Source organism: Coregonus lavaretus (assembly GCF_964263955.1).
Source record: "Coregonus lavaretus genome assembly, contig: HAP1_SCAFFOLD_328, whole genome shotgun sequence".
NCBI lineage: Eukaryota > Metazoa > Chordata > Actinopteri > Salmoniformes > Salmonidae > Coregonus > Coregonus lavaretus.
This window is the reverse complement of record NW_028165903.1, coordinates 425978-498066: the sequence shown is the minus strand read 5'-3', so window position 1 is coordinate 498066 and position 72089 is coordinate 425978. Positions and strand designations below refer to the sequence as shown.

The following is a 72089-nucleotide window of genomic DNA, read 5'->3' as shown; positions in this document are numbered from 1 at the left end:
TGACTGACCACTGACTGACCACTGACTGACCACTGACTGACCGCAGACTGACCACTGACTGACCGCAGACTGACCACTGACTGACCACTGACCAGACCGCAGACTGACCACTGACTGACCACTGACTGACCGCAGACTGACCACTGACTGACCGCAGACTGACCACTGACTGACCACTGACCAGACCGCAGACTGACCACTGACTGACCACTGACTGACCACTGACTGACCGCAGACTGACCACTGACTGACCACTGACTGACCACTGACTGACCACTGACTGACCACTGACTGACCACTGACTGACCGCAGACTGACCACTGACTGACCACTGACTGACCACTGACTGACCGCTGACTGACCACTGACTGACCACTGACTGCAGAACTCCAACCGTGTGGTCATGTCCGGTCTGACCAGGTCCAGCGGTCACAACCTCTCCTCAACCTCAACCACACACGGTCACCACCACCACCACGGTCAGAGCGGTGAGGTCACCATGGACGGTTGTGGTCTTACTCCGGTCCTGGGCTACACGGCTGAGATGGAGCGCTACCGATCCTTCGCTAACTTCTACACTAAAACCAACGCGAATATGAACGCCGTTAACAGCATGAACTTCCCTCAGTCGACCAAGCTCGCCCACATCACCGCTCCTATATTCCCCGGTGGCAGGCTCGGGGTGGGCGTGGCTGGGGTGACGCCATGGGGTTGTCATGACAACATCAACATGAATATGAACGTCAACGCGGCGGCGATGCTTTGGGGGCGGAAACCTCCCGTGCATCAGGCCACGCCTCTAGCGCCGCCCACAACACACTCGTCGCCCTCGACAACGCACATGCAGCCCTACCGGACCAGCGGTCAGGGTGGAGAGGGGCACGCCTCCTCCCATGGACAGGAAACTCATAATCACCACGGGAATACACATTTCCAGTCCTGCTATTCCGCCGCCAATCACATGACCAAACAAGGCCACGCCCACCAGGACATGCTCAGCCTATCGAATCGCAGCAGCAGTGGCAACGGAGGCGGAGTTAACGGGGTCAACGTGTCCAACTTCCCCGCCGGAATGTTGGGGTTACCGCCCGGGGTCATCGTCATGGCGATGGGGTCGCACAATAACATTTCGGACTCCTCCCACTTCCAGATGGCGACCAATCATAACCAACTGTTATCGGACGGCCACCATGCCAACCAGACAAACTCCTCCCCCTGCCCTTCGACCTCCCCGGGGATGACCTCTGGGGGTCAGGGGTCAGGAGCATCCAAGAGGAAGAGGAAGCGGTGTGGGGTGTGTGCCCCCTGCAGAAGGCTGATTAACTGTGGGGTGTGTTCAGCCTGTAGGAACAGGAAGACAGGTCATCAGATCTGTAAGTTCAGGAAGTGTGACGAGCTGAAGAAGAAGGCTGGAAGTACACAACTAGAGGTAGGAGACAGACAGACAGCACACACACAGTCTTTCGCAGCTAACCTTGTGGGGACATACAATTCAGTCCCATTCAAAATCCTATTTTCCCTAACCCTAAACCTAACCCGTACCCTAACCTTAATTCTAACCCTAACACTAATTCTAACTTTAACCCTAAACCCCCTAGAAATAGCATTTGACCTTGTGGTCAAATTTTTATTGGTTAACTACAGTGGGGGAAAAAAGTATTTAGTCAGCCACCAATTGTGCAAGTTCTCCCACTTAAAAAGATGAGAGAGGCCTGTAATTTTCATCATAGGTACACATCAACTATGACAGACAAAATGAGATTTTTTTCTCTCCAGAAAATCACATTGTAGGATTTTTAATGAATTTATTTGCAAATTATGGTGGAAAATAAGTATTTGGTCAATAACAAAAGTTTCTCAATACTTTGTTATATACCCTTTGTTGGCAATGACACAGGTCAAACGTTTTCTGTAAGTCTTCACAAGGTTTTCACACACTGTTGCTGGTATTTTGGCCCATTCCTCCATGCAGATCTCCTCTAGAGCAGTGATGTTTTGGGGCTGTCGCTGGGCAACACAGACTTTCAACTCCCTCCAAAGATTTTCTATGGGGTTGAGATCTGGAGACTGGCTAGGCCACTCCAGGACCTTGAAATGCTTCTTACGAAGCCACTCCTTCGTTGCTCGGGCGGTGTGTTTGGGATCATTGTCATGCTGAAAGACCCAGCCACGTTTCATCTTCAATGCCCTTGCTGATGGAAGGAGGTTTTCACTCAAAATCTCACGATACATGGCCCCATTCATTCTTTCCTTTACACGGATCAGTCGTCCTGGTCCCTTTGCAGAAAAACAGCCCCAAAGCATGATGTTTCCACCCCCATGCTTCACAGTAGGTAATTGTGTTCTTTGGATGCAACTCAGCATTCTTTGTCCTCCAAACACGACGAGTTGAGTTTTTACCAAAAAGTTCTATTTTGGTTTCATCTGACCATATGACATTCTCCCAATCCTATTCTGGATCATCCAAATGCACTCTAGCAAACTTCAGACGGGCCTGGACATGTACTGGCTTAAGCAGGGGGACACGTCTCGCACTGCAGGATTTGAGTCCCTGGCGGCGTAGTGTGTTACTGATGGTAGGCTTTGTTACTTTGGTCCCAGCTCTCTGCAGGTCATTCACTAGGTCCCCCCGTGTGGTTCTGGGATTTTTGCTCACCGTTCTTGTGATCATTTTGACCCCACGGGGTGAGATCTTGCGTGGAGCCCCAGATCGAGGGAGATTATCAGTGGTCTTGTATGTCTTCCATTTTCTAATAATTGCTCCCACAGTTGATTTCTTCAAACCAAGCTGCTTACCTATTGCAGATTCAGTCTTCCCAGCCTGGTGCAGGTCTACAATTTTGTTTCTGGTGTCCTTTGACAGCTCTTTGGTCTTGGCCATAGTGGAGTTTGGAGTGTGACTGTTTGAGGTTGTGGACAGGTGTCTTTTATACTGATAACAAGTTCAAACAGGTGCCATTAATACAGGTAATGAGTGGAGGACAGAGGAGCCTCTTAAAGAAGAAGTTACAGGTCTGTGAGAGCCAGACATCTTGCTTGTTTGTAGGTGACCAAATACTTATTTTCCACCATTATTTGCAAATAAATTCATAAAAAATCCTACAATGTGATTTTCTGGATTTTTTTTTCTCAATTTGTCTGTCATAGTTGACGTGTACCTATGATGAAAATTACAGGCCTCTCTCATCTTTTTAAGTGGGAGAACTTGCACAATTGGTGGCTGACTAAATACTTTTTTCCCCCACTGTATACTTGTGGGGACTTCTGGTCCCAGGGATACTGGGACTTCTGGTCCCCACAAGTATAGTTAAACACGTCCACACACACACAGATTCTAAGTTCAGATTCTCTACGCTTCTCCTGAAGTCTGCAGTCGTACACTCCCTCTCATGGATTCAAAAGGAATGGACTGGTGTGAGGAATATGGTGGAAACTCCCTCCAGCTGTTCTTGCACCAATCCAATGCATGAGGGGTTAGTGAACGAGTGCACACTTCAGGATAGGGGTAGAGAATCAGAACACACACTCTATTCCACCCCTAGCCCCTAGCCCCTAGCACGTAGGCCAGGGGTGTCAAACTCAGTTTGACCCGGGAGACGGATTGGGTCTTCAACGAGGTCCGGACGGCCGCACTGATAATGTCTTACATTTCCCTACCGTCAGAATTAGCAAAAGATAGTTTTAGGAATTTTGGATACTATTGGTCAGCCAAATGGCCGCGGTCACGTCAACATGATCTCCTCCGCTCCTGACTGCAGGGAGGGGGGGTGTTGCCTAGGCAACTGAAGACTCATTTGCCACAACACCTTGCACGTTGTAGATTCCATGTTACTGTAGATTCCATGTTACTGTAGATTCCATGTTACTGTAGATTCCATGTTACTGTAGAGTCCATGTTACTGTAGAGTCCATGTTACTGTAGAGTCCATGTTACTGTAGAGTCCATGTTACTGTAGAGTCCATTTTACTGTAGAGTCCATGTTACTGTAGATTCCATGTTACTGTAGATTCCATGTTACTGTAGATTCCATGTTACTGTAGAGTCCATGTTACTGTAGAGTCCATGTTACTGTAGATTCCATGTTACTGTAGATTCCATGTTACTGTAGAGTCCATGTTACTGTAGAGTCCATGTTACTGTAGAGTCCATGTTACTGTAGATTCCATGTTACTGTAGAGTCCATGTTACTGTAGAGTCCATGTTACTGTAGATTCCATGTTACTGTAGAGTCCATGTTACTGTAGATTCCATGTTACTGTAGAGTCCATGTTACTGTAGAGTCCATGTTACTGTAGATTCCATGTTACTGTAGAGTCCATGTTACTGTAGAGTTCATGTTACTGTAGAGTCCATGTTACTGTAGATTCCATGTTACTGTAGAGTCCATGTTACTGTAGATTCCATGTTACTGTAGAAAAGGACTCATGAATGCCCGGCCGTCCCATCTTCAGTTAGCTGTTGATTCCACACACACAAAAAAGTTCGTTTTAACGGTTATGGCGGTTATTTTATTTTGAGGACGGTCTTCATCCATACACGTTGGGCTTTATGTTGGACATCCCTGACCTGTGTATATTTAAGAGGATTGGATAGGTATAGATTAGTTTAAACTCTGTCACACCTCTCTGTAACATAATCAGTCAGTATTCTACCAGTCCAGTCTCTATTCCCACTGGTCAGTATTCTACCAGTCCAGTCTCTATTCCCACTGGTCAGTATTCTACCAGTCCAGTCTCTATTCCCACTGGTCAGTATTCTACCAGTCCAGTCTCTATTCCCACTGGTCAGTATTCTACCAGTCCAGTCTCTATTCCCACTGGTCAGTATTCTACCAGTCCAGTCTCTATTCCCTCTGGTCAGTATTCTACCAGTCCAGTCTCTATTCCCACTGGTCAGTATTCTAACAGTCCAGTCTCTATATCCACTGGTCAGTATTCTACCAGTCCAGTCTCTATTCCCACTGGTCAGTATTCTACCAGTCCAGTCTCTATTCCCACTGGTCAGTATTCTAACAGTCCAGTCTCTATTCCCACTGGTCAGTATTCTACCAGTCCAGTCTCTATTCCCACTAGTCAGTATTCTACCAGTCCAGTCTCTATTCCCACTGGTCAGTATTCTACCAGTCCAGTCTCTATATCCACTGGTCAGTATTCTACCAGTCCAGTCTCTATTCCCACTGGTCAGTATTCTACCAGTCCAGTCTCTATATCCACTGGTCAGTATTCTACCAGTCCAGTCTCTATATCCACTGGTCAGTATTCTACCAGTCCAGTCTCTATATCCACTGGTCAGTATTCTACCAGTCCAGTCTCTATTCCCACTGGTCAGTATTCTACCAGTCCAGTCTCTATTCCCACTGGTCAGTATTCTACCAGTCCAGTCTCTATATCCACTGGTCAGTATTCTACCAGTCCAGTCTCTATTCCCACTGGTCAGTATTCTACCAGTCCAGTCTCTATATCCACTGGTCAGTATTCTACCAGTCCAGTCTCTATTCCCACTGGTCAGTATTCTACCAGTCCAGTCTCTATTCCCACTGGTCAGTATTCTACCAGTCCAGTCTCTATTCCCTCTGGTCAGTATTCTACCAGTCCAGTCTCTATTCCCTCTGGTCAGTATTCTACCAGTCCAGTCTCTATATCCACTGGTCAGTATTCTACCAGTCCAGTCTCTATTCCCTCTGGTCAGTATTCTACCAGTCCAGTCTCTATTCCCTCTGGTCAGTATTCTACCAGTCCAGTCTCTATTCCCTCTGGTCAGTATTCTACCAGTCCAGTCTCTATTCCCTCTGGTCAGTATTCTACCAGTCCAGTCTCTATATCCTCTGGTCAGTATTCTACCAGTCCAGTCTCTATATCCACTGGTCAGTATTCTACCAGTCCAGTCTCTATATCCACTGGTCAGTATTCTACCAGTCCAGTCTCTATTCCCACTGGTCAGTATTCTACCAGTCCAGTCTCTATTCCCTCTGGTCAGTATTCTACCAGTCCAGTCTCTATTCCCACTGGTCAGTATTCTACCAGTCCAGTCTCTATATCCACTGGTCAGTATTCTACCAGTCCAGTCTCTATATCCACTGGTCAGTATTCTACCAGTCCAGTCTCTATTCCCACTGGTCAGTATTCTAACAGTCCAGTCTCTATATCCACTGGTCAGTATTCTACCAGTCCAGTCTCTATATCCACTGGTCAGTATTCTACCAGTCCAGTCTCTATTCCCTCTGGTCAGTATTCTACCAGTCCAGTCTCTATATCCACTGGTCAGTATTCTACCAGTCCAGTCTCTATTCCCACTGGTCAGTATTCTAACAGTCCAGTCTCTATATCCACTGGTCAGTATTCTACCAGTCCAGTCTCTATATCCACTGGTCAGTATTCTACCAGTCCAGTCTCTATATCCACTGGTCAGTATTCTACCAGTCCAGTCTCTATTCCCACTGGTCAGTATTCTACCAGTCCAGTCTCTATTCCCACTGGTCAGTATTCTACCAGTCCAGTCTCTATTCCCACTGGTCAGTATTCTACCAGTCCAGTCTCTATTCCCACTGGTCAGTATTCTACCAGTCCAGTCTCTATTCCCACTGGTCAGTATTCTACCAGTCCAGTCTCTATTCCCACTGGTCAGTATTCTACCAGTCCAGTCTCTATTCCCACTGGTCAGTATTCTAACAGTCCAGTCTCTATTCCCACTGGTCAGTATTCTACCAGTCCAGTCTCTATATCCACTGGTCAGTATTCTAACAGTCCAGTCTCTATTCCCACTGGTCAGTATTCTACCAGTCCAGTCTCTATTCCCACTGGTCAGTATTCTACCAGTCCAGTCTCTATTCCCACTGGTCAGTATTCTACCAGTCCAGTCTCTATATCCACTGGTCAGTATTCTACCAGTCCAGTCTCTATATCCACTGGTCAGTATTCTAACAGTCCAGTCTCTATTCCCACTGGTCAGTATTCTAACAGTCCAGTCTCTATTCCCACTGGTCAGTATTCTACCAGTCCAGTCTCTATTCCTATTGGTCAGTATTCTAACAGTCCAGTCTCTATTCCCACTGGTCAGTATTCTACCAGTCCAGTCTCTATTCCCAATGGTCAGTATTCTACCAGTCCAGTCTTTATTCCCACTGGTCAGTATTCTACCAGTCCAGTCTCTATTCCCACTGGTCAGTATTCTACCAGTCCAGTCTCTATATCCACTGGTCAGTATTCTACCAGTCCAGTCTCTATTCCCTCTGGTCAGTATTCTACCAGTCCAGTCTCTATTCCCACTGGTCAGTATTCTACCAGTCCAGTCTCTATTCCCACTGGTCAGTATTCTACCAGTCCAGTCTCTATTCCCACTGGTCAGTATTCTACCAGTCCAGTCTCTATATCCACTGGTCAGTATTCTACCAGTCCAGTCTCTATTCCCACTGGTCAGTATTCTACCAGTCCAGTCTCTATATCCACTGGTCAGTATTCTACCAGTCCAGTCTCTATTCCCACTGGTCAGTATTCTACCAGTCCAGTCTCTATATCCACTGGTCAGTATTCTACCAGTCCAGTCTCTATTCCCACTGGTCAGTATTCTAACAGTCCAGTCTCTATTCCCACTGGTCAGTATTCTACCAGTCCAGTCTCTATATCCACTGGTCAGTATTCTACCAGTCCAGTCTCTATTCCCACTGGTCAGTATTCTAACAGTCCAGTCTCTATATCCACTGGTCAGTATTCTACCAGTCCAGTCTCTATATCCACTGGTCAGTATTCTACCAGTCCAGTCTCTATTCCCACTGGTCAGTATTCTACCAGTCCAGTCTCTATTCCCACTGGTCAGTATTCTAACAGTCCAGTCTCTATTCCCACTGGTCAGTATTCTACCAGTCCAGTCTCTATTCCCACTGGTCAGTATTCTACCAGTCCAGTCTCTATATCCACTGGTCAGTATTCTACCAGTCCAGTCTCTATATCCACTGGTCAGTATTCTACCAGTCCAGTCTCTATTCCCACTGGTCAGTATTCTAACAGTCCAGTCTCTATTCCCACTGGTCAGTATTCTACCAGTCCAGTCTCTATTCCCACTGGTCAGTATTCTACCAGTCCAGTCTCTATATCCACTGGTCAGTATTCTACCAGTCCAGTCTCTATATCCACTGGTCAGTATTCTACCAGTCCAGTCTCTATTCCCACTGGTCAGTATTCTACCAGTCCAGTCTCTATTCCCACTGGTCAGTATTCTAACAGTGTGTTTCCAGTCTCTATATCCACTGGTCAGTATTCTACCAGTCCCGTCTCTATTCCCACTGGTCAGTATTCTACCAGTCCAGTCTCTATTCCCACTGGTCAGTATTCTACCAGTCCAGTCTCTATATCCACTGGTCAGTATTCTACCAGTCCAGTCTCTATATCCACTGGTCAGTATTCTACCAGTCCAGTCTCTATTCCCACTGGTCAGTATTCTACCAGTCCAGTCTCTATTCCCACTGGTCAGTATTCTAACAGTGTGTTTCCAGTCTCTATATCCACTGGTCAGTATTCTACCAGTCCAGTCTCTATTCCCACTGGTCAGTATTCTACCAGTCCAGTCTCTATATCCACTGGTCAGTATTCTACCAGTCCAGTCTCTATATCCACTGGTCAGTATTCTACCAGTCCAGTCTCTATTCCCACTGGTCAGTATTCTAACAGTCCAGTCTCTATTCCCACTGGTCAGTATTCTACCAGTCCAGTCTCTATATCCACTGGTCAGTATTCTACCAGTCCAGTCTCTATATCCACTGGTCAGTATTCTACCAGTCCAGTCTCTATATCCACTGGTCAGTATTCTACCAGTCCAGTCTCTATATCCACTGGTCAGTATTCTACCAGTCCAGTCTCTATATCCACTGGTCAGTATTCTACCAGTCCAGTCTCTATTCCCACTGGTCAGTATTCTACCAGTCCAGTCTCTATATCCACTGGTCAGTATTCTACCAGTCCAGTCTCTATTCCCACTGGTCAGTATTCTAACAGTCCAGTCTCTATTCCCACTGGTCAGTATTCTACCAGTCCAGTCTCTATTCCCACTGGTCAGTATTCTACCAGTCCAGTCTCTATTCCCACTGGTCAGTATTCTAACAGTCCAGTCTCTATATCCACTGGTCAGTATTCTACCAGTCCAGTCTCTATTCCCACTGGTCAGTATTCTACCAGTCCAGTCTCTATTCCCACTGGTCAGTATTCTACCAGTCCAGTCTCTATATCCACTGGTCAGTATTCTAACAGTCCAGTCTCTATTCCCACTGGTCAGTATTCTAACAGTCCAGTCTCTATATCCACTGGTCAGTATTCTACCAGTCCAGTCTCTATTCCCACTGGTCAGTATTCTACCAGTCCAGTCTCTATTCCCACTGGTCAGTATTCTACCAGTCCAGTCTCTATATCCACTGGTCAGTATTCTAACAGTCCAGTCTCTATTCCCACTGGTCAGTATTCTACCAGTCCAGTCTCTATTCCCACTGGTCAGTATTCTACCAGTCCCGTCTCTATTCCCACTGGTCAGTATTCTACCAGTCCAGTCTCTATATCCACTGGTCAGTATTCTACCAGTCCAGTCTCTATTCCCACTGGTCAGTATTCTACCAGTCCCGTCTCTATTCCCACTGGTCAGTATTCTACCAGTCCAGTCTCTATATCCACTGGTCAGTATTCTACCAGTCCAGTCTCTATTCCCACTGGTCAGTATTCTACCAGTCCAGTCTCTATTCCCACTGGTCAGTATTCTACCAGTCCAGTCTCTATTCCCACTGGTCAGTATTCTACCAGTCCAGTCTCTATATCCACTGGTCAGTATTCTACCAGTCCAGTCTCTATTCCCACTGGTCAGTATTCTAACAGTCCAGTCTCTATTCCCACTGGTCAGTATTCTACCAGTCCAGTCTCTATTCCCACTGGTCAGTATTCTACCAGTCCAGTCTCTATATCCACTGGTCAGTATTCTACCAGTCCAGTCTCTATTCCCACTGGTCAGTATTCTACCAGTCCAGTCTCTATATCCACTGGTCAGTATTCTACCAGTCCAGTCTCTATTCCCACTGGTCAGTATTCTAACAGTCCAGTCTCTATATCCACTGGTCAGTATTCTACCAGTCCAGTCTCTATTCCCACTGGTCAGTATTCTACCAGTCCAGTCTCTATATCCACTGGTCAGTATTCTACCAGTCCAGTCTCTATTCCCACTGGTCAGTATTCTACCAGTCCAGTCTCTATTCCCACTGGTCAGTATTCTACCAGTCCAGTCTCTATATCCTCTGGTCAGTATTCTACCAGTCCAGTCTCTATTCCCACTGGTCAGTATTCTACCAGTCCAGTCTCTATTCCCACTGGTCAGTATTCTACCAGTCCAGTCTCTATTCCCACTGGTCAGTATTCTACCAGTCCAGTCTCTATTCCCACTGGTCAGTATTCTACCAGTCCAGTCTCTATATCCACTGGTCAGTATTCTACCAGTCCAGTCTCTATATCCACTGGTCAGTATTCTACCAGTCCAGTCTCTATTCCCACTGGTCAGTATTCTACCAGTCCAGTCTCTATTCCCACTGGTCAGTATTCTACCAGTCCAGTCTCTATTCCCACTGGTCAGTATTCTAACAGTATGTTTCCAGTCTCTATATCCACTGGTCAGTATTCTACCAGTCCAGTCTCTATATCCACTGGTCAGTATTCTACCAGTCCAGTCTCTATATCCACTGGTCAGTATTCTACCAGTCCAGTCTCTATATCCACTGGTCAGTATTCTACCAGTCCAGTCTCTATTCCCACTGGTCAGTATTCTAACAGTATGTTTCCAGTCTCTATATCCACTGGTCAGTATTCTACCAGTCCAGTCTCTATTCCCACTGGTCAGTATTCTACCAGTCCAGTCTCTATATCCACTGGTCAGTATTCTACCAGTCCAGTCTCTATTCCCACTGGTCAGTATTCTACCAGTCCAGTCTCTATTCCCACTGGTCAGTATTCTACCAGTCCAGTCTCTATATCCACTGGTCAGTATTCTACCAGTCCAGTCTCTATTCCCACTGGTCAGTATTCTACCAGTCCAGTCTCTATTCCCACTGGTCAGTATTCTACCAGTCCAGTCTCTATATCCACTGGTCAGTATTCTACCAGTCCAGTCTCTATTCCCACTGGTCAGTATTCTACCAGTCCAGTCTCTATATCCACTGGTCAGTATTCTACCAGTCCAGTCTCTATATCCACTGGTCAGTATTCTACCAGTCCAGTCTCTATATCCACTGGTCAGTATTCTACCAGTCCAGTCTCTATATCCACTGGTCAGTATTCTACCAGTCCAGTCTCTATTCCCTCTGGTCAGTATTCTACCAGTCCAGTCTCTATTCCCACTGGTCAGTATTCTACCAGTCCAGTCTCTATATCCACTGGTCAGTATTCTAACAGTCCAGTCTCTATATCCACTGGTCAGTATTCTAACAGTCCAGTCTCTATATCCACTGGTCAGTATTCTAACAGTCCAGTCTCTATATCCACTGGTCAGTATTCTAACAGTATGTTTCCAGTCTCTATTCCCACTGGTCAGTATTCTACCAGTCCAGTCTCTATATCCACTGGTCAGTATTCTAACAGTCCAGTCTCTATTCCCACTGGTCAGTATTCTACCAGTCCAGTCTCTATATCCACTGGTCAGTATTCTAACAGTCCAGTCTCTATATCCACTGGTCAGTATTCTACCAGTCCAGTCTCTATTCCCACTGGTCAGTATTCTACCAGTCCAGTCTCTATTCCCACTGGTCAGTATTCTACCAGTCCAGTCTCTATTCCCACTGGTCAGTATTCTACCAGTCCAGTCTCTATATCCACTGGTCAGTATTCTAACAGTCCAGTCTCTATATCCACTGGTCAGTATTCTACCAGTCCAGTCTCTATTCCCACTGGTCAGTATTCTACCAGTCCAGTCTCTATTCCCACTGGTCAGTATTCTACCAGTCCAGTCTCTATATCCACTGGTCAGTATTCTAACAGTCCAGTCTCTATTCCCACTGGTCAGTATTCTACCAGTCCAGTCTCTATATCCACTGGTCAGTATTCTAACAGTCCAGTCTCTATATCCACTGGTCAGTATTCTAACAGTCCAGTCTCTATTCCCACTGGTCAGTATTCTACCAGTCCAGTCTCTATATCCACTGGTCAGTATTCTACCAGTCCAGTCTCTATTCCCACTGGTCAGTATTCTACCAGTCCAGTCTCTATATCCACTGGTCAGTATTCTACCAGTCCAGTCTCTATTCCCACTGGTCAGTATTCTAACAGTCCAGTCTCTATTCCCACTGGTCAGTATTCTACCAGTCCAGTCTCTATATCCACTGGTCAGTATTCTAACAGTCCAGTCTCTATATCCACTGGTCAGTATTCTACCAGTCCAGTCTCTATTCCCACTGGTCAGTATTCTACCAGTCCAGTCTCTATTCCCACTGGTCAGTATTCTACCAGTCCAGTCTCTATATCCACTGGTCAGTATTCTAACAGTCCAGTCTCTATATCCACTGGTCAGTATTCTACCAGTCCAGTCTCTATTCCCACTGGTCAGTATTCTACCAGTCCAGTCTCTATATCCACTGGTCAGTATTCTACCAGTCCAGTCTCTATTCCCACTGGTCAGTATTCTACCAGTCCAGTCTCTATATCCACTGGTCAGTATTCTACCAGTCCAGTCTCTATTCCCACTGGTCAGTATTCTACCAGTCCAGTCTCTATATCCACTGGTCAGTATTCTACCAGTCCAGTCTCTATATCCACTGGTCAGTATTCTACCAGTCCAGTCTCTATTCCCACTGGTCAGTATTCTACCAGTCCAGTCTCTATTCCCACTGGTCAGTATTCTACCAGTCCAGTCTCTATTCCCACTGGTCAGTATTCTACCAGTCCAGTCTCTATTCCCACTGGTCAGTATTCTACCAGTCCAGTCTCTATTCCCACTGGTCAGTATTCTACCAGTCCAGTCTCTATTCCCACTGGTCAGTATTCTACCAGTCCAGTCTCTATTCCCACTGGTCAGTATTCTACCAGTCCAGTCTCTATTCCCACTGGTCAGTATTCTACCAGTCCAGTCTCTATTCCCACTGGTCAGTATTCTACCAGTCCAGTCTCTATTCCCACTGGTCAGTATTCTAACAGTCCAGTCTCTATTCCCACTGGTCAGTATTCTAACAGTATGTTTCCAGTCTCTATATCCACTGGTCAGTATTCTAACAGTCCAGTCTCTATATCCACTGGTCAGTATTCTAACAGTATGTTTCCAGTCTCTATTCCCACTGGTCAGTATTCTACCAGTATGTTTCCAGTCTCTATTCCCACTGGTCAGTATTCTACCAGTCCAGTCTCTATATCCACTGGTCAGTATTCTAACAGTCCAGTCTCTATATCCACTGGTCAGTATTCTAACAGTATGTTTCCAGTCTCTATTCCCACTGGTCAGTATTCTACCAGTCCAGTCTCTATATCCACTGGTCAGTATTCTAACAGTCCAGTCTCTATTCCCACTGGTCAGTATTCTACCAGTCCAGTCTCTATTCCCACTGGTCAGTATTCTACCAGTCCAGTCTCTATTCCCACTGGTCAGTATTCTACCAGTCCAGTCTCTATATCCACTGGTCAGTATTCTAACAGTATGTTTCCTTCTCAGAGACCTCCCTCGGTGTCCTGTGGAGAAGCTTTCGGATGGATCTACTAGATGTCAGACCACAACTGAATCTCAACAAGACCACATTAGCCCTTCTTCTCCTCTTCTCCTCTTCACAGACAGAGACGGAGCACTTAAACCTCCAAATCCGTACCTAGCTTGGAGACATTACAGTCAGTGCCAGTGATCCAACCACGGTTTAAGAGTGTGGTCCAACCACGGTTTAAGAGTGTGATCCAACCACGGTTTAAGAGTGTGGTCCAACCACGGTTTAAGAGTGTGGTCCAACCACGGTTTAAGAGTGTGGTCCAACCACGGTTTAAGAGTGTGGTCCAACCACGGTTTAAGAGTGTGATCCAACCACGGTTTAAGAGTGTGATCCAACAACGGTTTAAGAGTGTGATCCAACCACGGTTTAAGAGTGTGATCCAACCACGGTTTAAGAGTGTGATCCAACCACGGTTTAAGAGTGTGATCCAACCACGGTTTAAGAGTGTGGTCCAACCACGGTTTAAGAGTGTGATCCAACCACGGTTTAAGAGTGTGATCCAACCACGGTTTAAGAGTGTGATCCAACCACGGTTTAAGAGTGTGATCCAACCACGGTTTAAGAGTGTGATCCAACCACGGTTTAAGAGTGTGATCCAACCACGGTTTAAGAGTGTGGTCCAACCACGGTTTAAGAGTGTGGTCCAACCACGGTTTAAGAGTGTGATCCAACCACGGTTTAAGAGTGTGATCCAACCACGGTTTAAGAGTGTGATCCAACCACGGTTTAAGAGTGTGGTCCAACCACGGTTTAAGAGTGTGATCCAACCACGGTTTAAGAGTGTGGTCCAACCATCGTTTACAGTGCATTGGGAAAGTATTCAGACCCCTTGACTTTTTCCACATTTTGTTACATTACAGCCTTATTCTAAAATTGATTAAATAAAATAAAATCCTCATCAATCTACACACAATACTCCATAATGACAAAGCGAAAACAGGTGTTTAGACATTTTTGCAAATTGATCAAAAATTTAAAAAACTGAAATACCTTATTTACATAAGTATTCAGACCCTTTGCTATGAGACTCGAAATTGAGCTCAGGTGCATCCTGTTTCCATTGATCATCCTTGAGATGTTTCTACAACTTGATTGGAGTCCACCTGTGGTCAATTCAATTGATTGGACACAATTTGGAAAGGCACACACCTGTCTATATAAGGTCCCATAGTTGACAGTGCATGTCAGAGCAAAAACCAAGCCATGAGGTCAAATTAATTTTCTGTAGAGCTCCCAGACAGGATTACCTGCAGCATTCTTAAATGGAAGAAGTTTGGAACCACCAAGACTCTTCCTAGAGCTGGCCGCCCGGCCAAACTGAGCAATCGGGGGAGAAGGGCCTTGGTCAGGGAGGTGACCAAGAACCCGATGGTCACTCTGACAGAGCTCCAGAGTTCCTCTGTGGAGATGGGAGAACCTTCCAGAAGGACAACCATCTCTGCAGCACTCCACCAATCAGGCCTTTATGGTAGAGTGGGCTACTACTACTACACTACTACACTACTATACTACAGTGGACTACACTACTACTACTACTACTAATACTATACTACTACTACTAGACTACAGTGGAGAATACTATCTACTACTACTACTGTTCTACATTGGACTACACTACTATACTACATTGGATTACAGTGGACTACAGTACTACAACTATACTACAGTGAACTGCACTACTAAACTGCTATACTACAGTGGACTACACTACTAATACTACTACTACTACTACTACCACCACTACTACTACTGCTACTACTGCTGCTACTACTACTACTACAGTGGACTACACTACTACTACTACACTACTACTACTACTACTACCACTACCACTACTACTACTGCTACTACTGCTGCTACTACTACTACTAATACTACACTACAGTGGACTACACTACTAATACTACTACTACTACTACTACAGTGGACTACACCAATACTACTACTACTACTACTACTACTACTACTAATACTATACTACAGTGGACTACACTACTACTACTAGTACTACTATACTACCAGAACTTCTCCCTCTGTGAAACGATGGATCTTTATTGCCTCACCTCTCTCTAACCCCAGACCCTTCCTCAACTCTGGACTGACAGACCTAAACCAGGTCTAAAACCGTTGGACCATCATTTAACTCAACCTTGGATTATAACAAGGTTCATTTTTGGAACTCTAAAGAGAAGCGTTGATGGACCACAACTAACTAACTAACTAACTGGCAAAGGAACAGAACTTTAGAACTCAAGAAGGTTCCGCTCATTTCCTCGTGTTCCAAGAGGAGAACAACTGCAAAGCTGTCTGGAATCATCACATGATATTCCAGAAACATCTGGCTGCTTCCCAAACAGCACCCTATTCCCTATATAGTGCACTACTTATTAATTGTGCAATTAGTGCATTACTTTGAAAGTAGTACACTATATAAGGAATAATAGGGTGCCATTTGGGACCCTTTTCATTGATTAAGCCCCTCTTCTCTAAATTGTCTGTCACATGATAATAACATGTTTTGGTTTTTGAAAGGTTGTATATAGACGTTGGGATTCCTCCATGTGACGAGTAATAAAAAGGTTTGAAATAATCTATGTGTGGTGTGGGTGGTGTGTGTGTGGTGTGTGTGTGGTGTGGGTGGTGTGTGTGTGGGTGGTGTGTGGGTGGTGTGGGTGGTGTGTGTGTAGTGTGTGGGTGGTGTGGGTGGTGTGTGTGGTGTGTGTGTGGTGTGTGGGTGGTGTGTGGGTGGTGTGTGGTGTGTGGGTGGTGTGTGGGTGGTGTATGTGTGGTGTGTGGGTGGTGTGGGTGGTGTGTGGGTGGTGTGTGGGTGGTGTGTGTGTGGTGTGTGTGGTGTGTGGGTGGTGTGTGTGTGGTGTGTGGGTGGTGTGTGGGTGGTGTGTATGTGGTGTGTGGGTGGGTGGTGTGTGTGTGGTGTGTGGGTGTGTGGGTGGTGTGTGTGTGTGTGTGGTGTGTGTGTGTGTGGGTGGTGTGTGTGTGGTATGTGGGTGGTGTGTGTGTGTGGGTGGTGTGGGTGGTGTGTGGGTGGTGTGTGTGGTGTGTGGGTGGTGTGTGGGTGGTGTGTGGGTGGTGTGTGTGTGGTGTGTGGGTGTGTGGGTGGTGTGTGTGTGTGGGTGGTGTGTGTGTGTGTGGGTGGTGTGTGTGTGTGGGTGGGTGGTGTGTGTGTGTGTGTGTGGGTGATGTGTGGGGTGAATATGTAGAGAAGTACTGTTATAACACAAAATGGGCCTGGATAGGTATTTTACATATCAGCATGTTATAGCAATCTGTCAGTCGATGACATGGCACGTGTAACGCCTACTCCTGCTCCCTCCCTCCGGCGCTCGACGTCGCCAGTCTACTAACCACTGGTCCTGGCAACCCACATTGTGCACACCTGGCAACCATCATTGTGCACACCTGCTCCCCATCGTTAAGCACACCTGGACTTCATCACCACCCTGATTACTCTCCCTTCATACAGCCCTCAGTCGCCTCTGTCATCAGGCAGTACTGGTTTTGTAAAGGCCTCCCAAGGGGCGCAGCGGTCCAAGGCCCTGCATCGCAGCGCTCGAGGCCTCACAGCGGTCCAAGGCCCTGCATCGCAGCGCTCGAGGCCTCACAGCGGTCTAAGGCCCTGCATCGCAGCGCTTGAGGCCTCACAGCGGTCTAAGGCCCTGCATCGCAGCGCTCGAGGCCTCACAGCGGTCCAAGGCCCTGCATCGCAGCGCTCGAGGCCTCACAGCGGTCTAAGGCCCTGCATCGCAGCGCTTGAGGCCTCACAGCGGTCTAAGGCCCTGCATCGCAGCGCTCGAGGCCTCACAGCGGTCTAAGGCCCTGCATCGCAGCGCTCGAGGCCTCACAGCGGTCTAAGGCCCTGCATCGCAGCGCTCGAGGCCTCACAGCGGTCTAAGGCCCTGCATCGCAGCGCTCGAGGCCTCACAGCGGTCTAAGGCCCTGCATCGCAGCGCTCGAGGCCTCACAGCGGTCCAAGGCCCTGCATCGCAGCGCTCGAGGCCTCACAGCGGTCCAAGGCCCTGCATCGCAGCGCTCGAGGCCTCACAGCGGTCTAAGGCCCTGCATCGCAGCGCTCGAGGCCTCACAGCGGTCTAAGGCCCTGCATCGCAGCGCTTGAGGCGTCACTACAGACCTGGTTTCCATTCCAGGCTGTATCACAACCGGCCGTGATCGGGAGTTCCATAGGGCGGCGCACAATTGGCCCAGCGTCGTCCGGGTTAGGGGAGGGTTTGGCCCAGCGTCGTCCGGGTTAGGGGAGGGTTTGGCCCAGCGTCGTCCGGGTTAGGGGAGGGTTTGGCCCAGCGTCGTCCGGGTTAGGGGAGGGTTTGGCCCAGCGTCGTCCGGGTTAGGGGAGGGTTTGGCCCAGCGTCGTCCGGGTTAGGGGAGGGTTTGGCCCAGCGTCGTCCGGGTTAGGGGAGGGTTTGGCCCAGCGTCGTCCGGGTTAGGGGAGGGTTTGGCCCAGCGTCGTCCGGGTTAGGGGAGGGTTTGGCCCAGCGTCGTCCGGGTTAGGGGAGGGTTTGGCCCAGCGTCGTCCGGGTTAGGGGAGGGTTTGGCCCAGCGTCGTCCGGGTTAGGGGAGGGTTTGGTAGGGGGGGGCTTTACTTGGCTCATGGCGCTCTAGCGACTCCTTGTGGCGGGCCGGGCGCCTGCAGGCTGACCTCGGTCGTCAGGTAGCTGTGAAAATAAAACACAACTCATTATTCAGGCTACTGATCTAGTTCAACATGTTTTCTTTATCCAAGGACTCTAAATGGCCATTTGACCTGGTACCTAGTTGGGTTAATAACCTTTTGGGCCAGACATGGACAACCCCATGTGGGCTACGACATTGGTCCCTATGGCTGCGTTTACACAAGCAGCCCAATTCTGATAATTGTTTCCACTAATTGGTCTTTTGACCAATCAGATCAGCTCTTTTGACAATAATTGGGCAAAAGATCAAAATTGGGCTTCCTGTGTAAACGCAGCCAAATGGACTCTTTACCATAAAAAATAAAAAAAGGGCTGTAGTTGACATACAGTAACCTTATTCGCTTATGATTATATAAACATTATTTATTTCATTTTAAAGACTGTTTTGGACCATTCAGAATAAATTCAAGATTATGTAATTTGAACTTTTCTGGTCAGTCTGTACAAGCTGATTTCGCCAGCTCAATAATTTAACACGGTATTTATTTGATTTCAGTTAGTGTAGGAGGCAAAGTTTCTCATTTAAATGTAGTTTTGCGTTCGTTTCAGTTTGTTGTTTTTTTACAAAACTACAACGACCTTTATAAAATTTTAAAAATAACGCAAAAAAAGACTTGATCCCTTAAAAATAAATTCCCAACATATTACAGCATGTGAATCGCGAATAATTTCCTCAACAATTCAAAATGGCAGCCGTCATCAGTCCTGTCAAATTGTAAATGCCTCGGTACAAACAGCCTCGAAACCAACAGCCGACAAATACAGCGAAGACCGTATAATTAGCTAGCTACTGAGAATTTTACACTCACAAAGAATGAAAAAAATCAACTCTGAGGTTCAAACAAGAGTTTCCTTTACTAACACAAGCTTGTTCAGCAAGCAAACCATTTGCTAACGTTAGCTCCCATTCAAAACAAGCTAGCTAGCTCAACAAGGCTGGCTAGTTTGTGAGTGGCTGGCTAGCTAGTTAGCACCCTCCGCTGCAACTTGCCCATCCCCCCCACCGCTTCACCCAAATTCAGAAAGCTGATGTTCTGAAAGAGCTGAAAATTCTGGACCCCTACAAATCAGCTGGGCTAGACAATCTGGACCATTTCTTTCTAAAATTAGCCACCGAAATTGTCGCAACTCCTATTACTAGCCTGTTCAACCTCTCTTTCATAACGTCTGAGATCCCCAGAGATTGGAAAGCTGTCGCGGTCATCCCCCTCTTCAAAGGGGGTAACACTCTAGATCCAAACTGTTACAGACCTATATCCATCCTGCCCTGCCTTTCGAAAGTATTTGAAAGCCAAGTTAACAAACAGATCACCGACCATTTCGAATCCCACCGTACCTTCTCCGCTATGCAATCTGTTTTTTTGAACTGGTCATGGGTGCACCTCAGCCACGCTCAAGGTCCTAAACGATATTATAACCGCGATCGATAAAAGACAGTACTGTGCAGCCGTCTTCATCTACCAGGCCAAGGCTTTCGACTCTGTCAATCACTGTATTTTTATTGGCAAACTAAATAGCCTTGGTTTCTCAAATGACTGCCTCGCCTGGTTCACCAACTACTTCTCAGAAAGAGTTCAATGTGTCAAATCGGAGGGCCTGTTGTCTGGACCTCTGGCAGTCTCTATGGGGGTGCCACAGGGTTCAATTCTCGGGCCGACTCTATTCTCTGTGTATATCAATGACGTCGCTCTTGCTGCTGGTGACTCTCAGATCCACCTCTACGCAGACGACACCATTTTGTATACATCTGGCCCTTAATTGGACACTGTGTTAACAAACCTCCAAACGAGCTTCAATGCCATACAACACTCCTTCCGTAGCCTCCAACTGCTCTTAAACACTAGTAAAACTAAATGCATGCTCTTCAATCGAACGCTGCTTGCACCCGCCCGCCCGACTAGAATCACTACTCTCGGCGGGTCTGACTTGGAATATGTGGACAACTACAAATACCTAGGTGTCTGGTTAGACCGTAAACTCTCCTTCCAGACTCACATTAAGCATCTCCAATTCAAAGTTAAATCTAGAATCGGCTTCCTATTTCGCAACAAAGCCTCCTTCACTCATGCTGCCAAACATGCCCTCGTAAAACTGACTATCCTACCGATCCTTGACTTCGGCGATGTCATTTACAAAATAGCCCCCAACACTCTACTCAGCAAATTGGATGTAGTCTATCACAGTGCCATCCGTTTTGTCACCAAAGCCCCATATACTACCCACCATTGTGACCTGTACACTCTCGTTGGCTGGCCCTCACTACATATTCGTCGCCAAACCCACTGGCTCCAGGTCATCTATAAATCACTGCTAGGCAAATCCCCGCCTTACCTTAGCTCATTGGTCACCATAGCAACACCCACCCGTAGTCTGCGCTCCAGCAGGTATATCTCACTGGTCATTCCCAAAGCCAACACCTCCTTTGGCCGCCATTCCTTCCAGTTCTCTGCAGCCAATGACTGGAACGAACTGCAAAAATCTCTGAAGCTGGAGACTCTTATCTCCCTCACTAACTTTAAGCATCAGTTGTCAGAGCACCTTACCGATCACTGCACCTGTACACAGCCCATCTGTAATTAGCCCACCCAACTACCTCATCCCCATATTGTTATTTATTTTTGCTCATTTGCACCCCAGTATCTCTATTTGCACATCATCTTCTGCACATCTATCATTCCAGTGTTAATACTAAATTGTAATTATTTTGCACTATGGCCTATTTATTGTGTTACCTCCATAACTTGCTACATTTGCACACACTGTATATATATTTTCTAACCCTAACCCCATATGTAACTCTGTGTTGCTGTTTTTATCGCACTGCTTTGCTTTATCTTGACCAGGTCGCAGTTGTAAATGAGAACTTGTTCTCAACTGGCTTCTTACCTGGTTAAATAAAGGTGAAATATTTTTTTATTTTTTTATTACAGCGCATTAAAAAAAAAATTCAGGGCTCATTTGGGACCCACACTAGTACCAGTCAAAAGTTTGGACACACCTACTCATTCAAGGGGTTTTCTTTATTTGGTGGTCCTCTGTAGCTCAGCTGGTAGAGCACGGCGCTTGTAACAGCAGGGTAGTGGGTTCGATCCCCGGGACCACCCATACACAAAAAAAAAAAAATTTTAATGTATGCACGCATGACTGTAAGTCGCTTTGGATAAAAGCGTCTGCTAAATGGCATATTATTATTACTATTTTCTACATTGTAGAATAATTGTGAAGGTATCAAAACTATGAAATAACACATATGGATGTAGTAACCAAAAAAGTGTTAAACAAATCAAAATATATTTTATATTTGAGATTCTTCAAATAGCCACCCTTTGCCTTGAAGACATCTTTGCACAATCTTTGCATTTTCTCAACCAGCTTCACCTGGAATGCTTTTCCAACAGTCTTGAAGGAGTTCCCACATATGCTGAGCACTTTTTTGGTTACTACATGATTCCATGTGTGTTATTTCATAGTTTTGATGTCTTCACTATTATTCTACAATGTCGAAAATAGTTAAAATAAAAACCCTTGAATGAGTAGGTGTCCAAACTTTTGACTGGTACTGTAGATTTGTCCATGTCTGGCCTAAAAGGTTAACCCAACTGGGTACCACCTAAGATAACCGTTTAGAGCCCTGAAGCCCATATGAAACTCAGGTGGAGCACCTGACATCTCACCTGGACATGCTGGCTGGGGAATAAGGTGACATAATCATTACCGTAAAGGCCCAGTGCAGTCGAAAACGTGATTTTCCTGTGTTTTATATACACTGAACAAAAATATTAACGCAACATGCAACAATTTCAAAGATATTACTGAGTTACAGTTCATATAAGGAAATTAGTCAATTGAAATAAATTCATTAGGCCTTAATCTATGGATTTCACATGACTGGGAATACAGATATGCATCTGTTGGTCACAGATACCTTAACAAAAAGGTAGGGGTGTGGATCAGAAAACCAGTCAGTATCTGGTGTGACCATTTGCCTCATGCAGCGTGACACATCTCCTTTGTATAGAGTTGATCAGGCTGTTGATTGTAGCCTGTGGAATGTTGTCCCACTCCTCTTCAATGGATGTGCGAAGTTGCTGGATATTGGCGGGAACTGGAACACGCTGTCGTTCACGTTGATCCAGAGCATCCCAAACATGCTCAATGGGTGACATGTCTGGTGAGTATGCAGGCCATGGAAGAACTGGGACATTTTCAGCTTCCAGGAATTGTGTACAGATCCTTGCGACATGGGGCTGTGCCATTATCATGCTGAAACATGAGGTGATGGCGGCGGATGAATGGCACGACAATGGGCCTCAGGATCTCGTCACGGTATCTCTGTGCATTCAAATTGCCATCGATAAAATGCAATTGTGTTTGTTGTCCGTAGCTTATGCCTGCCCATACCATAACCCCACCGCCACCATGGGGCACTCTGTTCACAATGTTGACATCAGCAAACCGCTCGCCCACACAACACTGTCTGCCATCTGCCCGGTACAGATGAATCTGTGAAGAGCACACTTCTCCAGCGTGCCAGTGCCCACTGAAGTTGGTTACGACGCCGAACTGCAGTCAGGTCAAGACCCTGATGAGGACGACTAGCAAACAGATGAGCTTCCCGGTTTCTGAAAGTTTGTGCAGAACATCTTCAGTTGTGTAAACCCACTGTTTCATCAGCAGTCCGGGTGGCTGGTCTCAGACGATCCCGCAGGTGAAGAAGCCGGATGTGGAGGTCCTGGGCTGGCGTGGTTACACGTGGTCTGCGGTTGTGAGGCCGGTTGGACGTACTGCCAAATTCTCTAAAACTTATGGTAGAGAAATTAACGTTAAATTATCTGGCAACAGTTCTGGTGGACATTCCTGCAGTCAGCATGCCAATTGCACGTGTAATGGAGCAAACGCAGTCAGGAGACATCAAAAAGAGGAGGTGAGAGTGTAATGGGTTGAAAATAAAGTCACTAAAAACAGACTTTATTATTATTTTTAACCAATTAGGTTTTTTGTCTTAATTAATCTAAATGGTATACTCTAACAACAGACATCTGTGGCACTGAGTTGTGTGACAAAACGGCACATTTTAAAGTGGCCTTTTATTGTCCCCAGCACAAGGTGCAACTGTGTAATGATCATGCTGTTTAATCAGCTTCTTGATATGCCACACCTGTCAGGTGGATGGATTATCTTGGCAAAGGAGAAATGCTCACTAACAGGGATGTAAACAAATGTGCACAAAATTGGAGAGAAATTAGTTTGTTGTGCGTATGGAACATTTCTGGGATCTTTTATTTCAGCACTTCACATGTTGCGTTTATATTTTTGTTCAGTATAAATTTCCACACTGTGAAATTGTAAAAATGATAAATGCCCTTTTAGTGCAAGAGCTGTTTGAAAAGATCGGCTGAAATTTCAGCCTGTTTTGGTGAGATGGAGTTTTGGCCTGCCTGATGACATCACCAGGTGGTAAATTAGTTAATAGACCAATAAGAAATAGAGTTCCAAACCTCTCTGCCAATAACAGCTAGTTTTCAATTTTCGCCTTTACTAATAAGCAAGAAGCTATTTTTGTTTATTTTGACCATTTTAATTGAAAACAATAACAGTAAGGTGTATAGGTCTACCTAATTAAGGTGTATAGGTCTACCTAATTGTTACCCAGAAATGATTTGACAGCTGGATTGGACCTTTAATTACCAATGGTTTCAGAGATGTGACCATGACGTTTAAGTTTAAACTCCAGGGGTGCATCCCAAATGGTACCCTATTCCCTATATAGTGCACTACTTTAGACCAGAGAATGGCACCCTATTCCCTATATAGTGCACTACTTTAGACCAGAGAATGGCACCCTATTCCCTATATAGTGCACTACTTTAGACCAGAGAATGGCATCCTATTCCCTATATAGTGCACTACTTTAGACCAGAGAATGGCACCCTATTCCCTATATAGTGCACTACTTTAGACCAGAGAATGGCACCCTATTCCCTATATAGTGCACTACTTTAGACCAGAGAATGGAACCCTATTCCCTATATAGTGCACTACTTTAGACCAGAGAATGGCACCCTATTCCCTATATAGTGCACTACTTTAGACCAGAGGCACCCTATTCCCTATATAGTGCACTACTTTAGACCAGAGAATGGCACCCTATTCCCTATATAGTGCACTACTTTAGACCAGAGAATGGCACCCTATTCCCTATATAGTGCACTACTTTAGACCAGAGAATGGCACCCTATTCCCTATATAGTGCACTACTTTAGACCAGAGAATGGCACCCTATTCCCTATATAGTGCACTACTTTAGACCAGAGAATGGAACCCTATTCCCTATATAGTGCACTACTTTAGACCAGAGAATGGCATCCTATTCCCTATATAGTGCACTACTTTAGACCAGAGGCACCCTATTCCCTATATAGTGCACTACTTTAGACCAGAGAATGGCACCCTATTCCCTATATAGTGCACTACTTTAGACCAGAGGCACCCTATTCCCTATATAGTGCACTACTTTAGACCAGAGAATGGCACCCTATTCCCTATATAGTGCACTACTTTAGACCAGAGGCACCCTATTCCCTATATAGTGCACTACTTTAGACCAGAGAATGGCACCCTATTCCCTATATAGTGCACTACTTTAGACCAGAGGCACCCTATTCCCTATATAGTGCACTACTTTAGACCAGAGAATGGCACCCTATTCCCTATATAGTGCACTACTTTAGACCAGAGAATGGCACCCTATTCCCTATATAGTGCACTACTTTAGACCAGAGGCACCCTATTCCCTATATAGTGCACTACTTTAGACCAGAGAATGGCAGCCTATTCCCTATATAGTGCACTACTTTAGACCAGAGGCACCCTATTCCCTATATAGTGCACTACTTTAGACCAGAGAATGGCAGCCTATTCCCTATATAGTGCACTACTTTAGACCAGAGGCACCCTATTCCCTATATAGTGCACTACTTTAGACCAGAGAATGGCAGCCTATTCCCTATATAGTGCACTACTTTAGACCAGAGAATGGCACCCTATTCCCTATATAGTGCACTACTTTAGACCAGAGAATGGCACCCTATTCCCTATATAGTGCACTACCTTAGACCAGAGAATGGCACCCTATTCCCTATATAGTGCACTACTTTAGACCAGAGAATGGCACCCTATTCCCTATATAGTGCACTACTTTAGACCAGAGAATGGCACCCTATTCCCTATATAGTGCACTACTTTAGACCAGAGAATGGCACCCTATTCCCTATATAGTGCACTACTTTAGACCAGAGAATGGCACCCTATTCCCTATATAGTGCACTACTTTAGACCAGAGAATGGCACCCTATTCCCTATATAGTGCACTACTTTAGACCAGAGAATGGCACCCTATTCCCTATATAGTGCACTACTTTAGACCAGAGAATGGCACCCTATTCCCTATATAGTGCACTACTTTAGACCAGAGAATGGCACCCTATTCCCTATATAGTGCACTACTTTAGACCAGAGAATGGCACCCTATTCCCTATATAGTGCACTACTTTAGACCAGAGAATGGCACCCTATTCCCTATATAGTGCACTACTTTAGACCAGAGAATGGCACCCTATTCACTATATAGTGCACTACTTTAGACCAGAGAATGGCACCCTATTCCCTATATAGTGCACTACTTTAGACCAGAGAATGGCAGCCTATTCCCTATATAGTGCACTACTTTAGACCAGAGAATGGCACCCTATTCCCTATATAGTGCACTACTTTAGACCAGAGAATGGCACCCTATTCCCTATGTAGTGCACTACTTTAGACCAGAGAATGGCACCCTATTCCCTATATAGTGCACTACTTTAGACCAGAGAATGGCACCCTATTCCCTATATAGTGCACTACTTTAGACCAGAGAATGGCACCCTATTCCCTATATAGTGCACTACTTTAGACCAGAGAATGGCACCCTATTCCCTATATAGTGCACTACTTTAGACCAGAGAATGGCACCCTATTCCCTATGTAGTGCACTACTTTAGACCAGAGAATGGCACCCTATTCCCTATATAGTGCACTACTTTAGACCAGAGAATGGCACCCTATTCCCTATATAGTGCACTACTTTAGACCAGAGCCCTATGACACCCTATTCCCTATATAGTGCACTACTTTAGACCAGAGCCCTATGACACCCTATTCCCTATATAGTACACTACCTTACCAGGGCCCTATGGCACCCTATTCCCTATGTAGTACACTACCTTACCAGAGCCCTATGGCACCCTATTCCCTATATAGTACACTACCTGAAAACACAGAACTGAAAATACAGTACTCGGCACCTCAAAATGATCAAACATAATAAAATAAAATGATAATCATCAAATGTGATTTTATTTTTATATTTTTTTCTGCAGAAAGATAACAGTTTCATTAAAGAGTCCATCTGGCAGAAGACAACAGATTAAAGAGTCCATCTGGCAGAAGAAGACAGATTAAAGAGTCCATCTGGCAGAAGACAACAGATTAAAGAGTCCATCTGGCAGAAGACAACAGATTAAAGAGTCCATCTGGCAGAAGACAACAGGTTAAAGAGTCCATCTGGCAGAAGATAACAGGTTAAAGAGTCCATCTGGCAGAAGACAACAGGTTAAAGAGTCCATCTGGCAGAAGACAACAGGTTAAAGAGTCCATCTGGCAGAAGACAACAGATTAAAGAGTCCATCTGGCAGAAGATAACAGGTTAAAGAGTCCATCTGGCAGAAGACAACAGATTAAAGAGTCCATCTGGCAGAAGATAACAGGTTAAAGAGTCCATCTGGCAGAAGACAACAGATTAAAGAGTCCATCTGGCAGAAGACAACAGGTTTTGATCAAATAACAGTTAAACAAACTCAGCATATTCAAACGGTGTGTATGACAGTTTAAGTGAGTGTGTGTGTGTGTGTGTGTGTGTGTGCGTGCGTGCGTGTGTCCAGGTGATCAGTCAGTGCTGTGTACCGTGTTCGTGGATAGGCCTCTCCTGATTGGGCGATATAGATGATCCTGGGCTAAAAGGTAAGTGGGGGGTTTTCTACCGATACAGGGCCAGCTATGGGTGATGATAAAGTACTGGGCGATATAGGTGATCCTGGGCTAAAAGGTAAGTGGGGGGTTTCTACCGATACAGGGCCAGCTATGGGTGATGATAAAGTACTGGGCGATATAGATGATCCTGGGCTAAAAGGTAAGTGGGGGGTTTTCTACCGATACAGGGCCAGCTATGGGTGATGATAAAGGACTGGGCGATATAGATGATCCTGGGCTAAAAGGTAAGTGGGGGGTTTCTACCGATACAGGGCCAGCTATGGGTGATGATAAAGGACTGGGCGATATAGATGATCCTGGGCTAAAAGGTAAGTGGGGGGTTTCTACCGATACAGGGCCAGCTATGGGTGATGATAAAGGACTGGGCGATATAGATGATCCTGGGCTAAAAGGTAAGTGGGGGGTTTTCTACCGATACAGGGCCAGCTATGGGTGATGATAAAGGACTGGGCGATATAGATGATCCTGGGCTAAAAGGTAAGTGGGGGGTTTCTACCGATACAGGGCCAGCTATGGGTGATGATAAAGGACTGTTAGAAGGGTGGACAATGGGTGATAATGCACTAGAGTTAGAGTTGTGACCTATAGGACTAGCAGAGTGACCTATAGGACTAGCAGGGTGACCTATAGGACTAGCAGGGTGACCTATAGGATATATAGGACTAGCAGGGTGACCTATAGGACTAGAAGAGTGACCTATAGGACTAGCAGGGTGACCTATAGGACTAGCAGAGTGACCTATAGGACTAGCAGAGTGACCTATAGGACTAGCAGAGTGACCTATAGGCGATATAGGACTAGCAGAGTGACCTATAGGACTAGAAGAGTGACCTATAGGACTAGCAGAGTGACCTATAGGACTAGCAGAGTGACCTATAGGCGATATAGGACTAGCAGGGTGACCTATAGGCGATATAGGACTAGCAGGGTGACCTATAGGCGATATAGGACTAGCAGGGTGACCTATAGGACTAGCAGGGTGACCTATAGGCGATATAGGACTAGCAGGGTGACCTATAGGCGATACAGGACTAGCAGGGTGACCTATAGGCGATATAGGACTAGCAGGGTGACCTATAGGCGATATAGGACTAGCAGGGTGACCTATAGGCGATATAGGACTAGCAGGGTGACCTATAGGCGATATAGGACTAGCAGGGTGACCTATAGGCGATATAGGACTAGCAGGGTGACCTATAGGCGATATAGGACTAGCAGGGTGACCTATAGGACTAGCAGAGTGGTAGTCTGTGAATGATACAGAACTAGTAGAGTGGGTCGCTGTAGGTGAAACGGGGCTGTTGGTGTTGAAGTTAGTCTCTCCCTCAGAGGACCAAGGAGTCGGTGTGGTCTCTCTGGGCGGCCTGGCTTTCTCCATGCGGTTAGGGTCCGGGTTCAGGTTGGGGGTAAAGGTCAGGTTAGGCTGCGTGATATGTTCCAGGTCCTGCAGGATGGTCGCTAGGAGACGGGAGTCGGAGGCTGCGCCCCCAGGGTCACAGCTGTGGTTGACCTGGGGGCGAACAAGACCGCCACCGTCTGCGTTCTGGGTACGATCCACCGCATTTGCGTCAGTGTTTGTGTTCAGAACGCGGTCCTTGACGTCTATAGAAACGTCAACTACACAGTCGTCATCGACATCCGTTTTATGGTCGATTACATCATTGTGGTCAATGTCCGAGTTGTGGTCCGAAACGGTCAAAAAACGGTCGAGAATATCGACCGGTAAATCACTGATATCGACCCCCATGTCCAGGTTGTGGTCGCCAAGTGGAAGACCAGGCACGGTCAAAGCACGGTCAGATAAATCCAGGGCGCGATCATCTTCCAGTGTGGTTGTTTGGACTGTATGTTTGTTGTCGCTGTCGCTGTCTATGGTAATGACCACGGGAGAGTGTTGGAGGCGTTGTTTCCTCCGGCCATTGCGTTTGTGTTGCGGTCGTAAAGGGCTAGCAGCGTTCACAGTCTTCCCTTCATAGAGGATTTCAATGCTGGGGCTGCGGGACTGACGCCTTCTCTTCTTCACACTGGGGACGGATGGACACACACAGACACACAGACAGACACACAGACACACACACACAGACACACACACAGATACACACACAGACAGATACACACAGACAGACAGACACACACACACACACACAGACAGACACACACACAGACAGACAGACAGACACACACACAGACAGACAGACACACACACAGACACACACAGACAGACAGACACACACACACACACACACACACACACAGACAGACAGACACACACACAGACACACACACACAGACAGACACACACACAGACACACACACAGACAGACACACACAGACAGACACACACACACAGACAGATACACACACAGACACACACCACAGACAGACAGACACACACAGACAGAAAGACACACACACACAGACAGATACACACACAGACACACACCACAGACAGACAGACACACACAGACAGAAAGACACACAGAGTTAGAAATGAAATACCTAGTGAGAATACACTATAGGATTAGAAATCAACAGTGGCAGTATCCCAAATGTCACCCTATCCCCTCAAACTACCCTCTGGACCTCCAAGCCAGTTCCACTGTGTTTTTTAATTGTTCCCCTCTAAAAATCAGGGACTGATTTACAGTGCCTTGCAAAATTATTCATCCCCCTTGGCGTTTTTCCTATTTTGTTGCATTACAACCTGTAAGTTAAATTGATTTTTATTTGGATTTCATGTAATGGACATACACAAAATAGTCCAAATTGCTGAAGTGAAATGAAAAAAATAACTTGTTTAAAAAAATTCAAATAAATAATGGAAAAGTGGTGCGTGCATATGTATTCACCCCCTTTGCTATGAAGCCCCTAAATAAGATCTGGTGCAACCAATTACCTTCAGAAGTCACATAATTAGTTAAATAAAGTCCACCTGTTTGCAATCTAAGTGTCACATGATCTCAGTATATATACACCTGTTCTGAAAGGTCCCAGAGTCTGCAACACCACTAAGCAAGGGGCACCATCAAGCAAGCGGCACCATGAAGACCAAGGAGCTCTCCAAACAGGTCAGGGACAAAGTTGTGGAGAAGTACAGATCAGGGTTTTTTTATTTTTATTTTTATTTTTATATGCCATTTAGCAGACGCTTTTATCCAAAGCGACTTACAGTCATGCGTGCATACATTTTTGTGTATGGGTGGTCCCGGGGATCGAACCCACTACCTTGGCGTTACAAGCGCCGTGCTCTACCAGCTGAGCTACAAAAAAATATCAGAAACTTTGAACATCCCACGGAGCACCATTAAATCCATTATTAAAAAATGGAAAGAATATGGCACCACAACAAACTTAGGTCATTAATCAGAGAGGCAACAAAGAGACCAAAGATAACCCTGAAGGATCTGCAAAGCTCCACAGCGGAGATTGGAGTATCTGTCCATAGGACCACTTTAAGCCAAACACTCCACAGAGCTGGGATTTACGGAAGAGTGGCCAGAAAAAAGACATTGCTTAAAGAAAAAAATAAGCAAACATGTTTGGTGTTCACCAAAAGGCATGTGGGAGACTCCCCAAACATACTCTGGTCAGATGAGACTAAAATTGAGCTTTTTGGCCATCAAGGAAAATGCTATGTCTGGTGCAAACCCAACACCTCTCATCACCCCAAGAACACCATCACAGTGAAGCATGGTGGTGGCAGCATCATGCTGTGGGGATGTTTTTCATCGGCAGGGACTGGGAAACTGGTCAGAATTGAAGGAATGATGGATGGCGCTAAATACAGGGAAATTCTTGAGGGGAACCTGTTTCAGTCTTCCAGAGATTTGAGACTGGGACAGAGGTTCACCTTCCAGCAGGACAATGACCCTAAGCATACTGCTAAAGCAACACTCGAGTGGTTTAAGGGGTAACATTTAAATGTCTTGGAATGACCTGGTCAAAGCCCAGACCTCACTCTAATTGAGAATCTGTGGTATGACTTAAAGATTGCTGTACACCAGCGGAACCCATCCAACTTGAAGGAGCTGGAGCAGTTTTGCCTTGAAGAATGGGCAAAATCCCAGTGGCTAGATGTTCCAAGCTTATAGAGACATACCCCAAGAGACTTGCAGCTGTAATTGCTGCAAAAGGTGGCTCTACAAAGTATTGACTTTGGGGGGGGGGGGGTGAATAGTTATGAGCGCTCAAATTGTCTTATTTCTTGTTTGTTTCACAATAAAAAATATTTTGCATCTTCAAAGTGGTAGGCATGTTGTGTAAATCAAATGATACAACCCCCCCCCCCCAAAAAAAAACATTTTAATTCCAGGTTGTAAGGCAACAAAAAAGAAAAATATCATTATTAGGTAGAACAGAAAACCAGCAGGCTCCGGACCTCGTAGGGGCAGAGTTGAATACCCCTGCCCTATACAGTGCACTACTTTTGACCATAGGGCTCTGGTCTAAAGTAGTGCACTATATAAGGAATAAGGTAACATTTGGGACTCACCCAGTATGTTATGGTATAGACTAGCCCCTCTCCAAGCCCCAGTCCTCCTCACCTCTCTTCCAGACCGCCTCTGCACTTCCTGGGGCTAGCGGTGGCTTCTGCTCCCCGTCCCCTCTTCTCTCTCTCTCCGCCTCTCCCCCGCTCTCTCCTTGCGGAGCTGGATGGCTCCCAGGAAGGGTCTTCCAGATGCCGCGTTTTATACTTCCTCTTCCCTCCTGGCTTGTCGGAGCGTTGGGAACGCCGGGAATGTTGTCTGTCTGCAGAGAGATGGGACAGGGAGCTGGAGGAAGAGAGGCTGTCGGAGGACCGGGAACGCCGGTGTTCCCCAGGAGATTCTGGTCCTCGCTGGCTACTCCAGGATAAGGACGGGGAATGGGATAGGACGCTGTATTCCGGACTAACGACTATTCCTGCGTGAGAATATTTGGACCTGGCTGGTTCATATGGAATCCTTTCTCTCGCTCGGTCTCTACCTCTGCTTCTCTCCCTCTCCCTCTCTCCACTGGTCTGTCTCTCCCTCTCCCTCTCCCTCTCTCCACTGGTCTGCCTCTCCCTCTCCCTCTCTCTCTCCCTCTCTCCACTGGTCTGCCTCTCCCTCTCCCTCTCCCTCTCCCTCTCCCTCTCCCTCTCCCTCTCCCTCTCTCCACTGGTCTGCCTCTCCCTCCTGCGCTGTCTGCTGTGTTGTCTATAGGAGACTCTGTAGTGGGAAGTTTTGTCTCTTCTTTTTCCCTTCTCTTTTCTCCTTTTCTCCCGCTCTCTCGCCCGTCTCTTCCGGTGGCGTTCCTGGCTGCTGTCATCGCTCCGTACGGACACGGCGCTCCATGCCGACCAGCTCCGTTCAGAACTCCTGGACCGACGGGACCGTGACCAGACGCTCGCTGACCGCTGTCTGCTTCTAGACCTCTCTCGGGGTCTGCCCTCCCTTCTCTCCACTAGAGGGCAATAGAGGAGTCTCTCTTCTACCCGCTCTCTCTCTCTGTCTAGATGTTTTAGTCCCACTCCGCTCTCCCTCTCCCCCACTCCGCTCTCCCCCACTCCGCTCTCCCCCAGTCCCCTCTCCCTCTCCCCCAATCCGCTCTCCCCCAGTCCCCTCTCCATCTCCCCCACTCCGCTCTCCCCCAGTCCCTCCTCCCTCTCCCCCAGTCCCTTCTCCCTCTCCCCCACTCCGCCCTCCCCCAGTCCCCTCTCCCCCTCTCCTCCCTGTCTCTCTGTGCTGGTGTTTTTAAACAGAGGAGAGATAGCGAGAGAGAGAGGGGGTAGTGCTGGAAGTGGAAGAGTCCCTTTCTCCTCTTCATCTGAGGGGTCAGAGGAGAGTTGGACCAGTTCAGGAGTTCTCTCAGCCATGGCTTTAACAAACCCCACGATCATACACTGTTCTCCCTCCTCCTCCTCCTCCTCATCTCCTGCCGCTGTCACGTCCTGAGCAGGATGCTGATTGGCTCCCACTGGACCAGAGTCCCGCCCCCCAGGGCTGATCGACAGCGGCATGGGGGAATGGGACGGCTCAGCTGTAGAGTAGGAGGGTCCTGGTGTTTCATCGTCCCAAGCGGATTGGCTCAGAGCGCTACTTCCTGCTACCGACACCGGCCGTCTCTCCCGTCCTCCCATCGACCCTCCTTCCTCTTCCTGGAGAGACAGAGAGACAGACAGACTCCTGAGGGGAAATATACTCCTATTCGTCCTCAAATCAAATGCACAGGATACAGCGTAGTGTAGACAGGATACAGCATAGTGTAGACAGGATACAGCGTAGTGTAGACAGGATACAGCATAGTGTAGACAGGATACAGCATAGTGTAGACAGGATACAGCGTAGTGTAGACAGGATACAGCGTAGTGTAGACAGGATACAGCATAGTGTAGACAGGATACAGCATAGTGTAGACAGGATACAGCGTAGTGTAGACAGGATACAGCATAGTGTAGACAGGATACAGCATAGTGTAGACAGGATACAGCATAGTGTAGACAGGATACAGCATAGTGTAGACAGGATACAGCATAGTGTAGACAGGATACAGCGTAGTGTAGACAGGATACAGCATAGTGTAGACAGGATACAGCATAGTGTAGACAGGATACAGCATAGTGTAGACAGGATACAGCATAGTGTAGACAGGATACAGCGTAGTGTAGACAGGATACAGCATAGTGTAGACAGGATACAGCATAGTGTAGACAGGATACAGCGTAGTGTAGACAGGATACAGCATAGTGTAGACAGGATACAGCATAGTGTAGACAGGATACAGCGCAGTGTAGACAGGATACAGCATAGTGTAGACAGGATACAGCGTAGTGTAGACAGGATACAGCATAGTGTAGACAGGATACAGCATAGTGTAGACAGGATACAGCGTAGTGTAGACAGGATACAGCATAGTGTAGACAGGATACAGCATAGTGTAGACAGGATACAGCGTAGTGTAGACAGGATACAGCATAGTGTAGACAGGATACAGCGTAGTGTAGACAGGATACAGCATAGTGTATACAGGATACAGCATAGTGTAGACAGGATACAGCGTAGTGTAGACAGGATACAGCATAGTGTAGACAGGATACAGCGTAGTGTAGACAGGATACAGCATAGTGTAGACAGGATACAGCATAGTGTAGACAGGATACAGCATAGTGTAGACAGGATACAGCGTAGTGTAGATAGGATACAGCATAGTGTAGACAGTACAATGACATGCTTACTCACCAACTCTTCTCTCAGCAACTATTTAAAAAAGTATTCAGTAAGAAGTAGCAATAAAAAAAAAATATATAAAACCTCTTCATCCGAGATGGCGATGACGGAGTCGTCAGTGTCGCTAGATGATGTCATCCTGTCCTCGTAGGACGGCGCTGGAGGGTCGTAGATGGCCAGCTGGTCATACGCTTCCAAACTGAGAGGGGAACGGGCAAAACTGATCTGGGGGGAGAGACACGAGGGTTAGTGGTGGTGGGGGGGGGGGGGGGTGGCGGGTGTGAGTTAGTGCATGTGGTTTAGGGAGAGGGTGCTCACCAGCTCGTGGAGGAAGTGATCAGTCCTCGCCAGCAGGAAGGGACGGAGCTCGTCCTGGATGGCCCCGCCCCCTCCCTCCATGTCGTGACGTGTGATTCGCGAGGTGATGATGCGTTGGACGATGTTGACCAATGAGCCGTGGGCGCCGTACAGCACCGTCAGCTCCCGCTGTAACCAGGGTTACAGGTCAAGGGTTAGCGGTCAAAGTTTCAATTAATCAAATATGCAAACTGCAAACACGCTCTGAGAGACTTGATACCAGCGGCAGTAAAATACATTTGATTGCAAAGCTTACTGGCCTACACCTAGGGCCCTATAAAATCACCCTACACCTAGGGCCCTATAAAATCACCCTACACCTAGGGCCCTATGAAATCACCCTACACCTAGGGCCCTATAAAATCACCCTACACCTAGGGCCCTATAAAATCACCCTACACCTAGGGCCCTATAAAATCACCCTACACCTAGGGCCCTATAAAATCACCCTAACCTAGGGCCCTATGAAATCACCCTACACCTAGGGCCCTATAAAATCACCCTACACCTAGGGCCCTATGAAATCACCCTACACCTAGGGCCCTATAAAATCACCCTACACCTAGGGCCCTATAAAATCAACCTACACCTAGGGCCCTATAAAATCACTCCTACACCTAGGGCCCTATAAAATCACCCTACACCTAGGGCCCTATAAAATCACCCTACACCTAGGGCCCTATAAAATCACCCTACACCTAGGGCCCTTTAAAGATCACCCTACACCTAGGGCCCTATAAAATCACCCTACACCTAGGGCCCTATAAAATCACCCTACACTAGGGCCCTATAAAATCACCCTACACCTAGGACCCTATAAATCACCCTACACTAGGGCCCTATGAAATCACCCTACACCTGGGGCCCTATAAAGATCACCCCTACACCTGGGGCCCTATAAAATCACCCTACACCTAGGGGCCCTATAAAATCACCCTACACCTAGGGCCCTATAAAATCACCCTACACCTAGGGCCCTATAAAATCACCCTACACCTAGGGCCCTATGAAATCACCCTACACCCTAGGGCCCTATGAAATCACCCTACACTAGGGCCCTATAAATCACCCTACACCTAGGGCCCTATAAATCACCCTACACCTAGGGGCCCTATGAAATCACCCTACACCTAGGGCCCTATGAAATCACCCTACACTAGGGCCCTATAAATCACCCTACACCTAGGGCCCTATGAAATCAGAGATGCAGCGAACACGGACGGAATCACGGAATCCAGACATTAAAACGGAATTCTACAATATTATATATTTTTTTTAACTTAGTAGGGAATCAACTAACTGTATTGACTTAGTAGGGAATCAACTAACTGTATTGAACTTAGTAGGGAATCAACTAACTGTATTGAACTTAGTAGGGAATCAACTAACTGTATTGAACTTAGTAGGGAATCAACTAACTGTATTGAACTTAGTAGGGAATCAACTAACTGTATTGAAAATGTATTTGCCCAAGTTGATCATAAGCCATGAACAGAATGCATCAGTGATTCCTATTTCCTGAATCTTTCTGAAGAGGCAAGGAGAATTCCTCTGTACGTATGAGCGGTGCACGTGTCCACCACTTTGTGTAACCGTTTGCTATGACGCTAATGAAAAATATTCTGGTAATGGAAAGGCTTTCCCAAAAAACCTTCTCAATTAATATCAACTACAAAGTAGCCTGTCAGAATGATATCATGATTATTCGCATCAATCCCGTGGGTATTTGTTTTGCAAACCATCACCTGGCTACAAAAACATCACTAAACCGGCTCTTGCTAGAGGTGCACTGGAAATTAAAAAGGTAACTACTAGAAATCTAAATTTCCCAAGACTCAAAAGTGGTCTCCTGATGTGGTTTAAGCATTTTTATATTCATACCCCTTTACCTTTTCCACATTTTGTTACGTTACAGCCTTATTCTAAATTAATCAAATTATTTTTCCCCCCTCATCAATCTACACACAATACCACCTTAATGACAAAGCAGAAACAGATGTATACATTTTTGCAAATGATTACAATTAAAAAAACAGGAATACGTTATTTACATAGTATTCAGACCCTTTACTATGAATCTTGAAATTGAGCTCAGGTGCATCCTGTTTCCATTGATCATCCTTGAGATGTTTCTTCAAATGTATTGGAGTCCACCTGTGGTAAATTCAATTGATTGGACATGATTTGGAAAGGCACACACCTGTCTATACAAGGTTCCACAGTTGACAGTGCATGTCAGAGCAAAAAAACCAAGCCATGAGGTTGAAGGAATTGTCCGTAGAGCTCCGAGACAGGATTGTGTCGAGGCACAGATCTGGGGAAGGGTACCAAAACATTTCTGCAGCATTGAAGGTCCCCAAGAACACAGTGGCCTCCATCATTCTTAAATGGAAGAAGTTTGGAACCACCAAGACTCTTCCTAGAGCTGGCCGCCCGGCCAAACTGAGCGATCGGGGGAGAAGGGCCTTGGTCAGGGAGGTGACCAAGAACCTGATGGTCACTCTGACAGAGCTCCAGAGTTCCTCTGTGGAGATGGGAGAACCTTCCAGAAGGACAACCATCTCTGCAGCACTCCACCATCAGGCCTTTATGGTAGAGTGGCCAGATGGAAGCCACTCCTCAGTAAAAGGCACATGACAGCCCACTTGGAGTTTGCCAAAAGGCTCCTAAAGGACCTCTTAGACCATGAGAAACAACATTCTCTGGTCTGATGAAACCATGATTGAACTCTTTGGCCTGAATGCCAAGCGTCACTTCTAGAGGAAACCTCTTGGCACCATCCCTACGGTGAAGCATGGTGGTGGCAGCATCATGCTGTGGGGATGTTTTCCAGCGACAGGGACTGGAAGACTAGTCAGGATCGAGGGAAAGATGAACGGCGCAAAGTACAGAGAGATCCTTGATGAAAACCTGCTCCAGAGCGCTCAGGACCTCAAACTGGGGCGAAGGTTCACCTTCCAACAGGACAACGACCCTAAGCACACAGCCAAGACAACGCAGGAGTGGCTTCGGGACAAGTCTCTGAATGTCCTTGAGTGGCCCAGCCAGAGCCCGGACTTGAACCTGATCAAACATCTCTGGAGAGACCTGAAAACAGCTGTGCAGCGATGCTCCCCATCCAACCTGACAGAGCTTGAGAGGATCTGCAGAGAAGAATGGGAGAAACTCCCCAAATACAGGTGTGCCAAGCTTTGTAGCGTCATACCCAAGAAGACTTGAGGCTGTAATCACTGCCAAAGGTGCTTCAACAAAGTACTGAGTAAAGGGTCTGAATACTTATGGAAATGTGTTATTTCAGTATTTTGTCTTTAATAAATGTGCAAACATTTCCAAAAACCTGTTTTTGCTTTGTCATTATGGGGTATCGTGTGTAGATTGAGGGAAAAAAACTATTTAATCAATTTTAGAATAAGGCTGTAAAGTAACAAAATGTGGAGAAGTTCAAGGGGTCTGAATACTTTCCAGATGCACTGCAAGTAGAAACAGCATCCATCTGTAACCACACACACCTGTAACCAGGGGAGGAGTCTATGGAGACCTGCCGGGTTCCGCTGGTAAAATGCCGCCGTGATGTCACGGGGCCTCTCGCCACTGCCGCGACCGTTCCTGACACGTACGCCACTGCGGTAGAGAGCCCGGCGGAAGGAGAGCATCTCCCGTGGTCGGAGCAGTCTTGCGGAGCGCCCCTCTCTCTGGGACCGGCGCCTAGCAGCCAGCCGCACCATGAGGCGCTGTACCCCTCGGTCGTGAGGTGGGGGTGCGGCCACACCAGTCAGCCCTTCAAAGATCACCCCCGGGTCCTCTCCATCCATCTCTCCTGAGAGGGAAGTGGGACAGTGGGAGAGGGGAGAGAGGGACAGAGGGACAGAGAGAGAGAGAGAGAGAGAGAGAGAGAGAGAGAGAGAGAGAGAGAGAGAGAGAGAGAGAGGGGAGAGGGGGGAGAGACAGAGAGAGAGAGAGAGAGAGAGAGAGAGAGAGAGAGAGAGAGAGAGAGAGAGAGAGAGAGAGAGAGAGAGAGAGAGAGAGACGGGGAGAGGGACAGAGAGAGAGAGAGACGGGGAGAGGGACAGAGAGAGAGAGAGGGAGAACAAAAAAAAATCCCAATATTTTCAGTTTCTCCAGACCGGGAGTATGGAAACAGTGAGGAGAGATGCAGAATAGCTGTGAAGGTACCCACACTGGGGTGGTGTAGAACTCCTACAGGTGAAGGTGTGTATAACTCCTACAGGTGAAGGTGTGTATAACTCCTACAGGTGAAGGTGTGTAGAACTCCTACAGGTGAAGGTGTGTAGAACTCCTACAGGTGAAGGTGTGTGTAACTCCTACAGGTGAAGGTGTGTATAACTCCTACAGGTGAAGGTGTGTATAACTCCTACAGGTGAAGGTGTGTGTAACTCCTACAGGTGAAGGTGTGTGTAACTCCTACAGGTGAAGGTGTGTGTAACTCCTACAGGTGAAGGTGTGTGTAACTCCTACAGGTGAAGGTGTGTATAACTCCTACAGGTGAAGGTGTGTGTAACTCCTACAGGTGAAGGTGTGTGTAACTCCTACAGGTGAAGGTGTGTGTAACTCCTACAGGTGAAGGTGTGTGTAACTCCTACAGGTGAAGGTGTGTGTAACTCCTACAGGTGAAGGTGTGTGTAACTCCTACAGGTGAAGGTGTGTGTAACTCCTACAGGTGAAGGTGTGTATAACTCCTACAGGTGAAGGTGTGTATAACTCCTACAGGTGAAGGTGTGTATAACTCCTACAGGTGAAGGTGTGTATAACTCCTACAGGTGAAGGTGTGTATAACTCCTACAGGTGAAGGTGTGTATAACTCCTACAGGTGAAGGTGTGTATAACTCCTACATGTGAAGGTGTGTGTAACTCCTACAGGTGAAGGTGTGTATAACTCCTACAGGTGAAGGTGTGTATAACTCCTACAGGTGAAGGTGTGTATAACTCCTACAGGTGAAGGTGTGTGTAACTCCTACAGGTGAAGGTGTGTGTAACTCCTACAGGTGAAGGTGTGTATAACTCCTACAGGTGAAGGTGTGTATAACTCCTACAGGTGAAGGTGTGTATAACTCCTACAGGTGAAGGTGTGTGTAACTCCTACAGGTGAAGGTACCCTCTAGACCAACCTCAAGCAGTAAATTGAATTTATTTGGGTAAAAAAATAGAGCACTTTAAAATATGAATGAAAACATTTCTTTCCAAAGTGGTCCTCAATGGTAAAAACAAATCGTTTCTAAGGTTACCTCTCATCCCTCCTTCATCGGGCCGGGGTAGAGGAGGGGGATGAAGAGGGGGGAGAGGAGGGGAAGGAGCAGAAGAGAGTCCCCTCCCTCTCCACAGTCGTCCTGACTGTCTCCTCTCTCTCCCTCCTCCTCCTCCTCCTCCTCCTCCTCCTCTTCTCCGCGTCCTCCTTCGTTCTCCCAGATTACCGCCCACCCTGGCGGTCACCAAGGCAGCGGCGGCTGCTTCGGCAGCTGCGATCATTGCGGTCCCGTTCTCCCCAGGTACAGGTGCCGGTCTGAGAGTAAACTCTTTAAAGTTGTCCTGGGCCTTGATAGAGTGGAGGATGGAGGAGAACGGCTGCTTACACAGTGGACACTCCACCTAGAGATAGATCACAAATAACATTCTTTATTCATCCCAGAGGGCAAATTGGTTTGTCAATCATTTCAGCAATCAAAAAGCAACTCAGAGCAGTGATATTGTAAATACACAACGTCTAGCCTAGTGCTTCTTCTGTGTACAAAAAAAGTAGTGCACTACATAGGGAATAGGGTTCTATTTCGGACACTTGACTCCTACCTTGTTGTTGCTCCACTCCTGTATGCATCGGAAGCAGAAGCGGTGGAGGCACCTGTTCATGAAGAAACGGGTGAAACGGGTGACATCCTAAACTTCACAATATTGCTGCTGGGCTAAAAAGAATATACTACCAAAATACACACATTTTGAATTCACAGGAAGTCTTCGTCGGGTGAAGTCTGCTGAAGTCAGAACTTACATTTGGGAACAGCCTGTCATTCCTTTACCTGGGCCCTAGTTCTGGACTGTCCAGTTGTGTGTTCTGGTGCAGCTAAGAAGGATATCGGCTAATTGCAGTTGGTCCAGAACAGAGCAGCACGTACGGATCGCACTTAGAAGTACACGGACGGCGAATGTCAATGACATGCACGTCAATCTCTCCTGGCTCAAAGTTCAGGAGAGATTGACTGCATCACTATTGGTCTTTGAGGGAGGTATTGATGTGTTGAAGGTACCGAACTGCCTGTTCAAGCAGTTGGCACACAGTTCAGACACTCATCGGTACAACACAAGACATGCAACCAGACGTCTATTCACAGTCCCCAGGTCCAGAACAGAGGCTGGGACACACACAGTATTAAATAGAGCCATGACTACATGGAACTCTCTGCCACCCCAGGTAACTCAAACTAGCAATAAAAATAGATTTAAAAAAAACAGATAACAGAGCACCTTACGGCACGACAGGGACTGTGAAGAGACACACATATATTTCTATGCATTGTATTATGTATGTGATACGTGGTTGTGATACGTGGCTGTGATACGTGGTTGTGATACGTGGTTGTGATACGACTGTGATACGTGGTTGTGATACGACTGTGATACGTGGTTGTGATACGTGGTTGTGATACGTGGTTGTGATACGTGGTTGTGATACGTGGTTGTGATACGTGGTTGTGATACGTGGTTGTGATACGACTGTGATACGTGGTTGTGATACGTGGTTGTGATACGTGGTTGTGATACGTGGTTGTGATACGTGGTTGTGATACGTGGTTGTGATACGACTGTGATACGTGGTTGTGATACGACTGTGATACGACTGTGATACGTGGCTGTGATACGACTGTGATACGTGGTTGTGATACGTGGTTGTGATACGTGGTTGTGATACGACTGTGATACGACTGTGATACGTGGTGGTGATACGTGGTTGTGATACGACTGTGATACGTGGCTGTGATACGTGGTTGTGATACGTGGTTGTGATACGACTGTGATACGTGGTTGTGATACGTGGTTGTGATACGACTGTGATACGTGGTTGTAATACGTGTTTGTGATACGTGGTTGTGATACGTGGTTGTGATACGTGGTTGTGATACGTGGTTGTGATACGTGGTTGTGATACGACTGTGATACGTGGTTGTAATACGTGTTTGTGATACGTGGTTGTGATACGTGGTTGTGATACGTGGTTGTGATACGTGGTTGTCTCGCTGCACTAGCTGTGGGTCTCTCTGGATGGGAGCGTCTGCTGAATGTCTAAATTGTCATGTAAATGTATATTATTATTTGTTGTGTTGTTTCCTGTTTGGATCCCAGGAAGAGTAGCCTCTGCAGCAGATAATCGGGGAGCCTAATACCTGTCCAGGTAAGACATGTTGTTGAAGCGGTCCAGACAGATTGGGCATTTAGAGTCAGGAGACGCCTCGGCCGAAACCGACTGAGAGGAGGTCTTAGAGGTCTCTTCCTGTTCCTGACCTCCTGCACCTCCGCTCTCCTTCCGCCGGACACGCAGTTTCATCTTAGTAGGGGCCATCTTCTAGAGAGAGGGGAAAGGTGTCAGTCAGTCGATACACCTCCCCAATACATCAGTTGAACAAAAATTGCTACAGTGTATGTTTGAGATGAATGTAGGTTAGCCTACTATGGGGATGTGAATCAACAAACTTGTTATCTAGGCCCTAGACTAGATCACTGGTAACTCTCAGTTACATTACACACAAGAGTCATTGGATGAAGGCGTCTTCTGTACCGGGAGTTTTGTTAAGAGCTGCAACGCTTGGTCTGAACATTAACAGGCATCGCTCGGGGTTATGGTTTTGGAAGCATAAGGACCTTATCAGCGAGAAATAATTTTCAAAAAAACAAAAACGTTCAATTGATACACACGTTTATAGTGTTAAGGTTCCCACACGGCCATATTCCCATGTTACAGCGCTTGTTTATGGAAAACAGAAGACCCACCTGTGCCAATTAACCATCTGCGTCTCCGAACACCCGTGTGTAAAACGGAAGACGGGACGCCAAACGTGTTGTCACTGAAAAATACTGTCGGCTGCAACTGTGTTAAAGCCGGTTAAAACAGTGTACAGTAAATGGAGTTGCGTGGTCAATCCGTTGTCTGCATTGGCAGGGCGGCATTTCCGGCCTCTGCCGAAGTCAGGGCATTCATGCTTCGCAGAGCTGTTGTGAAGGAAGGTATAAAGGAAATGACTGTTTATACACGACCTCCCGCACCTCACCTACCGTTAACTAGTCGTGTCAATGCGGAGCTCTACAGCGCCCTCACCTACCGTTAACTAGTCGTGTCAATGCGGAGCTCTACAGCGCCCTCACCTCCCGTTAACTAGTCGTGTCAATGCGGAGCTCTACAGCGCCCTCACCTACCGTTAACTAGTCATGTCAATGCGGAGCTCTACAGCGCCCTCACCTCCCGTTAACTAGTCATGTCAATGCGGAGCTCTACAGCGCCCTCACCTACCGTTAACTAGTCATGTCAATGCGGAGCTCTACAGCGCCCTCACCTACCGTTAACTAGTCATGTCAATGCGGAGCTCTACAGCGCCCTCACCTACCGTTAACTAGTCGTGTCAATGCGGAGCTCTACAGCGCCCTCACCTACCGTTAACTAGTCGTGTCAATGCGGAGCTCTACAGCGCCCTCACCTACCGTTAACTAGTCGTGTCAATGCGGAGCTCTACAGCGCCCTCACCTACCGTTAACTAGTCGTGTCAATGCGGAGCTCTACAGCGCCCTCACCTCCCGTTAACTAGTCATGTCAATGCGGAGCTCTACAGCGCCCTCACCTACCGTTAACTAGTCATGTCAATGCGGAGCTCTACAGCGCCCTCACCTACCGTTAACTAGTCGTGTCAATGCGGAGCTCTACAGCGCCCTCACCTACCGTTAACTAGTCATGTCAATGCGGAGCTCTACAGCGCCCTCACCTCCCGTTAACTAGTCGTGCCAATGCGGAGCTCTACAGCGCCCTCACCTCCCGTTAACTAGTCATGTCAATGCGGAGCTCTACAGCGCCCTCACCTCCCGTTAACTAGTCGTGCCAATGCGGAGCTCTACAGCGCCCTCACCTCCCGTTAACTAGTCGTGCCAATGCGGAGCTCTACAGCGCCCTCACCTCCCGTTAACTAGTCATGTCAATGCGGAGCTCTACAGCGCCCTCACCTCCCGTTAACTAGTCGTGCCAATGCGGAGCTCTACAGCGCCCTCACCTCCCGTTAACTAGTCGTGCCAATGCGGAGCTCTACAGCGCCCTCACCTCCCGTTAACTAGTCGTGCCAATGCGGAGCTCTACAGCGCCCTCACCTACCGTTAACTAGTCGTGTCAATGCGGAGCTCTACAGCGCCCTCACCTCCCGTTAACTAGTCATGTCAATGCGGAGCTCTACAGCGCCCTCACCTCCCGTTAACTAGTCATGTCAATGCGGAGCTCTACAGCGCCCTCCGCGTTGTTACAACATTTGAGAGGCGCACAGCTATGCGGAACAGAGCTCCATTTGGCCTCTGTGTGCCTCCAGAGTATCCGCGTTTGCGTCACACCATCCATACGGCGCCTCCGACCACATTTTCAGACCAAGCATAAATTGTCTGTGTGGTTTTAGCGACCAGATCTAGCATATATATATATATACTTCACAGCTGGCTTTGGTAACGACGTGCTGCTTCCGCGTCTGTCCCCACCTCGTCTCCAGCTAGCTAGCGTAGCGTGCTAACCTGAATACTAACCATCCGTGCCCTGGGTTTATTGTATCAACAATCGCAGTCACTCACTACCTATAAAGATAGCTAGCTAAGTAGTTGCATCACTAGCTAGCACTAATAATGATAATCAAACGATACCAAATAAGAGGTTGGTAGCTAGCTAGTTTGTCAGCAGACGGGCTAGCCGAGTAGCTAGTTCATGCGCTAGCTAGCTAACACAGTTAGCCAACGTCTCTCTTCCTACCTGACAACTGGAATCCCTGCAGAGCTCCTCCGGTTCACTTTCAAAACATCACAACACCGACCACCGAATCCGTTAGTGTCGTTCATTAGCTAGCTATCTGACGACATTACGGCGAATTCAGACCTAAAGAAAGGTATAAATTGTAACATTAATGGTAGGATGTCGGCGAACTAGCAAGCTTGGTGTTGTGAATCAGAAAGCAGAGCGCAAGTCGGAAACAAAGAGGATTTCGGGAAAAAACATTTTTTTTTTTTTTTTTTTTAAATTATCTCTCACCTTTATTTAACCAGGTAAACCAGTTGGGAACAAGTTCTCATTTACAACTGCGACCTGGCCAAGATAAAGCAAAGTAGTGCGATAAAAACAACAACACAGAGTTACATATGGGGTAAAACAAAACGTACAGTCAAAAATACAACAGAGAATCTATATACAGTGTGTGCAAATGTAGCAAGTTATGGAGGTAAGGTAATAAATAGGCCATAGTGCAAAATAATTACAATTTAGTATTAACACTGGAATGATAGATGTGCAAGAGATGATGTGCAAATAGAGATACTGGGGTGCAAATGAGCAAAATAAATAACAATATGGGGATGAGGTAGTTGGGCGGGCTAATTTCAGATGGGCTGTGTACAGGTACAGGTGCAGTGATCAGCTCTGACAACTGATGCTTAAAGTTAGTGAGGGAGATAAGAGTCTCCAGCTTCAGAGATTTTTGCAGTTTGTTCCAGTCATTGGCAGCAGAGAACTGGAAGGAATGGTGGCCAAAGGAGGTGTTGGCTTTGGGGATGACCAGTGAGATATACCTGCTGGAGCGCAGACTACAGGTGGGTGTTGCTATGGTGGCCAATGAGCTAAGATAAGGCGGGGATTTGCCTAGCAGTGATTTATAGATGACCTGGAGCCAGTGGGTTTGGCGACGAATATGTAGTGATGGCCAGCCAACGAGAGCGTACAGGTCACAATGGTGGGTAGTATATGGGGCTTTGGTGACAAAACGGATGGCACTGTGATAGACTACATCCAATTTGCTGAGTAGAGTGTTGGAGGCTATTTTGTAAATGACATCGCCGAAGTCAAGGATCGGTAGGATAGTCCGTTTTACGAGGGCATGTTTGGCAGCATGAGTGAAGGAGGCTTTGTTGCGAAATAGGAAGCCGATTCTAGATCTAACTTTTGATTGGAGATGCTTAATGTGAGTCTGGAAGGAGAGTTTACAGTCTAACCAGACATCTAGGTATTTGTAGTTGTCCACATATTCCAAGTCAGACCCGCCGAGAGTAGTGATTCTAGTCGGGTGGGCGGGTGCAAGCAGCGTTCGATTGAAGAGCATGCATTTAGTTTTACTAGCGTTTAAGAGCAGTTGGAGGCTACGGAAGGAGTGTTGTATGGCATTGAAGCTCGTTTGGAGGTTTGTTAACACAGTGTCCAATTTAAGGGCCAGATGTATACAAAATGGTGTCGTCTGCGTAGAGGTGGATCTGAGAGTCACCAGCAGCAAGAGCGACATCATTGATATACAAAGAGAATAGAGTCGGCCCGAGAATTGAACCCTGTGGCACCCCCATAGAGACTGCCAGAGGTCCAGACAACAGGCCCTCCGATTTGACACATTGAACTCTATCTAAGAAGTAGTTGGTGAACCAGGCGAGGCAGTCATTTGAGAAACCAAGGCTATTTAGTCTGCCAATAAAAATACAGTGATTGACAGAGTCGAAAGCCTTGGCCTGGTAGATGAAGACGGCTGCACAGTACTGTCTTTTATCGATCGCGGTTATAATATCGTTTAGGACCTTGAGCGTGGCTGAGGTGCACCCATGACCAGCTCGGAAACCAGATTGCATAGCGGAGAAGGTACGGTGGGATTCGAAATGGTCGGTGATCTGTTTGTTAACTTGGCTTTCAAATACTTTCGAAAAGGCAGGGCAGGATGGATATAGGTCTGTAACAGTTTGGATCTAGAGTGTTACCCCCTTTGAAGAGGGGGATGACCGCAGCAGCTTTCCAATCTCTGGGGATCTCAGACGATACGAAAGAGAGGTTGAACAGGCTAGTAATAGGAGTTGCGACAATTTCGGCAGCTAATTTTAGAAAGAAAGGATCCAGATTGTCTAGCCCAGCTGATTTGTATGGGTCCAGATTTTGCAGCTCTTTCAGAACATCGGCTGTCTGAAATTGGGTGAAGGAGAAGGGGGGGGGGGGGGGCATGGGCAAGTTGCAGTGGAGGGTGCAGAGCTGGTGGCCGGGGTAGAGGTAGCCAGGTGGAAAGCATGTCCAGCCGTAGCAAAATGCTTGTTGAAATACTGGAGGACTTTCCCTTCGCGCAGCCGCACGCTCTACTAGTGGCCAAGGAAGATAAGAGGTTTATGTTGATTGATTGCGTCCACATTTGTTTTTGGTAGAAACTATTTCATCTTTCGCTTTCGTAGTATTACTTGTCCACTTCCCATCTATAAATGTGCAAATTGTCATGTAATTATTTGATTTCAGACCTGGGCCCAGTTTCCCGATAGCGATGGAACTTTGGCTTACGAGTGTTTTAACGATGCATTATAAAAAATACAGGCAGAAGATGAAGACCCGTTTCCCAAAACACCACGCAGTGCACTCGTTTCAAAGTGAAATGTAACTGTGTCGTTACATGTAAATTATTCTATTTAAGTGTTTGTATTATGTTTGACAAGTGTTTTCTCATGCTATTTTGTATGCAATGTTTGATTATGTAAATTCTAATTTCTTCAGTTTGTGTAAACTGTGAGCAAGAATAGATAAAGCCAAAGTCAGAGTCGCTCGTAAATAGAAAATAGAAAATATCAACGTGGCCTAAAAACAGGATATGATGATTGCACATATATGAAAGGGATGTCAATATTTAGCCTAATAATATAGTTATTATATAATTATTTTAGTTATCTTGGGTTTATTTATTTTATTATCCTTACTTCGTTTGTTTTATAACATTGGAAACTTTTTTTGGCTATTTATATTCAACGTTGAAGTTTTCGGTGGTCACAGACAAATAAACATATTCATTCTATGTTTAGCAGAAATCTTCTGTGTGAAAAGTGACGCAGAGGAGGGCAAACGGTGATTGCATTTAGCTCTTCTACGAGTGGTCTGAGGCAGGCGTTCGATTACGAGCATTTTCAACGTTAATAAAGACGGTTTTTGTAAAATGCTCGGAATTTGAAGATGCTCTTACTAAGGCTCTTTTTTGTTAATTTTTTTTATTTGATAAACAATGCAAAACATACAAACAACAACATCACACCTGCCCATACCCACTAGCACACCCCACCATCTCCAGATCATCAAAAACACCCTGCCCAGACCCACTAGTACACCCCCCCCACCCCATCTTTATAACTGGTTTTAGCATGTATTCATTTTGTGAAAGCTGCGAGATATTTACCAGGTTTATTTGACATTAAGTAGTATGCTTTATTTGAGTTTAACCTGTAGTTGTTGGCTCTCTTCAAAAGTAAAATATCGTATTCCTGCTTAAGTTCCGAAATGGTATTTTCTCCTTTACCTTGGAAAGATTTTTCATGGGAAGATAGTGATTTATTTTTCTTTAATTTGAATTTCTAAATCAGATGTAACTTTTTCCAAGTATGAGCTATCACCCCCCTAATGTAAGCTATAAAGGCATCCCAAATTATATCGGGGGTCAGCTTTTCTCTGTCCTCAATGTCGATATTTGGAATGGCAAAGGTTTTTAATTTTTTTATTTACGAATTTAATAAATTTTGGGTCCAGAAGATGCGCTCTGTTCATTCTTCAAACTCTGTCGCTAAGTGTATTTTCTATTGGTCTAATTAAACATGAAACTGGAGAATGATCCGACATCACTATATCATACATTTTTTTATCCAGTGCATTTTTGGAAATAAAAATGTAATCAATTCTTGAATAGCTTTACTTACTTTGAGAAAAAAAATATATTTTGTTGTTGGGAATAATAATCTCCAGGTAAATGTTTTATTACTATGTCTTTCAATCTTATCAAATGTATAATTTAGGTCACCTGCTAAAATAATATGTAGTTCCTGTGTTACGGATACAGGTATCCTGTGTTTTTGTGTGTTTCTCTCCTTCTGCCCTAATCACAGGTGTCCTGTATGTTCCTGATTGGTGGTCGTTGAGGTGTCTGCTGATTGGACCAATCAGTGAACATTCCTGTGAATTGCACCACCTGTTACGCGTTTGTTCAATCACACATCCCATTGTATAAACACCAAACTTGTGTTTGTTGCAAGAGAGAGAGAGAGAGATTATTTCTTTATGTGAGTGTGGACACGGTGGTGTCCTGTGTGTTGTGTACGCACTAAGTTGTTGGTTACCCTATAGGTAACTTTATTAGAATATATTTCTTTACCTGAGTGTGGATACTGTTGTATCCTGTGTACTTATTTAATTGCTGATTACCCTGTTTAGTAGCTTTGTGTGTTTCTGGGAAAAGGGGAGTTTAAGCTAGATGCCCTTGGGCGTACATTACCCGTAGGAAGAAATCTGTCTATAAACACCAGTTAGACCTGAGCGGACCACCCACTGTACTTTTGTATGACTAGCAGTAGCCTAGCGGTTCTTCAGGCAGGCTAGATCAGTTTAGGGGGTTTTACACTATTGTTTCATTTCTTGGGTCCTGCTCAGCCCTTTTTCCCAAACCTTTACCGTGTGTTTAGTAATAAACCATTTATGTTTGACGGTAGTTCATGGTTGTTGTGTCATTTTTGGTTCTCACTGTTCCAGGTCACACTTATAATTTGCATAATTTATGTTACGGGTCTCATGTCCATCCACCCTAGACGTTTAGAGCCACGGGGTTCGTAACACCTGTCTGGATTTGATCTTAGCAAAAATATAAATGCAACATGCAACAATTTCAACGGTTTTACTGAGTTACAGTTCATATAAGGAAATCAGTCAATTGAAATAAATTCATTAGGCCCTAATCTATGGATTTCACATGACTGGGCAGGGGTGCAGCCATGGGTGGGCCTGGGAGGGCATAGGCCCACCCACTGGGAAGCCAGGCCCAGCCAATCAGAATGTGATCTTCCCAACAAATGGGCTTTATTACAGACATAAATACTCCAGAGTTTCATCAGCTGTCCGGGTGGCTGGTCTCAGAAGATCCTGCAGGTGAAGAAGCCAAATGTGGAGGTCCTGGGCTGGCGTGGTTACACGTGGTCTGCGGTTGTGAGGCCGGTTGGAAGTACTGCCAAATTCTTTCAAATGACGTTGGAGGCATCTTATGGTAGAGAAATTAACATTAGATTATCTGGCAACAGCTCTGGTGGACATTCCTGCAGTCAGCATGTCAATTGCACGCTCCCTCAAAACTTGAGACATCAGTGGCATTGTGTTGTGACAAAACTGTACATTTTAGAGTGGCCTTTAATTGTCCCCAGCACAAGGTGCACCTGTGTAATGATCATGCTGTTTAATCAGCTTCTTGATATGCCACACCTGCCAGGTGGATGGATTATCTTGGCAAAGGAGAAATGCTCACAAACAGGGATGTAAACACATTTGTGCACAAAATCTGAGAGAAATAAGCTTTTTGTGCTTACGGACAATTTATGTGATATTTTATTTCAGCTCATGAAACATGGGACCAACACTTTACATGTTGCATTTCTATTTTTGTTCAGTGTAGTTAGTTAAATAGATAACCAAATAGCTACCCTATCTGCATTTACCGTTTTTGCACTAATTGTTTTGACCCATCGTGGACGCTGCTGCTACCGTTTACTACAGTGTCTGTCACTTTATCCCTGGTTATATGTACATATCTACCTCAATTACCTGGTACCCCTGCACATCAACTCAGTACTGGTGCCCCGTGTATATAGCCATGTTATTACCTCATACCCCTGCACATCAACTCAGTACTGGTGCCCCGTGTACATAGCCATGTTATTACCTCGTACCCCTGCACACATGTTATTGAACATTAACTAACTTCCAGCTAAACCAGGCCCATGTTATTGAACATTAACTAACTTCCAGCTAAACCAGGCCCATGTTATTGAACATTAACTAACTTCCAGCTAAACCAGGCCCATGTTATTGAACATTAACTCACTTCCAGCCAAACCAGGCCCATGTTATTGAACATTAACTAACTTCCAGCTAAACCAGGCCCATGTTATTGAACATTAACTAACTTCCAGCTAAACCAGGCCCATGTTATTGAACATTAACTCACTTCCAGCTAAACCAGGCCCATGTTATTGAACATTAACTCACTTCCAGCTAAACCAGGCCCATGTTATTGAACATTAACTAACTTCCAGCTAAACCAGGCCCATGTTATTGAACAGCTAAACCAGGCCCATGTTATTGAACATTAACTAACTTCCAGCTAAACCAGGCCCATGTTATTGAACATTAACTCACTTCCAGCTAAACCAGGCCCATGTTATTGAACATTAACTCACTTCCAGCTAAACCAGGCCCATGTTATTGAACATTAACTAACTTCCAGCTAAACCAGGCCCATGTTATTGAACATTAACTAACTTCCAGCTAAACCAGGCCCATGTTATTGAACATTAACTAACTTCCAGCTAAACCAGGCCCATGTTATTGAACATTAACTAACTTCCAGCTAAACCAGGCCCATGTTATTGAACATTAACTAACTTCCAGCTAAACCAGGCCCATGTTATTGAACATTAACTCACTTCCAGCTAAACCAGGCCCATGTTATTGAACATTAACTAACTTCCAGCTAAACCAGGCCCATGTTATTGAACATTAACTAACTTCCAGCCAAACCAGGCCCATGTTATTGAACATTAACTAACTTCCAGCCAAACCAGGCCCATGTTATTGAACATTAACTAACTTCCAGCTAAACCAGGCCCATGTTATTGAACATTAACTAACTTCCAGCTAAACCAGGCCCATGTTATTGAACATTAACTAACTTCCAGCTAAACCAGGCCCATGTTATTGAACATTAACTAACTTCCAGCTAAACCAGGCCCATGTTATTGAACATTAACTCACTTCCAGCTAAACCAGGCCCATGTTATTGAACATTAACTAACTTCCAGCTAAACCAGGCCCATGTTATTGAACATTAACTAACTTCCAGCTAAACCAGGCCCATGTTATTGAACATTAACTAACTTCCAGCTAAACCAGGCCCATGTTATTGAACATTAACTAACTTCCAGCTAAACCAGGCCCATGTTATTGAACATTAACTCACTTCCAGCTAAACCAGGCCCATGTTATTGAACATTAACTCACTTCCAGCTAAACCATTTTCATATTTTCATCCCGCCACCCCTGACTCCTCCCCTGACTCCTCCCCCAACTCCTCCCCTGACCCCTCCCCTCTTCCCTTTACTCTGCTTTTGACCTCCAGGGGTTCTGCCATGTTCCGAGACGGAGGCCAGGAGACAAGACGACAACCAGCAAAACTTAAAGCCCCCCCCCCCTTCCAAGACCTGTCGAGGACAAGTGACAGGAAGAACTAACCACAGCACCTCCTGTCTCTTGATTCTGCCTCTTCCTTCTCCTCATCCTTTAACGCTTTCTCTGCTCTCCCCCAGACTAAATTCTGCATCTAGTGACGTCTGATTGCCTACTCCTCCCATCCCCTCCTCCCATCCCTTATGGCTTTTTCTTTGCAACTCTGCCTAGAAGGTCAGCATTCCGGAGTCGCCTCTTCACTGTTGATGTTGAGACTGGTGTTTTGAGACTGGTACTATTTAATGAAGCTGCCAGTTGAGGACCTGTGAGGCGCCTGTTTCTCAAACTAGACACTCTAATGTATTTGTATTCTTGCTCAGTTGTGCACCGGGGCCTCCCACTCTTCTTTCTATTCTGGTTAGAGCCAGTTTGCGCTGTTCTGTGAAGGGAGTAGTACACAGCGTTGTACGAGATCTTCAGTTTCTTGGCAATTTCTCGCATCGAATAGCCTTCATTTCTCAGAACAAGAATAGACTGACGAGTTTCAGAAGAAAGTTATTTGTTTCTGGCCATTTTGAGCCTGTAATAGAACCCACAATTTCTGATGCTCCAGATACTCAACTAGTCTCAAGAAGGCCAGTTTTATTGCTTTTTTAATCAGCACAACAGTTTTCAGCTGTGCTAACATAATTGCAAAAGGGTTTTCTAATGATCAATTAGCCTTTTAAAATGATAAACTTGGATTAGCAAACACAACGTGCCATTGGAACACAGGACTGATGGTTGCTGATAATGGGCCTCTGTACGCCTATGTAAATATTCCATAAAAAATCAGCCGTTTCCAGCTACAATAGCCATTTACAACATTAACAATGTCTACACTGTATTTCTGATCAATTTGATGTTCTTTTAATGGACAAAAAAATTGCTTTTCTTTCGAAAACAAGGACATTTCTAAGTGACCCCAAACTTTTGAACGGTAGTATATATGACACATTGCAATCAACGAATACTACATGGCAGACATTTTGGCTCCCCATGGGCAATATTGACCAATAGCAGTTTATGGAATTTTCATAATTTTAAACAATGCTAGCTATGTAACTGAACATTTAGAATAAAAATTAGAATCCAAATACTTGTCATGAATGGATAAATGGAATGCTCAATGGCAGCAAAATTACGTCCGTTCTTAAAGTTGGCTGAACTCTCTGGGTGCGTTCGTAAATTCAATCTGGAGTGCCAGAACAGATTGTCCATTTGTAAATTCAGAGCATTTCGCTCTCGGAGTGTTCAGAGCGCACACTGGACGCTCTGGCAGAGGAGTAGGGTTAATCAGAGCGTTCTGACCTCACAACGGCAGTCAAGCACCCAAGCTAACTGGCTAACGGTGGTACTTCCAGACACAAATGAGAGAACAGCTCACTCTGACCATTTTCCTCGCCCTAGCAGAGCTGGTTAGGCTGTTTTCATGTTATCCAGAGCGTTGGTGACTGTAACTGTGCTGCTGGCAACAATTTAATTACGCTTTTTTGCCGACGTTTACTGACAACGGCCATATTCAACGGGTGTTGAGCGTTCGTAAATTCATCAGTTATTCTGCGCTCTGGCACACTCAGACGAGAGTGCTCTGAAATCGGAGTAGATGGCTAGAGTGAATTTACGAACGCACCCCTATATATGGCTCTGTGTTTGAGTGTTTGGGCAGTTTTTTTGTGTGTTCTAATGAATATCCTACACATAAGAATTTTAACTGCCCTCGATCTATTATGACATCACAAAACAATGAATCAAACATCAATCCACCCAATCAAAAAAATTCTAGCTCTTATTTCCCCCCAGCTAGTCTTCAGTCATCACCATGGAGATTCCCCAGACCCAGTCAACATGACCTCCTATGAAGAAGCTGGTCTCGACTTTGTGTAGACCTGCTGTTCTTTCAGACTAATTTATACACCACCATGCTGAATGTTTTATTTATTTTTTACATGCATAACATCGCTTTTTGCATAGTGGCACAGAGCAGTGGAGTACAGGCACTTACAGAAGTTGCACACATGGGGAACATTTTTAGCAGCCTAGTGTCCGGGGAAAATGTGGCCGCTTATAAATGCGTTTCATGCAATTCCACATAATTGGACTGGAGACTAAGGCAGAATCTTTTTTTTTATACCGCACAAATGATCGAAATGACAGGCTAATTTGACACTGACAAACTGAGAATCAGAGATTAATAAAAACAACATTGTCTTGATTCAGTCAATAGGCTGTATGTTAATATATATATATATATATATATATATATATAATAGTTGTGTGGAGGTTCATAGTGTAACTATAAGGAGGAAATGAGAGTAATAAAACAGTGGAGCCTCCTCAGAGGAGGAAGTACCATCCTCAGTGAATTTCATAAAAATAAAAATTGTGAAACATAAAACAATTTATCAATTTTAGATAAAACTATGCTAAATATACAGTGCATTCGGAAATATTCATACCCCTTGACTTTTTCCACATTTTGTTTGTTATGTTACAGCCTTATTCTAAAATGGATTCAATTGTTTTTTCCCCCCTCATCAATCTACACACAATAATCCCATAATGACAAAACAAAAACAGGTTTTTAGAAAATGCTAAAAAATAAAAATACAAAACTGAAATATCACATTTACATAATTATTCAGACCCTTTACTCAGTACTTTGTTGAAGCACCTTTGGCAGCGATTAAAGCCTCGAGTCTTCTTGGATATGACGCTACAAGCTTGGCACACCTGTATTTGGGGAGTTTCTCCCATTCTTCTCTGCAGATCCTCTCAAGTTCTTTCAGGTTGGATGGGGAGTGTCGCTGCACAGCTATTTTCAGGTCTCTCCAGAGATGTTCGATCAGGTTCAAGTCCGGGCTCTGGCTGGGCCACTCAATGACATTCAGAGGCTTGTCCCGAAGTCACTCCTGTGTTGTCTTGGCTGTGTGCTTAGGGTCATTGTCCTGTTGGAAGGTGAACCTTCACCCCAGGTCCTGAGCGCTCTGGAGCAGGTTTTCATCAAGGATCTCTCTGTACTTTGCTCCGTTCATCTTTCCCTCAATCCTGACTAGTCTCCCAGTCCCTGCCGCTGAAAAACATCCCCACAGCATGATGCTGCCACCACCATGCTTCACTGTAGGGATGGTGCCAGGTTTTCTCCAGAAGTGATGCTTGGCATTCAGGCCAAAGTGTTCAATCTTGGTTTCGTCAGACCAGAGAATCTTGTTTCTCATGGTCAGTGTCCTTTAGGTGCCTTTTGGCAAACTCCAAGCAGGTGGTCATGTGCCTTTTACTGAGGAGTGGCTTCCGTCTGGCCACTCTACCATAAAGGCCTGATTGGTGGAGTCCTGCAGAGATGGTTGTCCTTCTGGAAGGTTCTCCCATCTCCACAGAGGAACTCTGGAGCTCTGTCAGAGTGACCATCTGATTCTTGGTCACCTCCCTGACCAAGGCCCTTCTCCCCTGATTGCTCAGTTTGGCCGGGCGGCCAGCTCTAGGAAGAGTCTTGGTGGTTCCAAACTTCTTCCATTTAAGAATGATGGAGGCCACTGTGTTCTTGGGGACGGTCAATGCTGCAGACATTTTTTGGTACCCTTCCCCAGATCTGTGCCTCGACACAATCCTGTCTCGGAGCTCTACGGACAATTCCTTAGACCTCATGACTTGGTTTTTGCTCTGACATGCACTATCAACTGTGGGACCTTATATAGACAGGTGTGTGCCTTTCCAAATCATGTCCAATCAATTGAATTTACCACAAGTGGACTCCAATCAAGTTTTAGAAACATCTCAAGGATGATCAATGGAAACAGGATGCACCTGAGCTCAATTTTGAGTCTCATTGCAAAGGGTCTGAATACTTATGTAAATAAGGTATTTCTGTTTTTAATTTATAATCAGTTTGCAAAAAAAATCTAAAAACCTGTTTTCGCTTTGTCATTAATGGGGTATTGTGTGTAGATTGCTGAGGAAAATGTGGTCAAGGAGTCTGGACTGCGGATTGACCCGGGTTTGTGGCTGTCTAGATCCCTGCTGTTTGTTGTTTTCAATCTTCCCTGTGACCTGTCCTGTCTGGAGCTGAGAGGAGTAACAGCGTAACCAACGTTGCTAGCTACCATGACAAAGACCAAAGCCGGTGGGAGTACCGTTGTCGAGGACAGTGGTGTCTCTCTATCACAGGCGAAGGATCTTTTAAACGAACAAAAATAGTTATATATACAGTTGTTACGACAACAAGAAAATAGCTTCAAGTGTTTTGTCCAAATACTGGTGGATTCAACTAATAAAAGAATGGACGACCTGACCAGAGAGGTCCAGGACCTGAAGAACAGTTTGACCAGAGAGGTCCAGGACCTGAAGAACAGTTTGACCAGAGAGGTCAAGGACCTGAAGAACAGTTTGACCAGAGAGGTCCAGGACCTGAAGAACAGTTTGACCAGAGAGGTCCAGGACCTGAAGAACAGTTTGACCAGAGAGGTCCAGGACCTGAAGAACAGTTTGACCAGAGAGGTCCAGGACCTGAAGAACAGTTTGACCAGAGAGGTCCAGGACCTGAAGAACAGTTTGACCAGAGAGGTCCAGGACCTGAAGAACAGTTTGACCAGAGAGGTCCAGGACCTGGAGAACAGTTTGACCAGAGAGGTCCAGGACCTGAAGAACAGTTTGCTGTTCTCCCACGGTCAGCTCAATGAGTTGAAACAGGAGAACGGCAAGATGACAGCAATCTGTAAGTCGTTGAGAGAGGACATCAGTTCTGTATGTGAATCCATGATAACAATGATGGATAAATCAGAATATCTCGAGGGACCATCAAGGCGGAACAACATGGTTGTGGACAGAATTGCAGAATCTCCACCTGAGACCTGGACGGAGTCTGAGGACAAAGTGAGGGAAATTATCTCTGAGAAACTGAAGATGGACCACAGGAAGATTGAGGTGGAGCGCGCCCACAGGACTGGAAAACCCACCACCGGCCCAGGTGACAGGCCCAGGCCGATATTGGTCAAGTTCCTGAGGTTCAAGGACAAGGTAGCTGTTCTGGAAAGAGCCAAGAACTTGAGAGGAACGTATATATCTTTCTCAACGAGGACTATCCTGAAGCTGTGCGCCAGAAGAGGAACGAACTGATCCCAGCCTTGAAAGCTGCCAGAGTGCGTGGGGACATTGCTAACATCCACTATGACAGGCTCATTGTCCACCCTCCCTCCCAAAAGCCTGGAAGGGATGAGAGAGCCAAGCCTATGGGTTTGTAGCTTCAACCCCACAGCACACACACACACACTTACACACACCAACTGATCAATGGACTGCTGAATGTATATTTTTGTATCTTACTTTGTTTGCTCTTTTCCATATTATGTCTATCTCTGATAAGCTACCCAGGAAAGGGCTGAAAATAGCCCATATTAATATATGTAGCCTTAGAAACAAGGTTCATGAAATCAATAACTTGCTAACATCAGATAAGATTAATATATTAGCTATTTCTGAGACTCACTTAGATAATTCATTTGATGATACAGCAGTAGCAATACAAGAATATAACATCTATAGAAGAGACAGGAACGCTTATGGGGGAGGTGTTGCTGTATATATTCAGAGTCATATCCCTGTAATGCTTAGAGAAGATCTTATGTCAAGCGTTATTGAAGTGTTGTGGTTGCAGGCTCACCTGGCACATCTAAAGCCTTTTCTTTTGGGGTGTTGCTATAGGTCACCAAGTGCTAACAGTCAGTATCTAAATAATATGTGTGAAATGCTTGATAGTGTATGTCAGGGTTCTTCAATTCCGGTCCTGAAGGGCCGAAACATTTCTGTTTTTTATTTCTACCTGGTAGTTAATTGCACTCACCTGGTGTCCCAGGTCTGAATTAGCCCCTGATTAGAAGGAGAGGATGAAAAACAGAGGTGTTTCGGCCCTCCAGGACCGGATTTGAAGAACCCTGGTGTATGTGATGTATACAGAGAGGGCTACTTTGTTAGGTTCTGACGAACAGAGTGAAAAACTAACGGACAACTAGTCAACGCTCAAACCAAGTTTATTCACCCAATGGGTCAAACAGCTGCAAAGACCAAGACATGTTTACACCAGCACATGTATTTATACCTTCCTCTCCTATTCTGAGACTCCTCCTTGCACATCTGGAGAGCCAATACATCTCTGTTGCTAGACAGGACTTTAGTGAAGCCTGTTCTTTCTGACTTTATCTGACCTGACCTCGGCCCAAATTCCTCCCTCCTCCCCAACTCACGGCTGTCCTACCTACTACCCGCCCTCCAGGACACATTTTACATTTTAGTCATTTAGCAGACGCTCTTATCCAGAGTGAGTTAGTGAGTGAGTGCATAATTTTTTTGTTTGTTTGATAACTACTACAGGAGGGGATCAGCAGATAACTACTACAGGAGGGGTTCAGCAGATAACTACTACAGGAGGGGATCAGCAGATAACTACTACAGGAGGGGTTCAGCAGATAACTACTACAGGAGGGGATCAGCAGATAACTACTACAGGAGGGGATCAGCAGATAACTACTACAGGAGGGGTTCAGCAGATAACTACTACAGGAGGGGATCAGCAGATAACTACTACAGGAGGGGTTCAGCAGATAACTACTACAGGAGGGGTTCAGCAGATAACTACTACAGGAGGGGATCAGCAGATAACTACTACAGGAGGGGATCAGCAGATAACTACTACAGGAGGGGTTCAGCAGATAACTACTACAGGATAGGAGGAGAGATAGAACATGTCATATTATACAACGGGTGGGTCTAATCCTGAATGCTGATTGGTTAAAACCGGCTAAATCTATGACGTTAAAATGCATATTTACTCTGTTCCATCTGACTGCGGAATCTACTGTCTCATCAGCCCAGCCAGGCAATTTATAAACTTGATCTCCTCTATAAAAAGCATCTAGACATTATCTCACATTTCTTTTAGACTAACATTTAGTTTTCAACAGCGGAGATTTGTATAAACCTTGCTGTCTGTCTCTCCGACATTTGCAACATTGTTTCAATATTCAAATTCTATCTCCAGCTGTCCCATAGTAATGAACGTGTTGGGAGTCGTGGACGAGACAGACAGGAAGGCAGCTTTTCTCAGCCAGTCGAAATCATGAATCAGCTGGCATCATTGTTATGGATATGTACAAAGAAATATCAATTGAAAAAAGGTCAAACGAAACGAAATGCAGCTAGTTTACAGTCTTTCCAGCTTCAGTTTGAAGTGATTGTGTTAGCTGTGTGTCACGATCGTCTAGGAGTGAAGGAGACCAAAGCGCAGCGCGTTGAACGAACATGACTTTAATAAGAGTAAGCACGTAAAATACAAAACAAAAGACGACTCGTGAAGTCCACAGTACAAACACTGAAACACGGAACAATAACCCACAAACCCCACAGGAAAACATACAGAAATAAATATGGCTCCCAATCAGAGATAACGAGCCGACAGCTGACACTCGTTACCTCCGATTGGGAGTCATTGACCAAACCTAGAAATACAACACTTTGACACCCAACATAGAACAAAACCACATAGACTGCACACACCCTGGCTCAACATAATGAGTCCCAGAACCAGGGTGTGACAGTACCCCCCCCTAAAGGCGCGGACTGCGACCGCGCCTCAAAACCCCCAAACAGGGGAGGGCTGGGCGGGCATACCTCCTCGGTGGCGGTTCTGGCTCCGGCCTAGACCACCACCCCACCATAGTCACTACCCGCTTACGTAGGTTCCTCCAAATGACCCCCACCGGTTTAAGGGGCAGCACCGGACTAAGAGGCAGCACCGGACTAAGGGGCAGCACCGGACTAAGGGGCAGCACCGGACTAAGGGGCAGCACCAGACTAAGGGGAAGCACCAGACTAAGGGGCAGCACCTGACTCAATGGCGGATCCTGGCTGGTTGGCTCTGGCGGATCCTGGCTGGACGGCTCTGGCGGATCCTGGCTGAACGGCTCATGGCTGGCTGAAGGATCTGGCTGCTCATGGCTGGCTGACGGATCTGGCTGCTCATGGCTGGCTGACGGATCTGGCTGCTCATGGCTGGCTGACGGATCTGGCTGCTCATGGCTGGCCGACGGATCTGGCTGATCCGGTCTGGCCGAAGGCTCTGGCTGATCCTGTCTGGCGGAAGGCTCTGGCTGATCCGGTCTGGCGGAAGGCTCTGGCTGATCCGGTCTGGCGGAAGGCTCTGGCTGATCCGGTCTGGCGGAAGGCTCTGGCTGATCCTGTCTGGCCGAAGGCTCTGGCTGATCCTGTCTGGCGGAAGGCTCTGGCTGATCCTGTCTGGCGGAAGGCTCTGGCTGATCCGGTCTGGCGGAAGGCTCTGGCTGATCCTGTCTGGCGGAGAGCTCTAGCGGCTCCGGTCTGGCGGACGGCTCTGAAGGCTCATGGCAGACGGGCGGCTTTGCAGGCTCAGTACAGACGGGCAGTTCAGACGGCGTTGGGCAGACGGACAGTTCAGACGGCGTTGGGCAGACGGGCAGTTCAGGCGCCGTTGGGCAGACGGGCAGTTCAGACGGCGTTGGGCAGACGGACAGTTCAGGCGCCGTTGGGCAGACGGGCCGTTCAGACGGCGTTGGGCAGACGGACAGTTCAGGCCCCGTTGGGCAGACGGCCGACTCTGGCCGTCTGAGGCGCATCGTAGGCCTGGTGCGTGGTGCCGGAACAGGAGGTACCGGGCTGAGGACACGCATCTCAGGGCTAGTGCGGGAAGCAACAACAGGACGCACAGGACTCTGGGGACACACAGGAGGCTTGGTGCGTGGTGTATGCACTGGTGGTAAAGGGCTGGAGACACGCACCATCGAGCCAGTGCGTGGAGGAGACACAGGGCTCTGAAGACGCACAGGAAACCTGGTGCGTGGTGTAGGTACTGGTGGTACTGGGCTGGAGCGAGGAGGTGGCGCCGGAAATACCGGCCCGTGCAGGCGTACTGGCTCCCTTGAGCACTGAGCCTGCCCAACCTTACCTGGGTTGATGCTCCCCGTCGCCCGACCAGTACGGGGAGGTGGAATAACCCGCACCGGCCTATGTGGGCGAACCGGGAACACCATGCGTAAGGCTGGTGCCATGTACGCCGGCCCGAGGAGACGCACTGGTGACCTGCTGCGTGGGACCGGCCTCATGACATCCGGCTCAACACTCAATCTGGCCCGGCCGATACGTGGAGCTGGACTGTACCGAACCGGGCTATGCCTGCGTACAGGAGACACCATGCGCTCAACTGCGTAACACGGTGTCTGCCCGTACTCTCGCTCTCCACGGTCAGTCCAGGGAGTAGGCGCAGGTCTCCTACCTGACTTCGCCACACTCCCTCTTAGCCCCCCCCCAAGAAATTCTTGGGTAGTACCCACAGGCTTCCAGTCTTGCCTCCGTGCTGCCTCCTCATATCGCCGCCTCTCGGCTTTAGCTGCCTCCAGCTCTTCCCGAGGACGGCGATATTCTCCCGGTTGTGCCCAAGGTCCCTTACCATCCAGAATCTCCTCCCATGTCCATGAATCCTTTATGGGTGGATATAAATCCTGTGTAGGTGGATCCTGTTGCTCCTGGACGCGCTGCTTGGTCTTTCTTTGGTGGGTTATTCTGTCACGATCGTCTAGGAGTGAAGGAGACCAAAGCGCAGCGCGTTGAACGAACATGACTTTAATAAGAGTAAGCACGTAAAATACAAAACAAAAGACGACTCGTGAAGTCCACAGTACAAACACTGAAACACGGAACAATAACCCACAAACCCCACAGGAAAACATACAGAAATAAATATGGCTCCCAATCAGAGATAACGAGCCGACAGCTGACACTCGTTACCTCCGATTGGGAGTCATTGACCAAACCTAGAAATACAACACTTTGACACCCAACATAGAACAAAACCACATAGACTGCACACACCCTGGCTCAACATAATGAGTCCCAGAACCAGGGTGTGACACTGTGTTGTTGGCTAGCTCCTCTGAACAACAGTGTCCTGACGAGAGAGCACATTTTCTGTGCCAGGTGAAATCACACCTCATTAGCTCATTGTTATGGATGTATCCAAATAAATGTCACTAGAAAACAGCTTAAACAAATGCAAATGCGGCTACTGTTGTTATTCTGGCTGCACTGTTTGACGTGACTGTAAGTTAGCCGTAGTTGGCTAGCTAGCAAGCAAGGGATAAGAACGTTGCCAGCCAGTATGGCAATGGAAGATTTAGAACGACCGACTGGGTCGCGTCCATAGATACAGAACAAAAAGACTGACCGACTGGGTCGCGTCCATAGATACAGAACAAAAAGACTGACCGACTGGGTCGCATCTCTAGCAACCGAATTGATAGAACGTACGACCAGCCGGCTTGGGTAGCAACCCTAGATTTGTGTCGGGACTATATCTTGTGGAAGGCTGAAATAGTATGAATAAATTCATAAATTGGAAACCTGTTGTATAAAAGTGATAATGCCCTCGAAGCCGGTGTTTGGAGGATATATTGGCACGGTTTGCCTCGACTTCGTCTCAGGTCTAACAACACCTGTATGTCACGCCCTGGCTCTGGGACTCTTATATGTTGAGCCAGGGTGTGTAGATTCTATGTGTTTGTGTTTCTATGTTAGGATCTAGTTCATGTGTATCTATGTTGGCCGGGGTGGTTCTCAATCAGAGGCAACGAGAATCAGCTGTTGCTGGTTGTCTCTGATTGGGAACCATACTTAGGCAGCCTGTTTGGCACAGTGTATTGTGGGATCTTGTTCCGTGTTGGTTTGTTACCAAGGACTTCACGTATCGTTTTGTTGTTTTTGTTCGTGTGGTGAATATATAATAAAGTATGTTCGCATTCCACGCTGCGCATTGGTCCAATCCTTTTGACGATCGTGACACTGTGCCAATATATCCTCCAAACACCGGCTTCTCAGGCCTTATCACTTAAATAGATACCATCATTGGAGGAGCAGGACAAACATAGAAATATAATGAATAGAACGGAGTTGGAACCTCTAACCCTGGGAATTTGACTGGTTAATCCATGGGTACACTAGCAATGGCTGCCTGTGTCATGAGCCTCTCACTCCACCGGGTTACCACCTTAATTTTCTTCCACTCTGCTCACCACTCTCTCTACTCAGCCTAACTAGCTCCACCTGTCCCTGCTCTGCTCTGCTCTAATTACTCTGCCAGCTGCGCTGCATTACCCACTACCTCTCCCAGTATTTAAGGCCCTGTCTTTCAGCTCTCCGGTGTCAGATCGTCTGCAAAGCTCACACCCGGAACCTGTTTGCTCGCGCTTCTGGCTCACCCTGGTTTTGTGACCCCGGACCTGCCTGATTTTTGGATACTCTTCTGCCCCAGGAGATCCAGACCTGCTTCTGCCATAACGACTCCTGACTACTCTTCAATCCCGGACTTCTGGACCACCCACCACCGGCTTCATAGGACGCATCGCTGCCACTGGGGGGGGCACAGATCCAGCACATTGGACGGGGTCCCTGTTACCCCTGGAGCCTTCATTCACTCCCTACTTCCCTTTTCCCTTAAGTTTTAATAAACTTTCTGGTGTGACGCAATTGTGGTCCTCTGGTCGTCTGTCTGAACCGTGACAGTACGATCTGACCATTATGGACTCAGCGCACACTTTCCCCGACATGGAAACCGATGAGCATGAGCAGCAGTTCCAGCAGCAGCAACAACAACTCGCCATGATCATTCAACTCCTCACCAACCTTACCCCAGCCAGTCTGCCCACCAGCCCTGCCCCCGAGTTACCTGCCCCGGTCATTGCAGCCGCTGCTCCGGAACCCAAGATTGGAAACCCCGAGCGGTTCAACGGCGACTCAACCCAGGTCCGGCCATTCCTGACTAGCTGCCGACTTCAGTTCTCCTTGCAGCCAAGGACCTTCGCCACGGAGGGGGCTAAAGTTGGGTATGCCATCACTCACCTGACGGGCCGAGCTCGACTCTGGGGAACAGCAGAGTTCGAACGTCAAACCCCCGCATGTGCTACCTTCGACCTGTTTGCTGAGGAGAAGCTGAAGGTGTTTGACCTGGATTCACCAACCGCAGAGGCGTCTCGTGAACTGTTCAGTATTCGACAAGGCAGACGTACAGTCGCAGACCATTCCATCGACTTCCGAACCCTGGCTAGACGAAGTTCTTGGAACACACCATCGTTGGTGGACGCGTTCTTCCATAGTTTGGCTGACTATATCAAGGACGAGTTGGTCTCCCATGAACTGCCTTCCACTCTTGATGAAGCCATCGCACTGACTGTCAGGATCGACAGAAGGATACAGACCCGTCGTCGTGAGAGGGGGCGCCAAGGTCCACCTACTACCGGCATTCGGAGAGATCCGACTGGGCTCCTGTCATCTACTGCCACTCACCCAGGTCAGTTTGATCAGTCTGAGCCTATGGAGATTGGGCGAGCCTCTCTCACTCCTGCAGAGCGCCAGCGCCGCTTCACCTCAAACCTCTGCCTCTATTGTGGAGGTGATGGACATCGTGTGGTAACCTGCCCTTTAAAGGGCCGAAGCTCACCGGGCATAGGGGGAGTCCGGTTGAGTTCAATGACCATCCAGTCCTCCGACCGCAAACCCCTGCTGCAAGTTCACCTCCGCCTCTCTGACTCAACTCACACCCTGGCTGCTCTGGTGGATTCTGGCGCCGAAGCCAACATAATGGACATCAAGCTGGCACGCCAACTGGGACTGGAGAACCTCCGTTTGACACCTCCTATTCCTGCCCGGGCACTGGACGGACACTTACTCGGATCGGTCACTCATGTCACGGCCCCGGTCTCGATGGGTCTGTCCGGAAACCATCAAGAAACTATCCAGTTTCACCTGCTCCCCTCTCCAGGCCAACCCCTCATCCTGGGTTACCCATGGCTCCGCCGGCACAACCCTCAGCTCGACTGGGTGACCGGGGTGATCAGGGAGTGGGGAGAGGACTGCCACCGAACCTGCCTGCTTGCTGCCGCACTACCCCCTCGGCCAGTACCTACTAACTCCGCTCCTGACCTCTCCAATGTCCCAGAATGCTACCATGGTCTCAGAGAGGTGTTTAACAAAGCAAGAGCCACATCTCTGCCCCCTCACCGACCGTACGACTGTGCCATCGACCTCCTCCCTGGAACAGCCCCTCCAAAGGGTCGTCTTTATTCATTGTCTGCTCCTGAAAGAAAGTCCATGGAGGACTACATCAATGGCTCTCTGTCCGCAGGATTAATCCGTTCATCTTCATCTCCTGCTGGTGCTGGCTTCTTCTTTGTGGGGAAGAAGGACGGATCTCTTCGCCCCTGCATCGACTACAGGGGACTCAACGACATCACAGTGAAAAACCGTTACCCTCTGCCTCTGCTCACCTCTGCTTTTGAGTTGCTCCAGGGAGCCACTGTTTTTACCAAGTTGGATCTCAGAAACGCTTACCACCTAGTGCGGATCCGGGAGGGAGATGAATGGAAAACCGCATTCAATACACCAACAGGCCACTACGAGTATCTGGTTATGCCTTTTGGCCTCACCAATGCTCCTGCTGTGTTCCAGGCTCTAGTGAATGATGTACTGCGGGACATGTTAAACAAGTTTGTCTTCGTTTACCTGGATGACATCCTAATCTACTCCAGAAACCTGTCTGAACACACCCGCCATGTCCAGCAAGTCCTTCATCGTCTTCTGGAGAATTCCCTCTACGCCAAGGCAGAGAAATGTGAGTTTCACGTCAAGACAGTGGCCTTCCTGGGGTACATAGTGGCAGAGGGAAGTATCCAAATGGATCCTGCCAAAGTATCAGCAGTCACTTCATGGCCAGTTCCGGAGAACAGAAAGAAGCTGCAACAGTTTCTGGGGTTTGCTAACTTCTACAGAAAGTTTATCCGGAACTACAGTACCGTTGCTGCCCCTCTCACTGCTCTAACCAGCACCAAGCAACCCTTCACCTGGACCCCAGCAGCCGACAAAGCCTTCAGTACCCTCAAGGTGAGGTTCACCTCCGCTCCCATCCTCCAGATGCCTGATGTGGACCGGCAATTCATTGTGGAGGTGGACGCCTCGGATGTGGGAGTTGGTGCTGTGATTTCTCAGTGGGCTGCGGAGGATAGGAAGCTCCATCCCTGTGCCTTTTTCTCACGTCGGTTGTCCCCCTCTGAGTGCAATTACGACATAGGGAACCGTGAGCTGCTGGCTGTGAAGCTTGCCTTGGAGGAGTGGCGTCACTGGCTGGAGGGGTCCACCATTCCATTTCTCGTTTGGACCGATCATAAGAACTTGGAGTACATCCGCACGGCCAAACGGTTGAACTCCAGGCAGTCCCGCTGGGCCCTGTTCTTCACCAGGTTTAATTTCACTCTGTCATACCGGCCTGGATCACGCAACACCAAGCCAGACGCCCTCTCCCGTCAATTCCAGAAGGATGACACCCCCTCCAAGGACCCTGTGTCGATTCTGCCTAGTCCCTGCATCGTTGCAGCTCTGACCTGGGCTGTTGAGGAACAGGTGCTGGAGGCTCTCCGTAACCAGCCAGGTCCCAGCACTTGCCCAGCTGACCGCCTTTTTGTCCCCGAAGACCTGAGGTCCCAGGTCGTTCAGTGGGGACATGACTCCCGCCTAGCTTGTCACCCTGGCTCCACCCGCACTTACAACCTGCTCGCCCAGAGGTTCTGGTGGCCCTCTCTGAGAAGGGATGTACGGGAATTCGTCCAAGCCTGCCCCATCTGCAACCAACACAAGTCGTCCTGCCAGCCCCCAGCCGGATTGCTGCAGCCCCTGCCTGTGCCCAGACGTCCCTGGTCTCACATCGCCCTTGACTTTGTCACGGGGCTGCCCCCTTCAAGTGGCATGACCGTCATTCTCACCATTGTTGACCGTTTCAGCAAGATGGCACACTTCATTCCCCTCCCCAAGCTCCCAACCGCCAAGGAGACCGCCCAGGTGGTCCTGGAACACGTCTTCCGGATCCACGGACTGCCTAAGGATGTAGTTTCTGACCGTGGTCCACAATTCTCCTCCGCTTTTTGGAAGGAGTTCTGTCACCTGCTGGGAGCCACAGTCAGTCTGACTTCCGGATTCCATCCCCAATCCAATGGGCAGTCAGAGCGGGCTAATCAGGAGCTCGAGAAGGCACTGCGATGCATGACTTCACGCAACCCCCACTCCTGGTCGCAGCAATTGACATGGGTGGAGTACGCACACAATTCTCTGACCTGCTCTGCCATCGGTATGTCCCCTTTCCAATGTGTTTATGGATACCAGCCTCCTCTATTTGCCAGCCAGGAAGAGGAGGTTACTTGCCCATCTGCACTTGCTTTTGCCCGTCAATGTCGCCGCACCTGGTCACAAGCCCGAGCCACACTCCTCAGATCCGTTGCCAGCTACACTACCGGGGCCAACCGTCGGAGAATTCCTGCTCCCACCTACCATGTTGGTCAAAGGGTGTGGTTGTCATCGAAGAACCTGCCACTCAGGGTGGAGTCGCAGAAGCTGGCACCTCGGTTCATTGGCCCATTCCCTATCATAAGAGTGATTAGCCCAACTGCTGTCCGGCTCCAACTGCCTAATTCCCTGAGGGTGCACCCCACTTTCCATGTGTCTAAGATTAAGCCCATCCATGAGAGTCCGCTGGTCCCTGCTGCGCCTTGTCCTCCTCCTCCACGGCTCGTCGATGGTGGTCTGGTTTACACCGTCCGCCGCCTGCTTCGGTCCAGACGGAGGGGTAGGGGTCTCCAGTACCTCATTGACTGGGAGGGCTATGGACCTGAGGAAAGGACCTGGGTGCCAGCTAGTCGGATTGTGGATAGGACTCTCATCACCGCTTTCCACCAACGGCATCCTGATCAACCTGCAATCCGTAGGGGCCGCCCCAGAGGGGTCCCTAACCGTCCTGCCCGCTCGGCTTCCTGTCCTGTGCCTGATCCTGTCTCGGGACCTGTCCCATCTCCCGACCACGGCCCTCCGGCTTCCTCCGAGGATGAGGACGTTCACTCTGACCGTTCGGAGGAGTTCTAGCCCTCCTCCGGCTCCCCTCCTCCCGCCCGGCGTGGTGTTGCTCTTGGGACTTCTGGGGCCGTCCCTTGGGGGGGGGGTTCTGTCATGAGCCTCTCACTCCACCGGGTTACCACCTTAATTTTCTTCCACTCTGCTCACCACTCTCTCTACTCAGCCTAACTAGCTCCACCTGTCCCTGCTCTGCTCTGCTCTAATTACTCTGCCAGCTGCGCTGCATTACCCACTACCTCTCCCAGTATTTAAGGCCCTGTCTTTCAGCTCTCCGGTGTCAGATCGTCTGCAAAGCTCACACCCGGAACCTGTTTGCTCGCGCTTCTGGCTCACCCTGGTTTTGTGACCCCGGACCTGCCTGATTTTTGGATACTCTTCTGCCCCAGGAGATCCAGACCTGCTTCTGCCATAACGACTCCTGACTACTCTTCAATCCCGGACTTCTGGACCACCCACCACCGGCTTCATAGGACGCATCGCTGCCACTGGGGGGGGCACAGATCCAGCACATTGGACGGGGTCCCTGTTACCCCTGGAGCCTTCATTCACTCCCTACTTTCCTTTTCCCTTAAGTTTTAATAAACTTTCTGGTGTGACGCAATTGTGGTCCTCTGGTCGTCTGTCTGAACCGTGACAGCCTGGTATTGTGATGCAATAATTTCCAAGGTATTTTGGAATGTTCTATCAACTGATGCTGAATTGCCATGTTATTGTAGAATGCTCATTTAAATTATGCTAACTGATGTGGCTCATGCAATGGAATACATTTTTTTGTAATATCAGTTGAGTTGACTCAACATATCACAGCACAGATTGAACCTTGAAGGTCATGGCTAGAAGGAATCCAGCTTTTGTCAAATTAACGCGAAAGTAGATTTTTTTTTTGTGCATTTTAGCTAACCCTAACCATTTCCCTAACCTAAACCTAATTCTCCTAACCTGCTACGTTAATTCTCCTAACCTGCTGCGTAAGTTCTCCAAGCCTGCCAACGAAAAGTCAAATCTGACGTTAATTTGACAAAAGCTGGTTCCCTTCTAGCCATGACCCAGATTGAAGGGTACACTTCCTGCTTTTACTTCCTGGCATGGGTACACTCAAAATGGCCGCCAGTCCACCCATTATGCCATCATTGACTTGAGTGGAGACACCCTTATATTTATTATATTCACAGTAAATCAGGTCGAAAGGCGTCGTTTAAGTAAGAAGCAGGAAGTTTGGTGTGGCGATACAGCGCTTCAGCGTTTCATCGTTTTTATAAACACTTAGCTATACATTTTGTATTTCTAAGACACTTGTACATTTTACACCTTAAAACCCTTGTTAGTGCTGTTCTTAACACACCGTGTTCGGCTGGATTTTACCATCTCCTGGAGCTAACGTTAGCAGGCTAGCTAGGTTACCCGGATGTCAACGGCAAAAGCTTGTCCCACGTCGCGGTTGACTCCTGTAGCCAGGACCGCCGTTATTTACCTGAGTATGAGCATGTCAGACTCCTCTGTTTTGGAGTCAGATTCCGGAGATGGACAGAAAAACCCATAAAATGTGAGACCAGTGACATGTTCACTGTAATCAAACAGGAAGAGAACACTTTTTTAAAAAAATACTTATTTTCCACCATAATTTGCAAATAAATTCATTAAAAATCCTACAATGTGATTTTCTGGATTTTTTTCCCCTCAATTTGTCTGTCATAGTTGACGTCTACCTAAGATGAAAATTACAGGCCTCTCTCATCTTTTTAAGTGGGAGAACTTGCACAATTGGTGGCTGACTAAATACTTTTTTTCCCCCACTGTAAGTGATAATTCCAGAGAAGCCGGTGTTTGGAGGGTATATTGGCACGGGTGTTGTTAAGCCCGAGACGAAGTCGGCTGGTCGTTCGTTCTATCGGTTCGGTTGCCAGAGACGCGACCCAGTCGTTCAAATTCTATGGACGTGACCCAGTCGTTCGTTCTAAATGTTCCATTGTCATACTGGCTGGCATCGTTCTCATCCCTTGCTTGCTAGCTAGCCAACTACGGCTAACTTTCAGTCATATCAAACAGTGCAGCCAGAATAACAACAGTAGCTGCATTTGCATTTGTTTAAGCTGTTTTCTAGTGACATTTATTTGAATACATCCATAACAATTAGCTAATGAGGGAGAAAAAAAATATTGGCACAGAAAATGTGCTCTCTCGTCAGGACACTGTTGTTCAGAGGAGCTAGCCAACAACACAGCTAACACAATCACTTCAAACTGAAGCTGGAAAGACTGCAAACTAGCTGCACTTCGTTTCGTTTGACCTTTTTTCAATTGACATTTCTTTGTACATATCCATAACAATTATGCCAGCTGATTCATGATTTCGACTGGCTGAGAAAACGCTGCCTGCCTGTCTGGCTCGTCCACGAATCCCGACACGTTCATTACTATGGGACAGCTGGAGATAGAATTTGAATATTGAAACAATGTTGCAAATGTCGGAGAGACAGACAGCAAGGTTTATACAAATCTCTGCTGTTGAAAACTAAATGTTAGTCTAAAAGAAATGTGAGATAATGTCTAGATGCTTTTTATAGTGGAGATCAAGTTTATAAATTGCCTGGCTGGGCTGATGAGACAGTGGATTGCGCAGTCAGATGGAACAGAGTAAATAGGCATTTTAATGTCATAGATTTAGCCGGTGGTAACTTGGAATAGACAGTGGTGGAAAAAAAGTAACCAATTGTCATACTTGAGTAAAAGTAAAGATACTTTATTATAAAATGACTCAAGTAAAAGTGAAAGTCCCCCAGTAAAATAATACTTGAGTAAAAGTCTAAAATTATTTGGTATTAAATATACTTAAGTATAAAAAGTAAAAGTATAAATCATTTCAAAATCCTTATATGATAGCCAGGGGCACACTCCAACACTCAGACATCATTTACAAACAAAGCATTCCATTTTCGTGAGTCCGCCAGATGAGAGGCAGTAGGGATGACCAGGGATGTTCTCTTGATAAGTGCGTGAATTGAACCATTTTCCTGTCCTGCTAAGCATTCAAAATGTAATGAGTACTTTTGGGTGTCAGGGAAAATGTATGGAGTAAAAAGTACATTACTAATTTCTTTAGGAATGTAGAGAAGTAAAAGTAAAAGTAGTCAAAAATATAAATAGTAAAATAAACGACTTAACTAGTACTTTAAAGTATTTTTACTTAAGTACTTTACTTCTAATGTAACTCTATGGCAGCACCCAGGGGGCTTGAATTTTCCAGCTCTACCCTTAGATTTGGCAGTGATGTAGTGTCGACCATGAGTGACAGAACACTGAGCCAATCACGGCGCAACTAGAGAACATAATACCAACCCCTACGCTGGCTGCCCCACCACCACAGAAAGCACTGAGCTAGGCTGAAACACCTGTATTTTGGAGCTGCCTTACTCAAGAAAGAGACCATGTTTGTATGCGGCGTTATTAACTCAATGAATTTTTTTTTTTTTTTTACATTGTTTGCAAATTGATATGTCACACGTATGAATGCCAAAATAACATGCAAAACAGGCAACCACAAGATAAAAAGGGCAAAAAATGCCTTAAATCAGCCCCATCTGCCCTGAATGACGGGTCGCCACTGTAAGTTGTGATGAACT

At 46.8% G+C, this 72089-nt stretch overlaps 1 protein-coding gene across 1 annotated transcript; it reads right to left on the bottom strand.

Annotated features, from left to right (window-relative positions):
* Positions 1–26784: 26784 nt before the first annotated feature.
* On the bottom strand, positions 26785–45237 carry toporsb (topoisomerase I binding, arginine/serine-rich b). Its single transcript, XM_084190500.1, has 9 exons — positions 45032–45237; positions 42429–42607; positions 40840–40891; positions 40281–40641; positions 38547–38854; positions 34999–35166; positions 34765–34905; positions 32038–33611; positions 26785–29517 (listed from the first exon to the last, which is right to left on the bottom strand). Exons 2-9 carry the CDS (start codon positions 42602–42604, stop codon positions 27879–27881), a joined length of 4419 nt encoding a protein of 1472 aa, XP_084046626.1. The 5' UTR covers positions 42605–42607; positions 45032–45237; the 3' UTR covers positions 26785–27878.
* Between the last annotated feature and the right edge of the window lie 26852 nt (positions 45238–72089).

Excerpts from the sequence above, each read along its gene's own strand:
- toporsb (XM_084190500.1), bottom strand. The coding sequence starts at position 42,604 with ATGGCCCCTACTAAGATGAAACTGCGTGTCCGGCGGAAGGAGAGCGGA. Across the intron at positions 38,855-40,280 it reads CGATGAAGGAGGGATGAGAG|GAGAGATGGATGGAGAGGAC; the intron begins GTAACCTTAGAA and ends CTTCCCTCTCAG. Across the intron at positions 29,518-32,037 it reads AGAGGCGGTCTGGAAGAGAG|TGTGAAGAAGAGAAGGCGTC; the intron begins GTGAGGAGGACT and ends ATCCGTCCCCAG.